We start from the raw sequence: 72,089 nt of genomic DNA on the forward strand, positions 1-72,089 counted from the left end.
GACACAGTTGGTCCCAGCTACCAGTATGATGAGGAAGAAAATATTGACCAAGAGGAAGAACTCAAACGTCCTTTCGAGCATTCTGGTCACCAAAAGGTTTGACTTGAGTATTTATCTTGAATAGCAGCCTTCCTTTCAATTCCTTGCTCTGTCGATTGTAGGTCATCACGCCTAGAGAAGTCAAAGGAGCAGACAACAAGCGGTTCAGCCAGTTAATTGGTTCCAGCTTCCCCCACTGCGCTGCACCCACCATCTCGAACAAGGCCATGAAGGTGCAAACGGAGGCATGGGCTGGCATGCTTACAACTGTAAGCGCTTAGGTAGAAATCGCCAAAGATCAGCATTTGGCGATCGACCACTCTGGCCACTAAAAGGCCCTCAAGGAGAAGGATGTCCTACTAGCTGCTACCAAGAAAAGGCCAACGGTTGTTTTACCTGTAGATCACTAGTATATGACTTAAATGTCAGGCAATCGATGCTGATTTGTTTTCATTTTCTTTCCTAGCTCTCGAAGCCGACTTGAAGATCAAACTTGAGCCTGTCATTGAGGCAATAAAAGTCATCAAGAGGAAGGATGAAAGGCTGGAAGAACTCAAGGATGCTTTGAAGAAAGTGAAAACTGATCGGGATGCCATGGCTGCCAAACAGGATTATGTGGTTACAACACTTCAAAAGCTGAGGGAGCAAACCTTCGACAGCATGAACCAGTTGACTTACATCAGTGCCGAGACAATGCTTGGTCTCCTCAAGAGCTACAACCCCAAACTCGACACATCGGTGGTGACAGAGGGGTTCGAGTGCCCTACAGAGGAGGCAACAGATATTATTCAAAGCGTCAAGCCTCTGATCCCTGTCTCCGTCGAGTCTTTAGCACTTAGATCGTCTAACAATGAAAGCGAGGTAGTCCTTCTACCTAATTTCCTATAGTTCTCAACTCAAAACATTTGAAACTTGTTCTATGATTCGAGAATGTCTGTAAACACTACTGCTATCTTGCTTGTCTAATATGCTATTACCACTATTTCCCTGTCGATTAAATATAGTTAGCATAAGTAAATGCAATACTAATTAGTATGTGTTTTGGCCATCCTCGGAACTGGCTGGTTGTATATCCATTGACACCTGAAAGCTCAACTAGGCACATTATTAAATGCATCGGCTCTTGAGTAAGCACTCAAAGTGGCTGACAGAGTAAGTAAAAGAAAAAACTAGTGCAAAACTAGGAAAAAAGATAACATGATGGTATTTGAAAACTTTAACCGACTTGCGTACTTAGCCAACATGCGAACATGAACTCAATAGAGAACACATATGGGACTAACTAGAACTTCAGAACCTTGTGGGTAGTTAAGCGTGAGATGTTTGACAATCCCTGATGTTGTTATGCCTTATGAGATGTAATTGTCTGTTATTGACCCATCACATGCCTCTATTGATTCTATCCGGCAATTTTTGCAAAAACCATGTATTTACAAAATATGGTATTACTATATAGCTCATGACTCTCTAGTCGAGGACACATGCCTCTATTGATTTCCCAATCGGAGAGTAAGAAAGAACTTACTTGTACCATTGAAAATATATAATGTAGCACGTGAATCTCTGCTCAATGACTGGATCGAGGGGAGAGTAAAGCCATAGCATCAAAAGTATGTGATGTAGCCCCCAACTCCCTGTTTGATATGATAATAAAGATAGAGAATAGAGTTGTAGGATCAAGAAATGCCTGACGTGGCCCCTGACTCTTCGCTCAATGACTGGATTGAGTAGAAAGTGGAGAATAAGCGCTGACATTAAGCGATGTAGCCCCCGGCTCTCTAGTTGATGTGATAATCAAGACAGGGAGTAAATCATAAGCATCATAAATATAAGATGTAGGCCCCGACTCTTTACTCGGTAACTGGATCGAGTGGAGAGTAGAGCATAAGCATCGACTTATTACTTTTGACCACACGCTCGAAGCCACTAGCCCCCAAGCATATGCCAACAATTATTTCATGGTCATCTAGTGAATTTGAACACCTGGGTAGGTGAACATTAAAAATCTACTCCCGTTCGTGCTCGTTTTCATCGCAACTCCAGCTTTGATGTTCCATAATGACACAACATCCTGTTGTGCAGGGATTGATGTGGCATAATGTCTTGGCGATGTGTTGGCTTTTGTTTAACGCACCAACCTGTGGACACCACGCAACCGAGGCGACCTCAAAATCGCAACCAATGTTATTGGATCTGGGCGGTTTTGCATCTACAGTTTGACCTATTCCCACGAAGATATATATAGGGGGCATGAGGCCGTTCGTGTTCACCTCAATCTCCTTTTGTTCTCCTTGAGCATTGCTCAGTAGTGCTCGTAGATTCTGAGATCATGGCATGCACTCCATCATCGTCTCCCAAGCAATGCTAGGAAAACAAAGAAGTATCACCTCTTTCCCCAAAGCCTCTCGCCATTGTTCTGCCAGGAAACATCATCATCTGCTCCGATGAGGAGGATTTGAGTGAGGGACCTAGGAGAAGAAGAAGCAGAATGTTCGTCAGAGGTCATCGACCCTTCACTTGGCACCTCTGGTGCTTCCTTGACACCGATGCCACGGAGCGAGCGGTGAGAGAGCAGGAGACACGGGGTGCGCAAAAGGGGGGATGAACATGGTGATGATCATGATGAGATCATCGACCAGGTCACCAACGAGGTCTTCGGCGATGGAGCCCTCGAGCCTTCGGTGGTGAAGAAAGCACAATCATCGGCTCCGTCAACAACCGTTAGATCATCTCCACATCCTGTGGAGGGTCCTTTGGCATTGTTGATGTCGGTCAGTAGCTCTATCACAGGCATGATCTTCTCTTTGGCCACTTTCCCTGCCCCTTTCACTAATCAGCGACCGGTCCCTTGGGCGATCGGCTACCTCCCTAAGGAAGAGCAAAAAAGATTCCTCGACTCGTTTGAGGGAAAGTAGGATAGGAGAAGAACAAGTATGTACTAAAATAGTTAGTCTAATTAAATGTAATCGACTTGTCTTCAATTTACCTTATTTATGAATAGAACTATCGAAGTTGATCGATATTCCATGAGTTTTTGAGTACCTCACTGTTTGTAGTGGATAATCGCACTAATCTAGGTCGAGTGACTTCGACTACTATGTAGGGCCCTTCCCACTTAGGTGATAGCTTGTGGCGTCTAGCCTGTTTCTACACCTTATGTAGAACAAGGTCCCCAACAGTGAATTTTCTAGGCTGAATCTTCTGACTGTAATATCTACACAACGCTTGCTAATACTTAGCCGCTTGTATGAATTCTCAACTGCGATATTCCTCGAGAAGGTTGATATCATCTACTCGTAATTGCTCCTGCCCATCTTCTGAGTAAGTTTCCACTCGTGGCGACTAATACTACAGCTAAGTCAGGAGCATTGCCTCTGCTCCATAGACTAAAAACAAAGGAGTTCACCAGTGGCTCTATTAGTCGAGGTGCGAATGACCTATAGTACTGAGGGAAGTTTCTTCACCCAGCATTTTGAGTAGTTTTTCAACCTATAAAAGACCCAATTTTTGGTACCTTGCAAGACTATACCATTGGCGTGCTCAACCTGACCATTACTCTGAAAGTGAGATATTGAAGCAAAACAAGTTTTGATGCCAAATTCTTCATAGAACACAATAAAGTTTCTACTTCTAAACTGGCTACCATTAACTATAATTAATCTATGCGGAATGTCGTATTTAGTAATTATGCTCCTCATAAACTTCTTAGTCGCTTCTGCGATTATCTTTCCTACGGGTTTGGCTTCAATCCACTTAGTGAACATGTTGATAGACACGAATAGGAACTTATAACTACATTGGGCCCTTAGGAATGGTCCCAGGATATCCAAGCCCCAAACAGTGCAAGGCCAAGAAAGAAGAATTGTTTGCAAAGCTTGGGCTAGTTGAGTGGACTGCCTTTCGAAAAATTGGCAACTCTCGCACTTTTTTACAGCTCGCAAGCATCCTAAAGGATAGTCGACCAATATAATCCTTGGCGGAAAACTTTTTTGGCCAAGATGTAGTAAGACCCATGATTACCACACATGCCTCCATGAATATCGAGCAATATTTTATTGCCCTCTTCCTAAGTAATGCACTTCATCAAGATTCTATTACTCCTCTTTTGGTAGAGCTTGCTATCTACCAAAGTGTATAGCTTGGACTTACAAACAATTTTCTCTACAGATGTATCATCATCAGGGATCTCTCGACCTTTGAGATATGCTCGGAATGGCATCATCCAAGTCAGCTCGCATTCGAGTAGTGCAGCCTCTATGTCTACGGGTTCTACCTCTTTGACCTGACCAGATTGCTAGTCAGGTTGTGCATCATCTATACTCGAGGATGTTGAGACAAATTGTTTGAAGAGTTTCTTGATGAAGACTACCATAGGTGTTGGTGAACAAGATGAAGCGAGCGAGCCTAGCGAGTTCATCAGTGGTGGAGTTATCGCCTCTCCAGATGTGCATGACTTCCAACCCTTCAAATTTTTGCTCGAACTTTCGTAGCTCGTTTAGATAAGCCACCATATTGTCATCCAAGAACTTGTACTCCTTTTACACTAGGTTATGCAGAGCTCATTTACTAGTCCCTCGTATTATGTCACATTGTTGCAAGCTTTAAATTCTAATTGAATGATGTACCTAAGTTCGTCGCTCGTTGGAGATTTGAGTATGATGCCAGCCCTCGAACCTTACAGCGTGAGAGATCCATCAAAGAAAAGCGTCCAGTGGTCCTCGACCACATTTGGTTTTGTTTCCTTAACGTTTATCCCTTTGGTGATTAATTCTACTAGTACTCCCAACTTAATGCTTGTACGCAGTGCATAGTCTATGTCAATACTCGTTGAGTTTGACCGTCCATTGCGCAATTCACCTAGTAGCTTCTTTATTGCATATAACAACCTTCAGCGGATACGTCATCACAACGGTGACCTTGTGTTCTTGGAAATAATATCGTAGCTTCTGGGAAGTCATCAAGACTGCGTACAATAACTTTTGAGCTTGCGTGTATCATAGCTTGGCATCATGTAGGACTTTGCTCAGGTAGTAAATAGGTTTCTAGATCTTAGCCTTTTTATCGGGACATTCCTGTTCGACCACTAGGACCGTGCTTACAACTTATGGGATAGATGAAATGCACAAAAGAGCTCCCCTTTGTTGTTAGACGGGGTTAGAATTAGCGGAGATGATAAATATCTTTTTAATTCTTGAAAAGCCTTCTTTGCCTCTTTTGTCCACTCGAACCAGTCATGTTTCTTTAGCAACTTGAAAGGCATCCCTTGCTGGCCCATCTTAGAGATGAATGGACTAAGGGCTGCTATGCATCTTGTCAACTTTAGAACCTCCTTTAGTGTTCGAGGTGACCGTATCTGGTCGAGAGCCTCAATTTTGCGTGGATTGACCTCAATGCCTCAACTTGACACTAGGAAATCAAGATGCTTGCCTAACGGAACACCGGCCGTGCACTTCTCGAGGTTAAGCAGCATACGATACTTCCTGAGGTTACCGAATGTTTACTTAAAGTCGTCAATCAATGCATCTTTGGTTCTAGATTTGACTACAATATCATAGACATAAGCTTTGACATTGTGTCTGATCTAGGGCTATAGACAATTTTGAATAATCTGTTGATAAGTAGCACCAGCACTCTTCAAACCAAAAAGCATATTTACATAGCAAAATACACCAAAGGGAGTAATAAAGATAGTTTTTTTCTCATCCTCTATCCATGCTAATTTGGTGACACCCCAAATAGGCATCTAGAAAACATAAATGCACAACGCGCTATAGAGTCAACAATCTGGCCGATGCGAGGAAGAGGAAAATGATCATTGGGAAAACTTTGTTGAGGTCGATAAAGTCGACACACATCCTCCACTTGTCATTGGTCTTTTTCACGAGGACAGGATTCGCAAGCCACATGGGATGATGCACTTCTCAAATGAAGCCTACCTTTAGGAGTTTTTCGACCTCCTCTTGAATGGCTTGCTTTCTGTCCTCCATGAATCTTCACTACTTCTACACTACAAGTTTCACACCGGGTTCCATAGCTAGTCGATGCTCGATCACCTCCCTAGCGAGTCCAGGCATATCAGATAGTTTCCGTACAAACACATCTTGGTTCGCTCGGAGGAAAGTGATGAGCTCGAGTTCCTATTTGGGGTCAATGTCGACCCCTATCTTGATTGTCTTGGCCTGCTTAGATGGGTCGAGAGGTACTGCCTTGATACCACAATCAGCCTTCTTGTCCTTGGCATCATCGTCGGTCTCACCCTTGGCGGTGTCGTCGGACTTGAAAGTATCAGCGAGAATCACAAGCTTGGATTCCTTATTACTATCCTTGCTCTTGCTAGTGGCTTGACGCCTCTGATGTCTAGAGTCTATGTCTTTTGTGGTAGCCACCATGCTGTAGAAATGCTCAACCATCTCCATGCTCTGCGTGTCACACTTTACCAATGCACGTTGATCTCCCTTGATAGTTATGGCCCCTTTGGGACCTAGGATCTTGAGTGCCTGGTACACATAATGTACCACAACCATGAACTTGCCCTGCATTGGGCAACCTAGGATCAAATTATATGCTATCTCAAAGTCTGCAACATCGAAGGTTAGCTTCTCTGTATAGATGTCAGGTGCACCAAACGTGACCGGTAACTCGTTTGGCCAAGAGGCATGGTCAATGAGTTTGATGTTATACCATAGAAAGGCTCAGCTCCTGCCTTGAGCTCCGACCATGAAATCCCCATCTTGTCTAATATCTTAGTGAATATGAGGTTGAGTGAGTTACCCTTGTCGACTAATGTTCAAAAAACCTTGATGTTGAGGATAGTAGGCTGGACCACAACCAAGTACTGACCTGGATGTGGAACCACGGCTGGATGGTTGGCTTGATCGAAGGTGATTGGAACCTTCAACCACTTGAGTTATTGGGGAGGCCCAAATAGAGACAGTTTAACCTCCCTTTCGGCCGCCTTGTACTGCCTCTTGGACTCATACGTGGTAGATCCTCTAAAGATGTGTGCCAAGTTCTGATCAGCCCCACAGAATTCAAGCTCGTCATCATCAGCGCATGGCTTGGCATGTTGGCTATAATAGTCAGCAATAGCAGCCTTGAGCTTCTCTTCAACCTTCTTCTTGATAACTTGACACTCGTCAAAGTCGTGCTAGTTGGACTAATGGAAAGTACACCACTTCCCGCCACCACGACTTTGGCCCTTATTTTCTCTAATGTTGTGCAACTTTCTCCTCTCAATCGCAGCTACGGTTGTGTCTGGATCTTTGTACTTGTCACCAGACTTGCTCTTCTTCCCCTCATTCTTTGAAGACTCGAACTTGTCTTTGCTAGACTAAGGGTTTTTGTCATGTTCTTGGGCTTCAGCACACTTCGCAAACTTGTTGGCCAGCTCAAAGAGCTCTTTAACTGTCTGGATTTTCTAGGTGACTAGCTGGTGAGATCTCTGCCCATGATGCCTCTCTTGAAGGCAATGATGACGGACCCATTAGAGATATGTGGGATCGTATTATGCCTATCGTTCAACCTCTAGATGAAGTCCCAAAGAGATTTGTCCTTGCCTTGGTTCGACTGATGGAGATCGTCTTCTATCCACGGGTGCTCAAATGTTCCTTGGAAGTTGGCGATTAACTGAGCCTTCAACTTAGCCCATGATCGGATTGAGTTGGATGGCAGGTTCAACAACCAGGACCTTGCAGGTTCATCGAGGGCAGTTAGCATGTAATTGGCTATTACCTTATTGTCACTGCTAGCTACTCGAATAACGGTCGTGTAAATTTGTAACCACTCATTTGGGTTGAGGTTCTCGTCGTACTTTTGGATCGGACCCGCTTTTAACTTTTTGCGTCATTGTATTGATCGAAGCTTGGGTGTGGAGGCTTCATAATCTCTGTTGAATTTTTTAGGAGGAGATGGGGGAGGACTGTCATGCTTGTTCCATCGGACAGGGGAGTCACTTCGATTGTCCGTCCTAGAGATCTATGGTTTTTATGAAAACAATCGTCTTCACAGCATTCCTCACGATGGTTATTGATCACTTGCTATAAGTTGCGCCTGTCACGAGGAATGCGATTCCTCAGGTCTTCCTGGTTCCTACGCCTATGGATGGAGTAGCTGCAGTTTGACCTATAGGCTTGTGCTCGAGCTCAACCACCTAAGCTTCCCGCTTGTAATTCCTTGACTTGGGGGTGTCCGCGTTGATAGCTCCTTGAACCAGCGCCTTGCCAGTTAAGGTGCCTAGAGTCGCTAGGGTTGTTCACTTGAGCAGCCTGGATCTAAGCCACATCAAGCAGAGTCTTCAACGGGTTGACCATTGGGATTAAGGGATTCATCAGATCCAACTCAGGGAAGGATCTTAGAATCAGATGGGCACCCTAGATGTTGGCCTCCGGAGTGCTAAAGACACCACTGCCAAGGCTCAGTTGTGGTCAAGCCGACATTGCCCCTATAGTGAACATAGCCCTTTTAGGGTATATATGTGATTCTGGTGATTAATGACAACATAGTCAATAGGACTAACATGTTTGTTAAGTATATGCTTTAGTATGTGTCATAGATATAATACATGTAGAAGCCACCAAAATGGAACTTAAGAAAGTTTGGATTGGATAAGTTCAGAGAAGTTTCAACTCACCGGATGGTCCCGTGCTTAGAAAGGATAACACATCGGATGGTCCGGAGCTTACCAATAATTCACACTGGAGTATTTTGACTCAAAAGAGAAAATTGAAGGCCTTACCAAACAGTTCGATGCTAGAGTGATGTGTACACCAGAACATTTTACGGAACTTGTGTTGATCTTTAGAGGAAAGGTTTGAACTCACCAGATGGCCCAATGCTCATAAGAAGTGTACACGGGTGGCTTCGCTGGAGCTTTTTCTAGAAGATATTTAGGAGATATTTGCATATGCCAAATGTTCTGGCGATCAGAGGCTTGTATATGCTGAAGCATTCTAAGATGAAGGTGAAAATATTGTACACGTCGGATGGTCCGGCGATGAGGAATAAGCTTCACTGGAGCATTTTCCAAGACATGTTGCAATGGCTTGACTGGTGTGATTGTACACATCGGATGGTCCTGTGATCAGAGGACTATACACGCTAGACAAATGAACAGGGAGAAGTGGCTTGGTCGGCTCAAGTCTACATGCTGGATAGTCCGATGATGGAATTTAAATTAACGTCAGAATATCAGGTGTTCACAATGAGTTTGAGTGGGGTTCCAACAGCTAGTTTCTACTGCTATACACACTTGGTTTCTACTGTTATACGCACCAGATGGTCTAGTGTTTATACTGCTGTTGACACTGGATCATCCAATGTTTATAACCTTTTTGAGCCGTTGAAGCAACGACTAGTTCGTGGGGTTAAGGCTATAAATACCCCCCCACTTAGCCATGTGAAGGTGCTGGAGTCTAGGAAAGGTCATAGACACTTGAGAATATATTCAAGCTACCTAAGTGCTAAAAGTGATAATATAAGGCAATTGAGCACAAGATTAGGGAATGATTAGTGCTAATAGGCCTAGAGAGAGTTGTTGCTAGGTGTTGCTCCCTAGAGAAGAGATCAAGGAGTGATCCTACATTATACCAAGTGGTATGTCGGTACCTTAGAGTCTTGCTTACTTGCTGACACTGTAAGGCTTGGTGGCTCATGCTTGTTGACTCTCCTGACTTGGTATGGAGCAGTGGCAAGACTTTTGTATGGGCTCAAGCTCCGAAGTGAAGACCTTTGCCTTTGTGGATCAAGCTCTGAAGTGAAGATAGTGGCAAGTAACCATAAGAGAGGCTTATGGCGAGGTCATACCTTGGTTGCCTAGGTGTCTCAAGGATTGTGACCGGGTGCCGTCCGGGAGCTATGGCCTAGGTGGGTGCTCCAACATGGACTAGAAGTGGTGTTTATGTCATCAATACCACGGGTTAAAAATCTCTTGTACAGAGTTTGCTCTCTCTACTATCTTTATATTTCTATATTTACATACTTGTAATCTACCTTTGCATGTTTACCTTCTTAGAGTAGTTTGCTAGGATTGACTATAGGGTACAAACATTTTTGAACGATAGAGTAGACACACTAGATGAACCTACAACATATTTAGATACAAATTGACATAGGTTTATCTTAGGAAGTTTTTGGAGCCAACTAGTTTTAGATGTCCTAATTCACCTCCTCTTAGGACGTTACCAATCCCTATAGCCTTATTATTGATGTTCCAAGGGAGTTCATTCCTCGATATTAGAGCCATTGTTGGTGGAAGATTCACCTAACCAAGTGCCGTCTCTGTAACAAGGTGACATTGAATATCACGGTTAACTTGACTCTCCACAGTCCGTCGATGACGGGTGGTATTAGGGACCAGCAAGGCTCTATCTGCAAGCATTCCTATCGGTAACCCTCTGATGATGTCAATACCTTGGAAGGCTGCCACCGCCACTGGATCCTCAGGGATTCCTGCCCCCATTGTTTACCACAACGTCTGAATCTCTCGCGTTTTGGTTAGTGGGTAAGTCATCGACTCTTTCAGTCATAAACATGAACCGATCTATTCAGCTGCTCTGGTTTGTTGATGGAGTTGTTGTCTCTACTCTCGTGACCGTCACCGTCACTATCGGTGTCTATGAACTGAAGAACACTAGTCTTCTCGGGATCCCAATCGAGGTATCCCACCTCTCACTATGCGTCCAATAGGCTGGACTCGATGATACTGGTGTGGATCTATCAACCTTGATCGTCCCAGTGATACACCATAGTTTGGAAGGTTATCGCGGATCCAATAGGAGGCGATGCAAAGATAACTGTCACTGACTCAAAGTGGTCGTACAAGCCAGCGTTGGAGAATCCGACATAGACGTGCACTTGAGATATGATCAATCCTAAAAAACAGATGAAATCCCCTACCTGGCGCACCAACTGTCGAAGATTAGTGCCCGATAATATACCCATAATTAAACAGGGGTACCTTCGAGATTAGGGATCGAGCAGGAAACAAGACGCACGATGTATATAAGTTCGGACCCCCGATTGGAGTAATACCCTACGTCTTGTGTGGATGTTGTTATATATTGATTATCTCAGAGTATGAGGGAATATGGATAGATGAGGATTGGATCTAGTAGGCTAATCTTGTGTCAAAGTCGCTGAGTATCTCCAATTGCTAGAGTCTTAGTATTGCTACCTCGTCCTCCCCCCTCGGGAGTCTGGGTCCTTTTCTTATATAAGGGTCAATGTTCCATCTCGGATCTAGTCGTAATCGATAGAGAGTCATTTGTCTTATCAGCCAAAACAAATCAGATGAATCCGAACTAGATACTAATTGTACTTGATCGGGTAACCTGATCAAGACCTTCTTGGTATGTGTCTTCGATATCTCTAAGTATATTGGGTACTATCGGTTCAAATCTGCAATATCCGGAGTTGTTATACGTATGTATGGTATACCCTGTCTATATATGGTGTACTCCTTATATATATACACACACTATATATAGCTAGATATTCGATAGTTTGAGGGAAAATATTTTGAAATATTGTGTTCGTAGTTCATATCAAGACCCTTTTGTCTGAAAGGTGTCGTACTCACCTTTGAACTCGACCTCCCCATCACCCCCTTCATTGGCAAGGTGAGCGACAGAAGTAAGGGCATCAACCTCGTGGCCATAGTCGCCTCGTCATTCATCGAGATCGAAGGTGCTGTGCAGCAGCCCAAAGACTTAGATGTGAGAGAACCGTGCGTCAATTAAAATGTAGGAGATGAATTATTAGATGGAAGGAAATGTCTAGTATGGAAGGCAAATAAAGGATGATTGATAGTATTTTTGAAAGAAAAACAGAGTCTGACTTTTCATAGTAGCCGTTTAATCAACTCGGATGCACGGTGAAGATCATCTGAATCTAATATAACTGTTAAATTATATAGGAGTATATATATATACACTTCCAATATCCGCCTATCTGCTAATGCCTACCTAACAAGAAAAGGCACCTCAGGTCTAGTCGCGCGCCATACACTTAGACACTGATGGCTAGATCTTGATCCTCAGCAGCGAAGAGCCAAATGCACATAACTGTAGCACCATGTACAATAATCTGCATCTTGTGATACATGTCTCTACAGTAGTACTGTAGCAAGTTGGTGTTGACGTAGAAATCAATAGTACTATGCTGCAGTTTATACTGTCGTAGTGTCAATGTAGCGATTCATCTTGACAGTTGCCGACCAATCGGACGGTGCAGATTTGGCATTGTTGCATATAGCTGTTTACTCTGCGGTTGTCACTCCACTGCAGACGATGCAAGTCCGCTTCAAATAGTGATCGGCTGGCTCGCAAACGCCATCTTAATCAGAATAAAGTATTTTTGAACATTTCGTTCCCTAAATCCCGTCAGCATCGTTTCCCTAAATATTATCAGGAAACGAAATATCCGAGAGTCGACACGGGCGACAGGGTGCTTCTGAAGGCTCCAACTGCCCCTTTCCTGAGCAGGACCCACAAGCGCCAGCGTACGGCGCGCCATTGGGCCGGCCGCCGATAAGGCGGGGCCGCGCCCCAGCCGTCAGTCTCCGCCCCGGCTCCAACTGCCCCTTTCCTGAGCAGGACCCACAAGCGCCAGCGTACGGCGCGCCATTGGGCCGGCCGCCGATAAGGCGGGGCCGCGCCCCAGCCGTCAGTCTCCGCCCCGTCTCTGCCACTCCTCGGCCACGCACTTGCTTCACCGCCAAGCCCTGCCACAACCACTAACCTTGGGCATGTGTATACGCCGTTGCAGCAGCCCAGTTCGAGCCAGCGTCTGGATCCGATGGCCACTTGCTCGTCTGCATCTTCCAGCTGCTGCACGTAAGAGAGAAGGCGAAACGCGCGCGCGAGGCGCCGATATACGCAAGCAGGGTACCGCTCTAATTTCCATCCCAGAAATGAGGTACTTACCTGTTCTGTTTACGTGATTAGCTACCCCAAGTTTGTTTCAGTTTGATGGCTCGTGCTGATTGATTGATCAGATCTCTATCTTTTAGTTATTCAGCAAATGATTGAATGTTCACTTGATTCCTCTGCTCTTGTCGAATTGGTTGCGTCTTTCATCGCCGAGTCGTCAGAAAATTTTTACACACATTTCTTTGGCAAATTGGGACTGGCTGTACTTTTATAATTTTCGTCCTAGAATGTTCTCATCAATGTCCAAATAGAATGAATCTTTGAACTTAAGAATCTTGAGTAGGCCGATTTGGTATCATATAGGATAGAACCGTTTAAGATAGGATGAACATTGTTTTCATATGTATATCTATATATCTAATTTCTGATCTTAGATAACCAAATATGTCCATGGTTTTGTTTCCTTCATTTGAAACAGATGAATTGGTACATGGCTATTGGGTACTAATGCTCCGTGATACTTTTAAAATTTCAGGCATCTAATGGCAGGGGTAGTTAAATGGAAATTGATTTCTTGTGAACAGCTCGATCATAAAGGAGTTACAACAGACAGATTGTTATTAAGATCTAATAGCCCTATGTGTCACAGCTCCCTACATATTGGCCACTTTGGGAACCGTAACAGCCTCATTTTCCATTCTTTGAAGTCAATATTAAGACCAAAGCTGAGACGGTATGTCGTTGTCAAGGTGCACAATAAAGAAGCTGACGAGAACTGCAGCTCTAAATTTGCTTATGAGGACAATGAGATATTTTCTAGTGCATATCAAAGAAAAGATGGAAATCAACTGAGGGCATTGGAATCTTATTTTTCTAAACTAAATCCCGAAAAAGCTCAGCAGCTATGTTCTTTGCCTCAAAAGAAAAAACACAAAAGTGGCCTGCCGTCCTCAAATGAAGGTGAAGCAAGCATTGTTAGTGATAATGCCAATTTCAAGAACAGGATAAACTCGTTGCAGGTACACTATAGTGAAGGAAACATAGGTAAAGTCACTTGACTAAGCAAAGATGTATGGCCACCAAAACTTAGTAATAAAAAGAACAATGTTACTATAGGTACCAGGAGTTACCGCAACACTTCCTCTGAGGATTACAAGGACTACTTGATATTTGATGAAAATAATTTCCTGGACATGCATAAAGATGATCAAGCATCCAGTTTCTTTTTGACGTAAGTACTGAATCACTCCTTTCTTTTTACCTTCTAATATCGATGCATATTGAATCTGCTGTCATTTTCATCTAGCTACAATATCCAACATGGTGCAATATTTGCACTGCAGAGGGCAGAAACAAGTTGGAACTGCAATATTACTCGTATAGCATGGCAAATTTAGATAAGCTGAAGTTATCTCCTTCAAAATTTGGGAACATTCCAAAATTATAGCATCAGTACCATAGATACAGTGAGAATCTACTACTACCATCCCCTGCAATTAGCATTAAAATGGAAATCATCAAACAAACAAGTAACAGATAAATAATGTCATCTCCTACTGTGTGGGAGCAATATGTTCACATCAAAGGTTCAGAGAACCAAAGCTGGCTGAAACTGCACCCTGGCCTAAAAATTGTTCTTGCTTTTGTTCTGCAAAATCCAATTTCTAGTTTTTCAGATCTTGTCTGGGATAAATTTTTGTTTTGCAAATTTGGTTGAGTTTTTCAAATCTTGATGTAAATAACAAGTAATAATATGGATATTCCCATGAAATTGGACAAAAGACCCAGGGTTCACAAAACCGAACTGAACCTTGTCCAATGTACCAGCTTGTTGTTCCTCGTGGTTTCCTCGCATGCCACTGGATAAAACCTAAATCCCTTATATGCCACTGTCAGTGACTGAGGTGGGCCTCACACGTCATAGATACACCGATGGCATATCAGGATTTGTGAGATTTTGCGATGGCATATAAGGAAATGCCCCTTTTATAATCCTTTATCACATCCTTGTATTACAGCATGCATGTGGTACTAGTGCTCTTGCACAGTTTATCAGAAATTCCATAGTCATGATGTAAATAGTTAACTAACTACTAATAAATAATCTCATATTGGCATATTTTGTGATCTAACTTTTGAACTGTGTATTAATGCAGAAACTTATTGGCTGCTATCAATATTGCAGTTCTGTTATTCGAAATAGCAAGTCCAGTGAAAGATTCTGAAAATGAATATTTATCTCTCCCTTTGATGTATGGTGCCAAGATAAACAACTTAATACTTTCAGGGGAGTGGTGGAGACTACTAACACCAATGTGCCTGGTATTACTTCTAACTCTATGCTGGATAAATATCACAATGTTTCCTTTTATTCATTTTTATTGTGATAGTGATCTATTAATTCTAGAAAGGCAAAAGCTATCCCACACTCCAAACAATATAGTTTTGAAGGCCATTTTGTGGTTCTTGTGCTACAGCTGTCCTTTTCTTAAGTAGCTGTGCAAAAGGAGCTCAGAAAAAATTAGCAGTTTGTTTGGCAAATCACATTAGACTCCAAGTTTTCTTCCTTTACCTGTCACACTCGAGGTTAGCAGTCCTCCCTTTTCTGAACTTGTTCAGTTTGCTCCATTAATTGCACAATAAATTTTATGAAAAGTTCATATTTAAAAAAAAATTAAACCAAACTAGGAGGAACAAGACGGCTTTTTATTAAGAAGAAATAGTTACTCAAATTTGCGTTGAAGAGGACTTGAACCTGAGTGATCTAGACCTACATCCACACCCCTAGCCCAGTTCCTTGGAAAAGTGCATATTACAACCCCCCCCCCCTTTCGATCCTCCCAATAGTATAATTTCATTATTGAGCTACTAAACAGTCTAAATTTCAGTAGTCAATTGTCGAAAACGGTCAAATCATCATTCACCGTGACCTGAAACAACATGGTCTTTTTTCTTTGACATGGCAATCTGACAAACATATGCGTGCATGTGCCGATCAATCAGCAATTTAGCGGAACTAGTTTTATGTCAGTCAGCATAGGACTCTTGAGTTGCTTCAAAATTCGATGGGAAAAAAAGGAACACACTTGCTTTATTTTATTTTATTTTGTTATGCTGTACATGTACTGCTAACCAGTGTGCCATGTCAACCAAATGTTTAGCTCAGGACGCCATGTCAACCAGAGGATCAGTCCTTGACTAGAAAAGAACTTCAATTATTTCATAATTTTTGTATGTAGTTTTAGTTTCCAAACACTATTTTTATTAGCTCCATAGAATTTGAATGTTATCTATGCAGTTTTATTTATTTAAATAAGCTAACCATGTTATAGTAAAATGGCACAAATCAGGAGTTCAGCTTTCAATGAAAATCTGTTTCTACCTCCCAAGTTACTGTAAAATGGTATCGAGGCTTTCCTCATCCAACACCATTTCTAGGTTACATAATATGACAATAGAGATACCTTAAGAAATACAACAACTAGAAGTACTCCTTCCAGCACTTGGGCCAGAGAATCCAACCAGAAGAATTCATAGATAAATTATACCAGTCTTCATCACAACTCACAACCTTGGGTCTTATACTAATTATATATTAGGAAATACATTTACTCCATGCATAACTAATTGGTTGCCTTCTTATGGAGTACTAATATTCAAAAGATTGCACATCACGATCAAATAACCTACAGCTGCATTTTTCGTCCCTTATTTTTCAACACATTAATTATTCTCTGTCATTTGGGCAGCCGAGTAACCCACTCATCTTATCTGAATTGTTTCTGTGATTTCGCATCTGCAGCACTCTGGTTTCTTACATGTAGCCCTTGGATGTTGGGTGTTGCTTACATTTGGACCTCGAGTGTGTAGAGCATATGGTCAAATGACGTTTTTTCTTATATACATATTTGGAGGAGTCTGCGGTAATTTCACAAGTTTTATTCACACACCAGAGCTAACTGTTTGTGGCACAGTAAGTTGCACACCTACCTGTGCTATCTTATTGGATGGAAAGAAATGCCCGTATGCTTGTTATATTTGTTATTTTCATCTCTCTAATCACTATTTAGATCTTTATTTTTTAATGTAATAGTAGGAAGGGAATATTACATTAAGAATCTGTTTTAAGGGTTACGATTTACAGAAAAAAACGACAATTTAAACTTTCTAGCCAATATTTGATTTAAGCTCAGTGGCATTTGAAGGGAAAGAAAGTTTGCAGTGGCAGATCGGGGGTACCAGTCTAGCAGAGTAGAACATGATTATATAAGGGATTATTCCTTTAAGAATGCCTAGATCCAAATGATCAGAACTTTGGAATCATTTTCATATAACATATTTGTAATTTTACTATGCCTTGTTAGATATTTTGGTGGCTGAATAAGAATTTCACTTACTGTTAGCATCCTTCATAGCTGGTATATCTTTGTGTGCGTAACTTGCTTTTGTTTTAGGTAAATTTCATAACGTTTTTAGCAAAATAGCATGTTGCTAACTTAAAGAAATATCTTGTAGATGTGGTCCCAAATTCGTGGCAATGATACAGTCTTACACAGACTTCGTAAACTTCAGTTGTTGATTCTGAATACTAATGTTGCTTTATGAATCTCGAAACAGGCCCAGTATTTTCTTTATTGTGTACCTAACTTGCCTTTATTTTAGGTGAATGTTACAACGTTTTTAGCAATATAGCATGTTGGTAACATAAAAAACATATCTTGTAGATTTGATCTCAAATTCATGCAATGGATATAATCATACGCAGACTTTGTGAAATTCAGATGTTGATTTTAAAAACTAATGTTGCTTTTTGAAACATACAACAGGGCCCAGTATTTTCTCTAATTGGAGCATGGCTTGTCTATCAGAGTCAAAATAAGCAAGTCATTGACAAGAATGTTTCAGAAAGTATGTTCTGGCAAGCTGTGATAGCTGCAGCATTGAGCTTCCTACTGAGCATTTTTGGGGGAATTGACAACTGGTAAAGTAACTAATTTGTCACCTTCCTGTACTATTTGATTTTGTACAATCGACTGCCTATGCTATAATTTTTTTAACTGCTGCCCCTCTACTATCCATTTTGTACGATGCCCCATCTTAAGGTTATTTTGCCGATTAAAGAACTTGTTCCAATTTAATCTGTCCCAATCTAGTCAGAATTATCTGATGTGCACTAAAAAGACTTTATGTTTCATTTTAGATCCTAGCCCTCTACATCATGAACATTCAATTACTTGTCTAGAGTGGTCTGGATGCAATTGAATATCACTATGCCAGAACAACACATTAGTGACGGGTGATAACTGTCGTTAGTAATGGGTCTCATATTTGTCACTAATGATGACACATTAGTGTGACGGGTGATATAACATACCCGTCACTATGTTGTGTCTCCTATGGCTTGAGCAGGTCTGTTGCCCGTCACTACTGATGGTCAATAGTGGCGGATACATTTACCACCTGTTATTAATGACTTAGTCCCAGTGACTAGTGTATTTACCACACGTCACTGATGACTCGATCATCAGTGACCTGTGCATTTACCACTCGTCACTAATGACCGAGTCATTAGTGACAGGTGCATTTATCACCCGTCACTTATGACTCGGTTATCAGTGACGGATAGATTTCCATCCAGTCACTGGGACTCGATCGCACCCCGTCACTTGGACAATGTCATCAATAACGGGTTGTAACCGCACCATGTCACTGGGACTCGGTCATTAGTGACGTGGTAAATGCACTCGTCATCGATGATCGTGTCCCAATGACAGAGTGCGGTTACAACCCGTCACTGATGACATTATCCTAGTGACGGGGTACGGTTACAACCCGTCACTGATGAACTCTTTAGTGACGCGTGACGTTTTCACCCGTCACTAATATGCTCATCCCCCTAAGGGATTTTACATGTTTTCTGGCTGCATCCTAAAACAAAGTTAGGATTTGGCAGCCGTCTTCTCCTGCAAACATATCACACCAGAAAACATATATGTGCACCATATCGATATCAGGTAACATATCAAACATATCACAACAGTACATCCACCATATCAACATCAGGTAACACATCGAGACCACTCAAGTTTAAATAATAATGTACATAAGTCGCAAGTGTACATTGAGATAGCTCAAAATTACATAAATCGAAAGTGCAACAACAAATTGCACAAGTCACTGTAATGCCTCCCTACAATGGAACTCGGCTTTTGACGAGACAACTTCTGTCATTATGAATGAGGCGATCCGTCCTCGAATGTTGAAGAGTGCAGGCTTCTCAATGTTGTCATCTAGTATGTTGAATTCCTGCTAAATAAAAATAGTAATGGAAAAAGTATGCAATTAGCATGAGCAAAATCATGTTATTATTTGATATTAAATGAATAAAAGTAGTTATAAAAAGACTATACGCAATTATCTTACATTTGGGGATTTCATATCCTTTGTTGCCATGGCTAGCAGCATGTGACGCACAACGTAGAAGCCGCAGGCATTACCCGGTGGTTGTTGGTGGCACCGAAGAGAAAAGAAACCGTCAGTTTGAAAGAAAAAGATGTAGTAGAGTATTTACAAATATGTCTGATAGTACTTACCGTGAAGGCATTCTTATGTGTCAGTGTACGGGGCTTATTCGGATCGTACTTTGGATCACAACGCATGTACATGTCAAATACCTTACATGCAAAGAGGGATCCATTAGTCAACATTTGAATAAAGTTTGAAAAGTTCAATATATAATCTAAGTCGTGAAGAACTTACTCGTCGAAGATTTGTTTGACCAAAGTATAGTCATGAACTCCCCGTTCGTTGTTACGTCCTACTACTGGTCTTGCTAAATCAAGGTACCAGACCAAGTTTCACTTGGAAGCAATGACTAGTAAGATCCAATGATCATCCATATTGTGGGCGGCCATCAGGTAGTCCTTTGAAAAGTGGCTCATTGCCCTAGCCACATATCTCACAACGAATTCCTTATCTTGTTCTATCAAAAAAATCATCATAATTTGGAGGTCAAGGAATCCGAAGGGCTCCTTTTTCCTCGTTTATTGCATCAAATGTCTATAGATAAGAAGTTAGTTACATTGGAGAATTACTGAAAATAATTAATGAACATCTAAGGTCTTACAATGTAAAGCATCACAATAACTCCATGTCTAGGCCATCGAGGTTGAACCACATAAGTCTTTGAAGTCCACGATAAAGTAGCCATCCCCATTCAAGAAGTGATGATTTTGGTATTGGAAGACAATGGAACTCTTCTTCACTCTACAACCTTGCAGGTAGTAATTAAGCAACTCGACACAAGATTCTCCCACCCTCCGTAGTGGATCTGCCGTCATCAAGGGCTTCCCAAACTGAAATTTTGTCCTATCACGCACTTCTTGGCACTTGAGTCCTTACCAAAGGACTTGGACTTATTTAGCAGCTACTTCTTAGACCCTAGCTTAGACTTTTTGTTTGGGCTACCCTAAAGTTCCATAGCTAGAGATGACAGAGTGGGCAAAGGCGATGCAGCTGGCTCATCTGGAGGTTGAGATTGGGGTAGGGAACTCAGTGCACTTGAACATCTAAGCGGATCGCTCCTAGATGATTCCATGTGCACCAAAATGTTCCCCTCTTCCATTGGATCCTTTGAAGGCGAACTTCACCCAGTTTTCGGATCTCATCATTGGGGGGATGAGCAAATCTGTGTTCACAATATTAGCATGTACAAAATCCATGAAGACCACGATATAGCCTGGACGTATCGGGACTGTATATAACACCTGGACCTCTGGATACACTTGAGCCTTCGCAACCTTAAATTAGTAGTCACCAAGTCTTATGAGCAGTGAGTATGGATGGAGAGGAAACAAGTTGTTTGACCTCTTAGGAGTCTTGACTACTCTTGCGTCCAACAATGTGGCTATCACCCACTGGTGCACTAGGATTACGACTCCCTTTAACGCAAACATTTGCATGAGGTATTGATAACCGCTCTCCATGATTGATTGGATCAACGCTTGCACATCGATTGGATCCGACCTCTTCCTCATCTTGTATATCATGATGTGTTCGGGAAAGCCTAACTTCTAGCCTTATGAACTGGACATGTCTCGCACGCGACCTGGGTGCTCAGGGTTTGCCATCGCAGCGGAGAGCTCGTCATATTCCCTAACCACTGTGAATGAACTTTTGGTAGATTGGGTTGCTATTTCTTTCACCTTTTCAGCGACTGACTCGACTGCGCTGGATTTGAAGGTGATTTCTCCACTATCCATTAGCTTACCCCTCGCTCGCAAATACTATTACGATAATCCCAGGAATTGCAACCAAGGATTCTCATGGCGTTCGTTTGCTAACTTTTCATCCTTCACCTACCATTTCTCCATTTTCCCCATGTACCCACCTGTGCCCAGGTTGTGGTTCTGCTTGTTCTTTGACTGAAGCTGCTTCTTTGTTGAACCCTCTATTTAGAACGCCTCTGAGGTCTTCAACCCCACAGAAGCTTCGAAATCCTCCCTTTTCATGTATGGGTACTTGCTGAAGGGCTCCAACCCTTTTGCCATATAATCATTCACATGCTTGCTCTTGTGGCTTCCCCAAAATTTGGCAATCAGCAAACCTGCAACCTTTGGCCTTTATGTTCTCTGGGAACTCCAGAAACGTATTGACGCTATCATTGAACAAGGCATTATATTGAGCCATAATGAAGTCATCGAATTACAGAAGGGTCAATGGCACCCTCTCCTGAGCATTAAGGCCTATGAGCTTCCGCAACTTCTGCAGGGCCTTCTTCTTCGTAGGCATACTGTCATCATCAATTTTCATGACGGTAATCTTGCCCGTTGACCACTTTGGTTGTACCCTTGGCTTTTCATACTGTTGCTCCATTAGGATCTGGTTACGCATACATCTGACTAAGAGCTTGTCCTTCATCAGAGGATCCGGATGAAGACTCGTTGGCAAACATCTCATAGATGCTAATATGTAGATACAATGTATAAGTATTAGAAACTATATTCACTTTTATATGTATTTATGAAAATATTATGTATTTCTTATCTAAAGCAAAGGATCCTAGCTAATTTTTAATGGGCAAAGATAGGTCATAATTCCATTTGAGGATATGTGGTCCAAATAGGTTTTCATACTCTTGTACGGTTCTAGAGAAAATTTTGGCAGCACCTTCCCGGTGTTTCCCAAATACACATCTCGACAACACGTCGAGAGAGGTTGTGTATCCGGAGAACAACAGGAAGACGCCACCAAAATTCTCTCTAAGAACTATGCAAGAGCATAGAAACCTACTCTCAGGCCATATATCCTCAAACTGTCCAAAGGACATGGACAATTCGGGAGTATTTTCTTATAAATATAATGAGTTGCCAAGTCATATTTATAATCAAACGCTCCTGATCAGGAGATGTAGGTGACGCAAACTAAATTAATTTTTAGGATTTTCTTACAAAGTTAATTTTAACTTTCTAAATATCATCATAAAGCAAAAATGGACGCAGCAAATAAGGAGGACCTTACAATGATTTAATAATAATCTGCATAAATAAGCATTGCATATCATGTGTAAAGAAAGAACTAAACAAATACACGAATACGATTTTTGGATTGTTGTAAAATATGCAACAATATGAGCAAAAATAATATTCCAACAATAACATTAGAAGGACAAATACACAAGTAGTCTATAAACATAATCTTACCAGCATTGAACAGAAGCATATTATGAATAATTGAGGTACAAATGTATAACAATGAGATTGTGCATAACTATTTCTTTATAAATTATCAATTCAGTTAGCCTCAGGGCTTATAAGGTCCCTACTCCCTAACTATCTAAAAATTCTTCACCAATTGGGCAAGACAACAATACAACTAGTTACTAATCCTGAAAAATTGTTACTGCTCTATAGAATATAGCCACAATTTTTCAGAGAACAAACTACCTGTACAACACGAAGCCAACTAGCATTCAGGAAAATGTAAAGCTCATGTCAAACTACACTTAAATGGCTCTCTAAACAATTAACCAAACAAGAGTTGCTCAGGCTGATAGCATAATAGAGATATCACCAAACCAATTAACAAGTGCTAGTAGCAGCAGTAATCCAACTAGAGCAACATGCATGCAAAGGATATAAACTAGAGTACTGTAAGAATTGTCCAATCTCAGAATTTAACAACTGTCATTAAGCTAAGCACATCCTTGGCAACAACACGGTCTAGCATGACAGCACGATAGGGTTACTTGGACAGTAGAGAAGCTGAGCGTCAGCGAGGAGGGGCAGCAGGCATCGATGAGGAGGGGACGGTGGGAGGCCTACCTCGACGGATGAGGACAATGGCAACACACAACATGGTGGCGCGGGCTCCTCGATGTCTAGGTGCTCATCGGGGAGGAGGCAGCGAGCTCCTCGGCGTCGGGGTGGTGATTCTCGATGACGGTGGTGTGGGCTCCTCAGCATTGATGCAGTGGAAGATGGCGTCGGGGATGGGGATGGGGATGGAAAGGAGACGGCGACAGCCTCGAGGATGGTTGGGAGAGGGAGGGGGGCGGCCTCGGTGATGATGGCGCAGGGGCCTCAGCGTGGACATGTTGAGGAGGAGGGGGGCTACGTGGGTCGAGGAGGTAGGTGTCACGACTTTGGCAAAATTGGGGTGTAGGGTTCAAGACCCGTTATATATAACAGATTATTAGTGATGGATCATAGCTCTAACTCGTCACTAATGTGAAAGTCATTATTGGTAGTTATAATCAATTTTATACTAAACACCACCTATATTCCGCTCTTAAACTTGTAAGAGTAGTGAGAATTCAATTAGTTCATACATCCACAAACACATGATAAAATTTAGAGTAAAAACTTAACTGGCCTTTTCAACAAGTTTAAGATCAACGCTAGTGAATCCATACTTGTCTTTTCTAACACCCTTTGTCTTGTGTACCCAATAGCACCAAAGTAGGGGTACCTTGAATCCCAAGTAATCTGGTTCACAGATCTCTATCTGACCGTAGTATGTGCTCCTGTGCATATTGTTATCATAAGAATCTATATAAACACCGCTGTTCTGGTATGTGCTTTTCTGATCTTGGGCAACCTTATAAATATGTAATTGTTTATATCGTACCCTTGATATATTGTAATTGTGTATATAGGCCCCCCTGCTAGTTTATTGATCAAATCACTTGTAGGAGTAGTCGATTGATTGATTTGATCTCGAAACCAAGTGTTGAATCTTTGCATATGTTCCTTTGCAAGATAAGTTTCGGTCCGCCCTAGATTCTCTTAAAGAAACAACTGCTTTTTCTTGTTGATATATGGGGATACTTCGCTCATTTGTTGCAACACGAGGAAATGAGCTTGGTTGTATGCCTTAGGGTCAGGAGTAATTGCATGTTTACCCAGAATGCCTTGACCTGTGAGCCTATCCTCGCGGCGAGAATGGGACACACTAATTGGGTTATATGAGTTCGTGTAAGTAACGCACCACTCCACTACCTCCTCTGTAGAGTAACCAAGTGCAATTGCAACCCTAAGGTAAAGCTTGATTCCTTACGTACGACTTGAGAATGCCAATGAATCTCTCATATGGATACATCTAATGTAGTAACATGGCGCCAATGAAATAAATCTCCTTCACAAGGTAAGCTATCATATGGACTATGATGTCAAAAAAGGATGGTAGAAAATACATCTCGAGAAGACATAATGTCTCAAACTGTCTTTTTTCTAGCTCTGCTAACGCTTTCGGATTGAGTACCTTCTGACCAATTGCAATGAAGAAAAAGCACAGGCTCATGATAGCATCTTGAACAACAATTAGCAACATGTTTCTAATTCCAACCGTTGTCATCTGCGTCAACATCACATAGAAATCATAAGTTTTCATGCCGCCAACCATTTTCAGCTCTTTCACCAAAATAAGTCTTCTAATGTTTGACGAGTAACCGGAGGGAACTTTCATATTGTGCAAGAACTCGCAAAAAGGAATTTTCCTTTATCCATATCATTGGTATGAAGCTCCGGCCTTAAGCCCATTTCTTCAAGATCAGCTCATGCGTTTTCATGATCATTTGCTTTTTCCTTCATGTTGAGCATTGTACGGAGGAGACTATCGTAGATATTCATCTCTATGTGCATGAGGTCAATAGAGTGGTGAATGTCTAAGTATTTCCAATAATCTAACTCTCAGAGAATTGATTTCTCATTCCACATTCCATTTTCATCACTCGTGGAGGATCATTTTCGTTTGTCAAGGACAACATTGATATTTTTAACCTTATCATAGACATCTTGCTCGCTAAAATGCCTTGGATGGTGATGCTTTCTTCCTTGTGCCATCAAATTGAGCCTTCATTTTTTGGTACGGGTGGTTCCTAGCAAGGAAACGTCGATGCCGTATGTGAACTGTTTTCTTTGACTCGTTCAACCACATACTCTTAGTGTCATCTAAGCATTAGGGGCAAGTTTCACCTTTTCTTTTACTCTATCCTGACAAGTTACGATGTACTAGTATATCATTAATGGTGACGAATAACATGGCATGTAGGATGAATTCTTCTCTTGTACTGATCTCAAACCTCAAAGCCTTCGTACCAGAGTGCTTTAAGATCATCCACCAAAGGCCCGAGGTACACATTGATATCGTTGCCAGGTTGCCTCAGATCAGGAATTAAATTCGACAATACAATGTATTTTTGTTTTTAACAAAGCTAAGGTGGAAGGTTGTAGATAGATAGTACAACAGGCCTGAAGCTATATGAGGTACTCATGTTATTGAATAGATTTATGCCATCTATGCTCATAGCAAACCTAATATTTCTTATTTCGTTAGTGAACCAACCAAATGTAGAATCAATAGTTCACCACTGAGTTGAATCTAGGGGGTGTCATATCATTGCGTTATTTTTATGATCCTCCTTGTGCCACCGTAGCAATTGGGACTCCTTTTCGTTTGTGAATAAATGCTTCAAGTGGGGAATTATAGGAAAATACCACATCACCTTCCTAGGAGGTCCTTTTCTCTTGCTGTCTTCTTCCACGTCGCCATCGTCATTTCTACACTTGTATTGATGGGTTTCACAAACAGGACATTGATTCAGGCCTGTATACTCTCCACGAAACAAGACACAATCCTCCTTATATGCATGTATTTTTTCTATTTTCAATCCCAAAAAACAAATTATCGCATCATAGATGGTCTTAGGCATCTTGTTCCCATCTGGTAGCATGTCCCTTATCAAATACAACAATTTAAAAAGCTTTAAAACTCCTATAAGACCAACGATGGGTTGCCTTCGATTGCATAAGCATAAGCACCGCAAACAGCAGTATGTATTTCTCCTTACAGCTAGGATAAAATGATGTCTTTGAGTCTCGCACCAGTTTCTGCAATTTGGCAAACTCACCATCACTATACTCATCGTGCCCCTCAGCGTTGCACACCATTTGGTCTACATTCTCCACGAAATCCATGTAGTCATCATTAAATCCTAATATGTCTGCATCCCTGAGATAATCATCCATACCATCGGCTAGCGAGAGTCCTTGATCCATACTGCCGTTCGAGAGGACCCGATCACAATGAGACTAAGGCTCAAATGTCACTTGAATTGACGAAACCTTGTGAAAGGTGTGAAGCTCTAACACAAATTGTAGAGCTAGATATGAGCCCTAGCTCTGATATCAATTAAAGGGATCGGTGACGTCCTAAGAGGGGGGTGAATTAGGATACTTAGAATTATTTCAGCTCCAAAAATAAACAAGATAAACCTATATCGAATTTTATCTAGATATGCTCTAGGTTAATCTAGTGTGTCTACTCTACCGATCAAAGTACTTACAAACTATTTAAGAAGGTAAATTGTAAGAATGTAAATGCGGAAATGTAAATAAGGTAGAGAGAGCAAACTTGGCACAAGAATTTTTTTCCCATGGTATCGATGGAATGAATACAACCCCTAGTCCACATTGGAGCTCCACTAAGGATATGCTTCCAGGCGATACCCGGTCATGGCTATTGAGCCACTAAGTCACAAAGACAAGGTCTTAACCCAGATGAGCCACCAAGCCACTAAGGAAAGGACTCACCACAAGCCTCTCTTCCAGTCCCTGCCACCGTGATCACTTCGGAGAGTGAGCCACCAAGGTAAGGATCTCCGCGTCCCTGTACACGCTTCTCGTCTTCGCTCCACACCAAGTTGGAGGGTCAACAAGCTTATCGGCGAGTCACCAAGATTCTAATGTGCTAGCATACCACTTGGTACAAGGTTGGATCACTCCTTGATCCACTCTTTAGGCAACAATATCCAAGCAACACTTTCTCTAGGCCTATAAGCACTAATTACTCACTAATCTTGTACTTAATCGCCTTAGATAATCATATTAACCACTTTGGTGGCTTGGATGTCTTCTTAAGTGTGTATGAGCTTCCTCTAGACTATAACAGCATGCCACACCTTCAAATGACTAAGTGGAGGGGTATTTATAGCCTTAGACCCACACACTAGCTGTTAACTTAACGGCTTAGGAAAGTTGTTAACACCGGTTGATCCGGTAAGAATAATAGTACTAACACCGGATCATCCGGTGAGTATACTCTCACAAACTAGCCGTTGGAACCCCCACTCAAGCCTCTGTGAACACCAGACATTCCGGTGTATAATTCATCTCCTTCACCAAACTATCCGATGAGTTATCCTAAGCCATCCGAGCCAACTGCATCCTCTCTGGGTAAATTGCTCCGGTGAATGCATCCGGTGCACATCACTTCATCACTAGACTATCCGATGAGTTGACTTCAGCCAACCGAGCCAATACAACCCTCTCTAGAAATAATACTCTGGTGTACACAGCATCGATAACCGGACCGTACGGTGCCTTGAACTTCGTTCTTTAACACTTGGCACCCTATGTAAATTAATCCGGTGTTAAGCTTCCGGTGGTACAACACATACACCCGACCTTCTAGTGTGTTCAACTCCTTCTGTGCATTTGCACTGTTTATTGTCTAGTGTGACACATTGATCAACGAATCATCTGGTGCTTTGATCTTCAACTTCAATGGCTGCAACTTTCTTTGGATAAAATGCTCCGGTGTGTATCTTGTCTGATTACCGGACCTTCCGGTGAGGTCTTCAGACCTCTCTCCCCTTTGTCAAATATGCTTCGGTGCGATCAACACCCAGAGCACCAGACCATCCGGTGAGTCAAATCTTCCTGTGAGTTCTCCAATTCAGTCCAATTTTGTCTCGATTGTGGTGGCTTTTTCATTTATTGCATCTATGAGACCTACTAATATATATTCTTGACAAACATATTAGCACCATTGACTATATTGCCATTAATCACCAAAATCACAATCATGGCCTAATAGGGTCATTTTCGCTACTATCTCCCACTTTTTAATGATTGATGATGACACAACCAAAGCAAGTGGCAAATAATAAATGATACTAAATATCAAGATCATAAGCGAGCATAAAGTCTTACCACATTGCTTGGATGTATATTCTTACAACTTAGTCCCCCTTTATTGTGGATTTCTTTTTTTCATTGCAACTATCTCTCTTGAACGACCTATGCAAGAGTCTCTTTTGTCAACTAGGCGCCTAGCATTTTTTCTTCACCCTCTTTGTCGACTTCGGTATTCCTAGACATCTTGCTAGTTGCTACAATCTCCTCGACATTATTCATCTTACAAACTTGCATCTTGCTTTAGTCATCAAAATTCTTTCCCTTGTCAACAATCTCCCAAAAAGGGCTATAAACATATTTTGAACTCAAGGAAAAAACATTAGAGCACATGGGAGAGAGCTTCAAATTATGATCTAATAAAAGGATACAAATTGTATGGATATCACTACAAATAAATGATACTAATTATAGGCTATGAAAGCATATGGATTATAATTTATAAAACTCACATAATATAGTCTAAGCTCTCTCTATATGTGTGCATACATACAATGAGAAGGAAATATATGCACAACTAGACAATATATCAAAGATAGGAAGTTTAAGCTATATTTTACATGGAGGTAGCTTAAATAAATAAAATATTTGATAATGATACTAATTAAAGTATTTAAGCATTGCATATCTCTAGGGACATATTTATTGCTCCATGAGACTACAAGAGATACAACTCGCAACACATATTAGTCTCAAAATCACAACCTATACGATATACTCCCACTAAAAGTGTCCATACAATTGTTAAATACTTCTGAGATATATGCATTTGTTATTGATAACAAAGGGGATTTATCTTATAGATTGGATCATGACACATGAAAGATACCAATTGTAAAAACTAGTGCCAAGAAATGAACTTACAACTAATAAATCATGTACGTTACTCATGGGTTAGAGATAAACACAAGAAACCTAGCATATGAAAACCTACACTAGGCATTGCAATAAATTAAAACAATCATATGCAATCCTAGACGAGGCAAATAAGTTAGAAGAAAAAAACAAAATGCATGAACGTAAGTCTAGCTATTATTTAGCTCTTTTACCTTTGGATGGGGATTTGTGTATATGATGATCATGATTTTTATCAAAGCACCTAAACTTGTATACTTGGTTTCTTTACTTGAACCTTCACTTCATCTTGTGAGGCAAGTATCCAAATCCTCATAGACGCTTCAGGTTTCAAGTTTTCTTTGGAATCCAAACTGATTAGGGTTCCTTCATATTGGTGATCATATTGGTGATGACTTCTTTAGGCACTCAAATGGATTAGTTCCACTTCCAATCATTTCTCTCAATCATGTGTGTAATCATCTTGTCATTGTCCTTCTTCTTGAGCTTGTAGTGGTTACTCTTGGTCTTGATCTTATAGTTAGGCTTGGTGTAGATATTGGAGGTCTTATTTGAGAGGTTGACCATCTACTTCTTATACTTGGTCTCCTTCTTTCACTTGTCTGCATTGGAAGGACTTGTGGCCTTCTTGATGACGTTTGAAGCATGTCACAGTGGACCCCTCCGTAAGCTTCTTCACCATGAAAGCATGATTATCTTGAGAAGGTTGGACATGTCCTTTGCCCTTTAAACTCGTCAAGTGCTTCTTGAGCTTCTCCACTTCCTACTTAAGATTATCATTCTTTTGTACAATGAGGTTGTTACATGATTTTACAATAACATTCTTAACACAAATCTCATTGCAAAAGGGTGAGCTAGATAAAGAAGTAGAAACATCTACCTTAGAATTAAATTAAATAGAGAGGTAGATTGCTTCAAAGGAACCTTAGTTTGAGATTCAATGCACTCAAATTTAGCCTTAAGCTTATCATGCTCCTTGTTTAGCAAATTAAATTTGCACAATAATTATTTATAATTAGAAACAAGGTAGCATTAAGTGCATTGAATTTCTTAAGCTCTTTAGATTATTTTTTAAGGACCCTTTGTTGCTCATTGGTCAAATAAAGAAGTTTATCATAGGAGAGAGAATTCTCATCGGATTCATCATCACTTATATTGCTATCTATACTTTTGGCTATGAGGCACTTGTGTGATGACTTATGCGATGATGATCTCGAGAAAAAGCTTCTCTTGGGGTAATGGATAGTGATGCTCTCATCACTTGAGCTTAAATCTTTATCATCACTCACTCATCTTCATATGCTAGCAAGTGCCTTGGCTCTCCCCTTTTTCTCCCTCTTCTTTATCATGGTCTTCTTCTCCTTATTGATGTGATCTATTATTTTGACCAAGTCCTTCATAGAGATTAGGTGATAAATCTTGGTATTGATCTTCTTAATGTTCTTCTCTACTTGTGAGATGAGTTTGGCTACCTCGGGATCCATCTCTTGATTGTTTGAGGTGCTTTGCTCATTTTCTTCATATCTCTCTTCATCTTCATCTCCATTATCTTCACTTCATCTTGACTCTTGCTCTTGTCTTCTCATTCTTGTCTTCATGTGTTGGCATTGAGCTTGCTTGCTTTTGAGAGCAAAGTTTCTGGTATCGGATGAGGAAGAAGCTTTCACCCTCCATGTTCATTGTTATCTCATGGGCGGTGATCTTATCGAGCACTTGACTTGGTGTCATCTTCTTAATATCATTGCTGTCGTAGATGATGGAGACTATCAACTTGTACTCCGGAAGAAGAGCTTAAAGTGTTCTTCTCACCACTTGATCATCTTTAATTGGCGTCAAACATGACCCATTGATATTATTAACAAGAATGTTTAAATGAGAATATATATCATTAGCACTTTCATGGGGTAGTTGTTTGATACCATTGAGCTTAGTAACAAACACATGATATTTCTTATTGCGCACATCCTTTGTGCCTTCATGTATTTCAATGAGACTAATCTAAATATCGTGTGTATTGGTGACAGAATAAACACAATTAAATGTATCAACATATATAGATGATAAAAGGATACTTTTGGCTAGTGCATCTAATTGCCTCTCCTTGTTGGTGGTACGAGGTCTCATCTCATCCTCGGTGACTCTCCAACCATCCAACCCTCGAGCTTGTAAATAACAAGTCTTTAGAATTTTTCACTAGGGAAAGTTTGTGCAATCGAAAAGTGAAGCACTATGAGAATCCATCCCAACCCCGAACGTCACAACTTACTAGACGGTGAAGCATAACTAATCACAATAAGACTAAGGCTCAAATGCCACTTGAATTGGCAAAACCTTGTGAAGGTGTGAAGCTCTAACAAAAATTGTAGATCTAGATGTGACCTCTAGCTCTAACATCAATTGAAGGGATTGGTGACGTACTAAGAGGGGGGTAAATTAGGACACTTAGAACTATTTCGGCTCCAAAAACAACATAAAAAAACCTATATCAAATTTTATCTAGATATGCTATACGTTAATCTAGTGTGTCTACTCTACCAATCAAAGTGGTTGCAACCTATTTAAGAAGGTAAATTGCAAGAATGTAAATGCGGAAACGTAAATAACATAGAGAGAGTAAACTCAGCACAAAAGTGTTTTCCTGTGGTATCGTTGGAATGAATGCCACCCGTAATCCATGTTGGAGTTCCACCAAGGACATGCTCCCAGTCGGCACATGGTCATGGCTATTGAGCCACCAAGCCACAAAGACAAGGTCTCAACCCAGATGAGCCATCAAGCCACCAACACAAGGTCTCACCGTTAGCCTCTCTTCTAGTCCCTTCCCACTGTTATCACTTTGGAGCTTGAGCCACCAAGGTAAGGGTCTCCGCGTCCCTGTACACGCTTCTTATCGTCGTTCGACACCAAGTCGAAGGGTCAACATGGTTATCGGCGAGTCACCAAGATTCCAAGGTGCCAACATACCACTTGATATAAGGTTGGATCACTCCTTAATCCACTCTTTAGCCAGCAATCACCAAGCAACACTCTCTCTAGGCCTATAAGCACTAATCACTCACTGATCTTGTGCTTAATCGTCTTGGATAATCATATTAAGTACTTTAGTGGCTTGGATATCTTCTTAAGTATGTATGAGCTTCCTCTGGACTCTAGCAGCATGCCACACCTTCAAATGACTAAGCAGAGGGGTATTTATAGCCTCAAACCCGCGCACTAGCTGTTAACCTAGCGACTCAGAAAAGTTGTTAACACCGGCTAATCCAGTAAGAACAATAGTACTAACATCAGATCATCCGGTGAGTACACTCTCACAAACTAGCTATTGGAACCCCCACTCAAGCTTCTATGAACATCAGACATTCCAGTGTATACTTCATCTCCTTCACCAAACTATCCGATGAGTTATCCTAAGCCATCCGAGCCAACTGCATCCTCTTTGTGTAAATTGCTCTGGTGAATACATCTTATGCACATCACTTCATCACTAGACTATCCGATGAGTTGACATCAGCCAACCGAGCCAATACAACCCTCTCTAGAAATAATACTCCGGTGTACACAGCATCGATCACCAGACCATCCGATGCCTTGAACTTCATTCTTTAACAGTTGGCACACTGTGTAAATTAGTCCGGTGTTAAGCTTCCGGTGGTACAAAACATACACCCGACCTTCTAGTGTGTTGAACTCCTTCTGTCCATTCGCACTGTTCATTATCCGGCGTGTGCAATACATTGATCAGCGGACTATCCAATGCTTTGATCTTTAACTTCTCTGGACAAAATGCTCCGGTGTGTATCTTATCTGATCACCGGACCTTCCAGTGAGGTCTTCAGGTCTCTCTCCCCGTTGTCAAATATGCTTCAGTGCGTTCAACACCAGACCATCCGGTGAGGCAAATCTTCCTAGGACTTCTCCAATTCAATCCAACTTTGTCCCGGCCACGGTGGCTTCTTCATGTATTACATCCATGAGACATACTAACATATATTCTTGACAAACATGTTAGTCCTAATGACTATATCGTCATTAATCATTAAAATTACAATCATGGCCTAATAGGACCATTTTCGCTACACCGTTTTACCCCGACCTTCCATATCCGTCAACGCAGTACTCATGAAAATCTTTACCCCGCTCATGTACTCATTACAAGTACGGCAATCAAGGTACATCTAACTTTGATCCACCATCTACAAATTGAGAAAATATTCATTATTAATAGAAACGATAGAATAGCTAGAATAAGTATAAAAATTATAACTCAATTTAACTAAACTAAGTGTGTGCGTGTGTTCTAGTGAGATTTAAGACAGCAATTAACATCTAAATATGATACATGTTATGTATGGCGAAGGATCCTAGTTAATTTCTACATAGGCAAAGATAGATCCTAATCCCATTCAAGAATATGTGGTCCGAGTAGGTTTCCATGATATTGTACAGTTCTAGAGAAAATTTGGTAGCACCTTCTCGTTGTTCTCTAAATACACATCTTGACAACGAGTCAAGAGGAAGTGTATCCGGAGAACAACATGGAGATGCCACCGAAATTCTCTCTAGAACCATACAAGAGCATAGAACCTACTACTCGGACCACATATCTTCGAACTATCCAAAGTACATGGACAATTCAAAAGCATTTTCTTATAAATATGACGAGTTGCCAAGTCATATTTATAATCAATACTCTCGAACGGGAGATATAGGTTATGCATATACATTAGTTCACTTTTACAAATACAATTAACATAATTCCGTCATATACATATCAAGATATGAAAGAAGAAAAATTTTGAATACCAACTTAAACCCTAGAATCTAGCAAATAGGAGCAAGACGAGGAGGAAAGTGGGATGTAAACTTTCAAAGGCCAATGGGGACAGCCCACATGTATCAAGATTTAGGGGAAGGAGCAAAATTATTGATTCTATCTCAAACCATAGAATCCACCATGCATATATGCGGAAGAGGAGGAGGAGAGGGGAAGGCAAACCTTCAAAGCCCAAGGGATAATCCCAACTTCAAATCACCAAGATTTGATTGGTCCTTAATAGAATCGCCAAAAAAAAAATCATCCCTTTGCAGAGCAGCCGACAGACAGACAGTGTCTGGTCATGCTACTCGGCGTAGAAAATAACAGTACCTCATTAGTGATGGGAGATAAGGATACCCGTCATTAATGACTTTTACATTAGTGACGATTGACAACTACGACCCGTCACTAAGGACTTTCACATTTCCAGAAGAGATCGACTTTCAGAACAGAGGCATGCAAATAGAGAGTACTTCAACAGATCGCATTCAACAGAAAAAAACTGAACTTTGATCCCATTCAACATATCGCATTTAACAAACTAGAGTACTTTTCAAATTAAACTAGAGTACTTAACCCTAAATATACAACAAAATAACCCTAGCTACTTCCAACTTCTCGCCGCACGCATGCAAAATAATTCTCACCGTAGCATCGCAAAAGAACATCCGAAAAGAACATTCTACACCTACGTCAACCAAATAATTCTAATTAACATCCTGCATGTCGTCTTCGTCACCGGCCGTGCCTAAGTCATCGACGTCTAGAAGTCATCGTCGGGGTGCATATCGTTGTCGAAGTCTTACCACACATCCCGCTCATCGTCGTCATCCTCCTCTAGCTCCTCCTCATTCTCCTCCCCCTCCTCTAAGCAAGGCCTCTTTGGAGCTAGCTCGTCGAGAAAGTACTCCAAGTCAAGACTAGAGGCCTCCAATCTACCGGAGTTGGCGAACAACACCCCGTCATCCGATAACTCCAGCGTCGCCTCTACCACGTTGTCAGATGAAGGCGGAGGGGTAAGCGAAGTCGGCGGTGGCAACAAAGACCGTGGAGTGGCTAGAGATGGTGATGGCATCGGAGCATCCATGGCTAGGGCAAGAGTGAGTAGAGTGAGAGTGAAGTGGTTGACGGCGCATGAGAGTTATAAGGACATCCGTTATATTAGTGACAGGTGACAACTATGACCCATCACTAATGACTTTCACATTAGTGACGAGTCTCTTTAGAACCTTTCACTAATGATGTTACATTAGCGACATGTGCCCTGTATACCCGTTACTAAGGACTCAATCATTAGTGACGGGTTTTATATTGACCCGTTACTACTATCTTTAGTGACAGGTTGTTCTCTTGTTGTCATCATTAGTGACAGGTCTTGGTCGGTCCTAGTCTGAGCCACATATTAATGATGAGTCGTCACTGGACCCATCACAAATAATGCATTAGTGGCGCATACTGAAGAGCTGTCACTAATGAGTGTCTTATTTGATGGTTTCTTATGTAGTGCATTATTTTCATCAGAACTAGTATAGATTTGGGAAAAAATAATGTCGACCAAAAATTTGAACAGCACCGAAGTATTAAATGGGAGGCCAGGATAGTCTTTCCCACCATAACAAATACCTGGATTATGAAAAAAGTGTTAAAAGTTAGAGCTAAGAGTATTTTTTCTCCTAGCAACCGTATGTCTGAAACAATTAATTGTAAGGTTATATTGCTCCTATTACAATTGTAGGTTGTTTGGACATTAACATTGTCTTCAAGGCACCACTTTGGCCAATTATTTGTCCTATATTATAGAACATAAAAATTTATATTATGGAAGTAGATTTCACAATGAATCTATAACAACTTTATGAAACCAACCTAATATGTTGTGACTGCCAATTTAAAGGATGCTTCATATTTGGAATAATAGTGGGTATTTAAAAGTTGGAGATAAGGGTGAGTAAAACAATCTTAGGTAGTAGAGAAATTGACATCAACAAAACTATATTAGCACAACCAAAGGAGCTATTGTTTTTGTCTTTTCTAGCCATTTGTCGCTTTTAAACTAATGGTACATGAAACATTAGAATCTAGCTGTTTTGTCTTTAAATTAATTTCAGGGCACATCTTGGGGCGATCTTTTCTGGATTTTTCTTCGGTTATCTTATATGCCCAAGCATAGAATTGGACAATGCTGCTAAGAACGGTCAAAAGGAGGTTGTGGCTGTTGTTAGGCGACAAGCCGATCCATGCAAATCAGTTGCCATCTTTACCATAAGTATACTCACACTTGTTGTACTCACCTTCGCTTACGGGACACAGTTCAATGTTATGGATCTAGAATAGCTCGCCAACTGTATTTCATAATGTGAAATGAGCACGAGATGTAAATAATTAGTTTGTAGTATGGACCAATTATATATATTCAGGTTAGTACAATCTCTTTTTTTTTTGTAGTCGAGATTTGTAATAGAGGTTACATATAAATTTTAGGGAGGTTACATATGTTATTTTATTTGTGTTACTTTGTCCACTTTAATCCAAGAAATTGCGCCCAAATAGATAAAAAAATATTCACTTTAACATTTCTTCCTCTATTTTTTCTATTTCCCATATGATTTCATATATCCCCAATAAAATGACGCTAATGCACCTTTCACCATTGAGGCTTATCTAGATGGGAGATGACTAGTGAGGTAAAGAAGGCCCCGTGAATGATCATGACTTGGTTACGTCGGACCACACGAGCCTCAGCAATACACACGTCCACAGTGGAAACAAGGGCCAATTTCCATATTTTGTGGCTGTTTTTGTTGATTCAAATGTATAAAGTTCCAGAAAATTATTGTATCTATAATAATGTAAAAGGAGTAATCCTATATAATTCAAAGTTACGATTTAATCCACATTGAAAGGGGGAATTAATGAGCACAAGACACGGATTCCCGATCTTTCACGGTACCAAACAGCCAGGAAATAAGTGTCTGTGAATTATGCTATTATTCAGGAATGCAACAGTAGCAAGTGTATATATAGGCAGGATCTGAATCAGTACTAGTATCTCGGCAATAGCAGCACATGACAATACAAGATAATTCTTCTCTTCAACTAAACAAAGAACTCGGTTATTTGATGATGAATAGTAAAATGCAAAGCAATAGTTCTGAAATTGTATGCAGCTTGTAATTTCAGTTATGATTGCTAAGCAGCTGAACTAATGAATAACTTGCATTGCAATGAGAACTTGATTCAAACCAGGATAATTTGATCTTCTCGGTAATAGCATCAGCAGTTTCCAACAATATTGCCACGGCCACAAGTTTTCTAGGGTAGCAAGTAGCCACGGCAACAGCAGTAGGAGATCTATATATTATTCTCGGCCAACCAGAGAGTAATCAACAAAGTATTGTGCAAATTACAGGTGCTTGTTTGCACAATAACAGCAGGCTAGCAAAACTGTGATCACGACAGGCTAGAAGAACTAAGCACCAACAGGCTGAACCAAATAGCAGTAATTCACAGCATGACCCAATAGTTCCGTTTGATCAATAAAACGCAAGCACTAGCAAGAGAGGTGATCGGCTTACACAAGATGCAATCCAACCATAGGTATTTCCTCCACCCGTGTCCTTGATGGACCAAAGGTAGTTCCTCCGCCACCCGTGTCCTTATGGAACACGATCGGAAGAGGAGGATCCACGTAGGAATCAAAGGCGCACCGAGGAACTAGCTCCCGATCTCGCACTCCTCTCGAACACTAGCAGATGGGATCGCCATTTCTTGTTCGGGAGATCTTGATAGCAGATGGAATTGCCATTTTTGTTCGGGATATCTTGATAGCAGATGGGATCACCATTCCTTGTTCGGGAGATCTTGATAACAGATGGGATCGCCATTTTTGTTCGGGAGATCTTGATAGCAGATGGGACCACCATTCCTATACATGTGTTATACCGGGAATCGTGAGGAAGCCTCGACAAAACACACATAGACTCCATACATGAGCCGCCGGCCCTAGCTTGCAGGGCCACCCCAAACTACCAACCAAAGACCAAACCGAATTCGTCAGGTGCCTGACTGGACCTAAAACACCTCCATTACAGAAACCGACTCAGACTCAGGTATATCACATGTATAGGAATAAAATGTTCAGGCACCACTCATAATACTTCTAGTTTGACTCCTCTGCGATTAACTACTAGCAAGGTGTGTGCACGTTGCAACGGTTTCTACATTTGACACATATTGATATTGATTTTACTTCTCACACGAAGAGATTAAGCATATGCTATAGATAGTATTTAATTTTGAGCAAAAGTGCTCTACAATACCAAAAATCTAACATTACAATAATGTCTTGATTCTTGATTTGTAGTCCAAAATGAAAACAATGAAAATAATATCTTTACAATAACATCCAAAAGACATATAGGTACAAGTACATCACATCTTGATGAGCTTATAGCTCCTTCGGATACGATTAATACCACTAATAATCCTCAAATCATATAAGATCTAATTACAAGAGCATGTGTACGACAATTAGACCACCAGGTGAACTCGTTCCTTGCTGTTCTTGTTTCCATGGATGGATTACTACTAAATTCCTATGATGTTTTATTGCATAGGAACGTGGAAGAAGCACCACAAACTTACTCGGACATCACTCCTCGAAGGCTAAGTCTACTCGGACTCAAGGCTGAGCTCTAGTCGTGGTCAAAGTCATGGTCATGGTCGAAGTCGAGTTCCAGGATAGCACGTCAGTAAAATAGGCATAACTCTCTCATACGAAGTCCGTTTTAGGCAATCTTGGATATTTTGGAAAGCTTACAACGAGCCATTTCCAATAGATATGAGCTCGACCAGATATTCCTTATAGTTTAGTCAGACTCAAAGGAATAAGATGCTAGGTTTTGTAATCGTGTCGGAGTCCAGGTTGTGCACGTCTCTCTCCACGGTTGCACAACCTTAGGTTGACCTCCTCACGCCCCCCATATATACACAGTAGCCATCGTAGTTTAGACTTATATTTTAGCTTAGATTATTCTGTTTAATATAGTTTTGTTGTTTGTCGGTTTGTTGAATCTCAAACTCCAGTGCTTCATTGGTAATTAGCAATATTTAGATTGCATCTACCTAATCTTGCATGTGTTCTCGATTCGCTTGCAGGAAAAGTGATGAGGACATCGACACCTATATATCAGCCCAGACGCCATCCACTCCAGCCCAGGTGCCATCTCCATCAGCCCAAGTCCACACGCCATCTCCATCAATCCAGGCGCCACCAGCTAGGCCAATGACTCGGGCCCGTGCACGAGAATTAAAGATTGTTTTGGTGCTGAAGAATGAAGGCCCAGAAGCTCAGTTTGACCAACAGAAGGCCTAAAGACTGATGTGGACCAACTTGGGCCAATCTGGCCAAGGCGGCCCAAAGGAGGGCGCCCCTAGGGGTGCGTGCCTCTCCCTCTCCTAGCCGGCCCTAGGGGCTGCGCCCCCTCTTTTCCACCCTATAAAACCAGGGGCTGCGCCCCCTATTTTACTTGAGTTTTGTTTAATTGATAGCCTAGCTACAATCCGTCCTTCGACGTGAATTCAGAACTCCACCTTCGTGCAATACATCAGATTGCTCGCCTCTAATTCTTGCTCGTTCTTCGATTGCTTGCAAGAATTGATCCTCGTGATCAGGTTGATCTTGTTTACCGCAAGGTTAATATCCATCGGAAGTTGGTTCAGCGATTGCATTGGCGCTTCGGGCTTGCTCGTCGTAGTCGGATCGTGAGGGTCGACGTCCACTAATCGAAATTATCATCACTCGCCGAAAGATCGGGCACTCTACACCTATCAAGTGGTATCAGATTCCAGGTTTTCTCGGTGAGTTTATCGTGTGTTTTTCGTTCATCCTAGTCCACATAAACCAAAAAAAAAATTTAGGTTAGATCTTTGTCCCAGCACCCTTTGCGCCTTGCACTTTCTTTCAATAATCTGCATTGTTGAGTTTTTTTGTGCTTACGCGTTCAATTGTTGCTGGTTACTCGTGTCTTTCTCTCCATCTGTTCTAGCCGCCCCAATCTTCCCTGCCGTGTGCGCCACGGTCTCTTGACGCGCGCAAGAGTCCAGCTCGTTTTGGCTACCGCGCGCGAGAGTCCTGTTCGGTTCCGTTTGCCGCGCCACGCGATCCGGCCGTTTCCTACCCGGTCGCGCCGCGTCTTTTGCTCGTCCAGATCCGCCGCGACAAGCACAAACCAGCTCAAATTTTGACCCTACTCTAGAGAGAGAGAGAGAGAGAGAGAGTGTGTCATCAATTGCTCTTTTGAGGTCTCTTTGTTCATATATTCAGATTTTACGTTCCCCTGAAGAAGAAAAAAAAAAAGAAAAAGAAAAAGAAAAAAGGGGTTGTTTATCTTGACCGATTACCACTCCGTTTTGCTCGTTGGTTTGTTGGAAAGATCGCACTCGCCTTGGTTTCAGGCGCGTCTGGCAATCGGCCATCAGTTTTCCACCGGCGGTTCCTACACCTTTTACTAGCCTTTCGCACTTGTGCCGGCAGCATCTGTTCGTGTTTAGCACTATTATTCAACTTTGCAGTTATTGTTTGAATTGTGCTAACCCTTGGATTGAGTGCAGCCTCCTAGCTCCACAAATTTTCTACTACGAGCAGGTTTTTGTTTCACCACGCAATCGCTCCTCCAATCTTCCACCGGTTTTACCTGTGGTTGCAGTTCACGCTTGCGTGCTTGATAAGAACGGGTAAGAGTTGATAACAGCTTTCTGATTGAGCTTTTTCATCCATTACTCACCTCTCGTCGTAGGATCTTTTTTTTGTGGTTGTTTTTGTTGGTGTTTCGATGACAGAAAAAGGCTCGCAGTCGGAGGAGCTCTCCCTCCAGGATGTCCAGGCGCAGGTTGATGGGCTCAAAAACGACATGAAGACGATGCACGAGAGATTTGATTCTACGATCACTTCGTCGAATGCGCGTTTTGATCAGCTCGACCTCGCTGATACAGCTGCCCACACCACGCTCGAGTCGATCACGACTCGTCTTGAGGCCATGACGACACAGCTTCGGACCATGTCGACACAGCTCACGGAGTTGCAAAATGCACGTGACTACGGCGCCGACACCGAGCTAGATGAAGACAATCGTCGTGGTCGTGCTCGTAGGGTACGTGTTCCTATTAATGATTCTTTTGCCAAAATAAAATTTAAGATTCCTACTTTTACTGGCAAATATGATCCGGCTGCTTATCTTGATTGGGAATTAGAAGTTGAACAAAAATTTGCCTGCCATGATATTCCTGCTAATTTACAAGTTAAGGCTGCTATTACTGAATTTACTGAATTTGCTTTAATTTGGTGGCGTGAGTATAGACAAAAATATCCTGATAATATTCCAGCCACTTGGACGGCATTAAAAGCTGCTATGCGTCATCGTTTTGTGCCGTCATATTTTGCTAGAGATTTGCTTAATCAAATGCAGCGTTTTCAACAAGGTTCGCTTTCCGTAGAGGATTATTATCAAGCTTTGCAAAAGGGTATGATTCGATGTGGTTTAGTTGAACAGGATGATGCTGCTATGGCTCGTTTTAGAGGTGGTTTAAACCGTGAAATTCAGGACATTCTTGATTATAAGGATTATGATGACATGACCACCTTATTTGAATATGCTTGTAAAGCTGAACGCGAAGTGCAGGGACGGCGATCTTCGACACGCACTAATCATTTTGCAGGTTCGAGCAAGGCTCCTACACCAGCCCCACGGTCGACGCCCCCTACTTCCTCTTCCACCCCGCGCGAGTCGACCTCTTCATCGACCGCACCTTCGCGCGACTCGTCGGCCAAGCCGACCGCGCCTCCGGCCAAGCCCGCGCCGTCATCTGGACGTGCTCGCGATATTCAGTGTCATCGTTGCAAAGGGTTTGGTCATGTAATTCGAGATTGCCCCAACAAACGGACCATGCTGATTCGTGACGACGGTGAGTATTCTTCCGCTAGTGATTCTGAGGATGTTCAACATTCTATGCTTGCTACTGACCATGCAGATAATACGGAGCTTCATGCTGATTTTGATGAATTACATGATGCTAATTTGCCTTGTTATGCGCTCGTTTGCTCTCGTATGCTTGTTTCACTAGATGAGGCGCCTACATTGCATATTCCTCCTGCTGTTGCTAACCTTTTGCAGGAATATAAAGATGTCTTTCCCGCTGAATTGCCACCGGGTCTTCCTCCTATTCGTGGCATAGAACATCAAATTGATTTAATTCCAGGCGCACAGCTTCCTAATCGCGCTCCGTACCGCACAAATCCTGAAGAGACGAAAGAAATTCAGCGTCAAGTCCAAGCGTTGCTTGACAAAGGTTACATTCGTGAGTCTCTTAGTCCTTGTTCGGTTCCTGTTTTGCTTGTTCCTAAGAAAGATGGTTCATGGCGTATGTGTGTCGATTGTCGTGCAATTAACAATATTACAATTCGTTATCGATATCCTATACCACGCCTTGATGATATGCTTGATGAACTTAGTGGTGCCACAATTTTCTCTAAGGTTGATTTGCGTAGTGGTTACCATCAGATTAGAATGAAACTAGGAGATGAATGGAAAACGGCATTTAAAACAAAATTTGGCTTGTATGAATGGTTGGTTATGCCGTTTGGTTTGTCTAATGCTCCTAGCACTTTTATGCACTTAATGAATGAAGTTCTTAGGCCTTTCATTGGAATATTTGTTGTTGTTTATTTTGATGATATTCTTATATACAGCAAATCCATGAATGAGCATTTAGATCATTTGCGTACTGTTTTTGATGCTTTGCGTGCTACTCACTTGTTTGGTAACATGGAAAAATGCACTTTTTGCACGCAACGTGTTTCGTTTCTTGGCTATGTTGTCACTTCACAGGGAATTGAGGTAGACGGCAGCAAGGTGGACGCCATTCAAAGTTGGCCTCAACCGACGACGGTTACACAGGTTCGCAGTTTTCTTGGTCTTGCAGGTTTCTATCGTCGTTTTGTGAAAGATTTTAGCACCATCGCTGCACCGTTGCACGAATTGACCAAGAAGGGTGCGCCATTTGAGTGGGGCGCACCACAGGATGAAGCCTTCAACACTTTAAAGGAACGGTTAACTCATGCTCCTCTCTTGCAATTGCCTAATTTTGATAAAGTGTTTGAATTGGAATGTGATGCTAGTGGAATTGGGTTAGGTGCTGTTTTATTACAAGATCATAAACCCATTGCATATTTTAGTGAGAAGTTAAGTGGTGCTGCTCTTAATTATTCTACTTATGATAAAGAACTTTATGCTTTAGTGCGAACTTTGCAAACATGGCAACATTATCTATGGCCTCGCGAGTTTATTATTCATTCTGATCATGAAGCTTTGAAACATATTCGAACCCAAACTAATCTGAACCGTCGTCATGCTAAGTGGGTCGAATTCATTGAGTCTTTTCCGTACATCATCAAACATAAAAACGGGAAGGAAAATGTGATTGCTGATGCTTTGTCTCGTCGTTATACGATGCTGTCCCAATTAGACTTTAAAATCTTTGGTTTGCAAACTTTGAAAGATCAATATGTTAATGATGCTGATTTTCATGACATTGTTTTACACTGTAAAGATGGCAAACCTTGGGGCAAATTTCATATGCAGGATGGGTTCCTGTTTCGTGCTCACAAGCTGTGTATTCCAGCTAGCTCGGTTCGTCTTTTGTTGTTGCAGGAGGCGCATGGAGGTGGTCTGATGGGTCACTTCGGCGTTTTCAAAACACACGAGGTGTTGTCGGACCACTTCTTTTGGCCACGGATGCGCCGTGATGTTGAGCGCCTTGTTGCACGTTGCACTACATGTCAGAAAGCTAAGTCTCGTTTGGGTAATCATGGTTTGTATATGCCCTTGCCTGTTCCCTCTTCACCTTGGCATGATATTTCGATGGATTTTGTTTTGGGATTGCCTCGCACTAAGAAGGGGAGGGACAGTATTTTTGTGGTCGTTGATAGATTCTCTAAAATGGCTCACTTTATACCTTGTCATAAAACTGATGATGCCTCAAATGTTGCTGAATTGTTCTTTAGAGAGATTGTTAGATTGCATGGAATTCCTAAAACAATTGTCTCTGATCGTGATGCTAAATTTCTTAGTCACTTTTGGCGTTCTCTTTGGAATAAATTGGGAACTAAGCTGCTGTTTAGTACTACTTGTCATCCTCAAACTGATGGGCAAACTGAGGTAGTAAATAGAACTTTGGCTGCTATGCTTAGAGCTGTTCTAGATAAAAATTTGAGACGTTGGGAAGATTGTTTACCTCATGTTGAATTTGCTTATAATCGTGCTACACATTCTGCCACTAAGATGTGTCCTTTTGAGGTTGTTTATGGCTATATGTTCCTAGGGCGCCTATTGATTTGTTTGTTATTGATGTTGAAGATGAACCACATGTTGATGCTCTTGCTCATATTGATCACATGAAACAATTGCATAAAGAAACACAACAAAACATTGCTGTTGCTAATAAAAAGTATCAAGTTGCTGGTAGTAAAGGTCGAAAACATGTTTCTTTTGAACCTGGTGATTTGGTTTGGTTGCATTTGCGTAAAGATAGATTTCCTACTTTGCGTCGTTCGAAATTGATGCCTCGTGCTGCTGGTCCTTTTAAAGTGCTAACCAAAATTAATGATAATGCTTATGTTCTTGATCTGCCCATGGAGTTTGGTGTTTCCACTAGTTTTAATGTTGCAGATTTGAAACCATATTTGGGCGAGGATGATGAATTGCCGTCGAGGACGACTTCACTTCAAGAAGGGGAGGATGATGAGGACATCGACACCTATATATCAGCCCAGACGCCATCCACTCCAGCCCAGGTGCCATCTCCATCAGCCCAAGTCCACACGCCATCTCCATCAATCCAGGCGCCACCAGCTAGGCCAATGACTCGGGCCCGTGCACGAGAATTAAAGATTGTTTTGGTGCTGAAGAATGAAGGCCCAGAAGCTCAGTTTGACCAACAGAAGGCCTAAAGACTGATGTGGACCAACTTGGGCCAATCTGGCCAAGGCGGCCCAAAGGAGGGCGCCCCTAGGGGTGCGTGCCTCTCCCTCTCCTAGCCGGCCCTAGGGGCTGCGCCCCCTCTTTTCCACCCTATAAAACCAGGGGCTGCGCCCCCTATTTTACTTGAGTTTTGTTTAATTGATAGCCTAGCTACAATCCGTCCTTCGACGTGAATTCAGAACTCCACCTTCGTGCAATACATCAGATTGCTCGCCTCTAATTCTTGCTCGTTCTTCGATTGCTTGCAAGAATTGATCCTCGTGATCAGGTTGATCTTGTTTACCGCAAGGTTAATATCCATCGGAAGTTGGTTCAGCGATTGCATTGGCGCTTCGGGCTTGCTCGTCGTAGTCGGATCGTGAGGGTCGACGTCCACTAATCGAAATTATCATCACTCGCCGAAAGATCGGGCACTCTACACCTATCAAGTGGTATCAGATTCCAGGTTTTCTCGGTGAGTTTATCGTGTGTTTTTCGTTCATCCTAGTCCACATAAACCAAAAAAAAAAATTAGGTTAGATCTTTGTCCCAGCACCCTTTGCGCCTTGCACTTTCTTTCAATAATCTGCATTGTTGAGTTTTTTTGTGCTTACGCGTTCAATTGTTGCTGGTTACTCGTGTCTTTCTCTCCATCTGTTCTAGCCGCCCCAATCTTCCCTGCCGTGTGCGCCACGGTCTCTTGACGCGCGCAAGAGTCCAGCTCGTTTTGGCTACCGCGCGCGAGAGTCCTGTTCGGTTCCGTTTGCCGCGCCACGCGATCCGGCCGTTTCCTACCCGGTCGCGCCGCGTCTTTTGCTCGTCCAGATCCGCCGCGACAAGCACAAACCAGCTCAAATTTTGACCCTACTCTAGAGAGAGAGAGAGAGAGAGAGAGTGTGTCATCAATTGCTCTTTTGAGGTCTCTTTGTTCATATATTCAGATTTTACGTTCCCCTGAAGAAGAAAAAAAAAAGAAAAAGAAAAAGAAAAAAGGGGTTGTTTATCTTGACCGATTACCACTCCGTTTTGCTCGTTGGTTTGTTGGAAAGATCGCACTCGCCTTGGTTTCAGGCGCGTCTGGCAATCGGCCATCAGTTTTCCACCGGCGGTTCCTACACCTTTTACTAGCCTTTCGCACTTGTGCCGGCAGCATCTGTTCGTGTTTAGCACTATTATTCAACTTTGCAGTTATTGTTTGAATTGTGCTAACCCTTGGATTGAGTGCAGCCTCCTAGCTCCACAAATTTTCTACTACGAGCAGGTTTTTGTTTCACCACGCAATCGCTCCTCCAATCTTCCACCGGTTTTACCTGTGGTTGCAGTTCACGCTTGCGTGCTTGATAAGAACGGGTAAGAGTTGATAACAGCTTTCTGATTGAGCTTTTTCATCCATTACTCACCTCTCGTCGTAGGATCTTTTTTTTGTGGTTGTTTTTGTTGGTGTTTCGATGACAGAAAAAGGCTCGCAGTCGGAGGAGCTCTCCCTCCAGGATGTCCAGGCGCAGGTTGATGGGCTCAAAAACGACATGAAGACGATGCACGAGAGATTTGATTCTACGATCACTTCGTCGAATGCGCGTTTTGATCAGCTCGACCTCGCTGATACAGCTGCCCACACCACGCTCGAGTCGATCACGACTCGTCTTGAGGCCATGACGACACAGCTTCGGACCATGTCGACACAGCTCACGGAGTTGCAAAATGCACGTGACTACGGCGCCGACACCGAGCTAGATGAAGACAATCGTCGTGGTCGTGCTCGTAGGGTACGTGTTCCTATTAATGATTCTTTTGCCAAAATAAAATTTAAGATTCCTACTTTTACTGGCAAATATGATCCGGCTGCTTATCTTGATTGGGAATTAGAAGTTGAACAAAAATTTGCCTGCCATGATATTCCTGCTAATTTACAAGTTAAGGCTGCTATTACTGAATTTACTGAATTTGCTTTAATTTGGTGGCGTGAGTATAGACAAAAATATCCTGATAATATTCCAGCCACTTGGATGGCATTAAAAGCTGCTATGCGTCATCGTTTTGTGCCGTCATATTTTGCTAGAGATTTGCTTAATCAAATGCAGCGTTTTCAACAAGGTTCGCTTTCCGTAGAGGATTATTATCAAGCTTTGCAAAAGGGTATGATTCGATGTGGTTTAGTTGAACAGGATGATGCTGCTATGGCTCGTTTTAGAGGTGGTTTAAACCGTGAAATTCAGGACATTCTTGATTATAAGGATTATGATGACATGACCACCTTATTTGAATATGCTTGTAAAGCTGAACGCGAAGTGCAGGGACGGCGATCTTCGACACGCACTAATCATTTTGCAGGTTCGAGCAAGGCTCCTACACCAGCCCCACGGTCGACGCCCCCTACTTCCTCTTCCACCCCGCGCGAGTCGACCTCTTCATCGACCGCACCTTCGCGCGACTCGTCGGCCAAGCCGACCGCGCCTCCGGCCAAGCCCGCGCCGTCATCTGGACGTGCTCGCGATATTCAGTGTCATCGTTGCAAAGGGTTTGGTCATGTAATTCGAGATTGCCCCAACAAACGGACCATGCTGATTCGTGACGACGGTGAGTATTCTTCCGCTAGTGATTCTGAGGATGTTCAACATTCTATGCTTGCTACTGACCATGCAGATAATACGGAGCTTCATGCTGATTTTGATGAATTACATGATGCTAATTTGCCTTGTTATGCGCTCGTTTGCTCTCGTATGCTTGTTTCACTAGATGAGGCGCCTACATTGCATATTCCTCCTGCTGTTGCTAACCTTTTGCAGGAATATAAAGATGTCTTTCCCGCTGAATTGCCACCGGGTCTTCCTCCTATTCGTGGCATAGAACATCAAATTGATTTAATTCCAGGCGCACAGCTTCCTAATCGCGCTCCGTACCGCACAAATCCTGAAGAGACGAAAGAAATTCAGCGTCAAGTCCAAGCGTTGCTTGACAAAGGTTACATTCGTGAGTCTCTTAGTCCTTGTTCGGTTCCTGTTTTGCTTGTTCCTAAGAAAGATGGTTCATGGCGTATGTGTGTCGATTGTCGTGAAATTAACAATATTACAATTCGTTATCGATATCCTATACCACGCCTTGATGATATGCTTGATGAACTTAGTGGTGCCACAATTTTCTCTAAGGTTGATTTGCGTAGTGGTTACCATCAGATTAGAATGAAACTAGGAGATGAATGGAAAACGGCATTTAAAACAAAATTTGGCTTGTATGAATGGTTGGTTATGCCGTTTGGTTTGTCTAATGCTCCTAGCACTTTTATGCGTTAATGAATGAAGTTCTTAGGCCTTTCATTGGAATATTTGTTGTTGTTTATTTTGATGATATTCTTATATACAGCAAATCCATGAATGAGCATTTAGATCATTTGCGTACTGTTTTTGATGCTTTGCGTGCTACTCACTTGTTTGGTAACATGGAAAAATGCACTTTTTGCACGCAACGTGTTTCGTTTCTTGGCTATGTTGTCACTTCACAGGGAATTGAGGTAGATGGCAGCAAGGTGGACGCCATTCAAAGTTGGCCTCAACCGACGACGGTTACACAGGTTCGCAGTTTTCTTGGTCTTGCAGGTTTCTATCGTCGTTTTGTGAAAGATTTTAGCACCATCGCTGCACCGTTGCACGAATTGACCAAGAAGGGTGCGCCATTTGAGTGGGGCGCACCACAGGATGAAGCCTTCAACACTTTAAAGGAACGGTTAACTCATGCTCCTCTCTTGCAATTGCCTAATTTTGATAAAGTGTTTGAATTGGAATGTGATGCTAGTGGAATTGGGTTAGGTGCTGTTTTATTACAAGATCATAAACCCATTGCATATTTTAGTGAGAAGTTAAGTGGTGCTGCTCTTAATTATTCTACTTATGATAAAGAACTTTATGCTTTAGTGCGAACTTTGCAAACATGGCAACATTATCTATGGCCTCGCGAGTTTATTATTCATTCTGATCATGAAGCTTTGAAACATATTCGAACCCAAACTAATCTGAACCGTCGTCATGCTAAGTGGGTCGAATTCATTGAGTCTTTTCCGTACATCATCAAACATAAAAACGGGAAGGAAAATGTGATTGCTGATGCTTTGTCTCGTCGTTATACGATGCTGTCCCAATTAGACTTTAAAATCTTTGGTTTGCAAACTTTGAAAGATCAATATGTTAATGATGCTGATTTTCATGACATTGTTTTACACTGTAAAGATGGCAAACCTTGGGGCAAATTTCATATGCAGGATGGGTTCCTGTTTCGTGCTAACAAGCTGTGTATTCCAGCTAGCTCGGTTCGTCTTTTGTTGTTGCAGGAGGCGCATGGAGGTGGTCTGATGGGTCACTTCGGCGTTTTCAAAACACACGAGGTGTTGTCGGACCACTTCTTTTGGCCACGGATGCGCCGTGATGTTGAGCGCCTTGTTGCACGTTGCACTACATGTCAGAAAGCTAAGTCTCGTTTGGGTAATCATGGTTTGTATATGCCCTTGCCTGTTCCCTCTTCACCTTGGCATGATATTTCGATGGATTTTGTTTTGGGATTGCCTCGCACTAAGAAGGGGAGGGACAGTATTTTTGTGGTCGTTGATAGATTCTCTAAAATGGCTCACTTTATACCTTGTCATAAAACTGATGATGCCTCAAATGTTGCTGAATTGTTCTTTAGAGAGATTGTTAGATTGCATGGAATTCCTAAAACAATTGTCTCTGATCGTGATGCTAAATTTCTTAGTCACTTTTGGCGTTCTCTTTGGAATAAATTGGGAACTAAGCTGCTGTTTAGTACTACTTGTCATCCTCAAACTGATGGGCAAACTGAGGTAGTAAATAGAACTTTGGCTGCTATGCTTAGAGCTGTTCTAGATAAAAATTTGAGACGTTGGGAAGATTGTTTACCTCATGTTGAATTTGCTTATAATCGTGCTACACATTCTGCCACTAAGATGTGTCCTTTTGAGGTTGTTTACGGCTATATGTTCCTAGGGCGCCTATTGATTTGTTTGTTATTGATGTTGAAGATGAACCACATGTTGATGCTCTTGCTCATATTGATCACATGAAACAATTGCATAAAGAAACACAACAAAACATTGCTGTTGCTAATAAAAAGTATCAAGTTGCTGGTAGTAAAGGTCGAAAACATGTTTCTTTTGAACCTGGTGATTTGGTTTGGTTGCATTTGCGTAAAGATAGATTTCCTACTTTGCGTCGTTCGAAATTGATGCCTCGTGCTGCTGGTCCTTTTAAAGTGCTAACCAAAATTAATGATAATGCTTATGTTCTTGATCTGCCCATGGAGTTTGGTGTTTCCACTAGTTTTAATGTTGCAGATTTGAAACCATATTTGGGCGAGGATGATGAATTGCCGTCGAGGACGACTTCACTTCAAGAAGGGGAGGATGATGAGGACATCGACACCTATATATCAGCCCAGACGCCATCCACTCCAGCCCAGGTGCCATCTCCATCAGCCCAAGTCCACACGCCATCTCCATCAATCCAGGCGCCACCAGCTAGGCCAATGACTCGGGCCCGTGCACGAGAATTAAAGATTGTTTTGGTGCTGAAGAATGAAGGCCCAGAAGCTCAGTTTGACCAACAGAAGGCCTAAAGACTGATGTGGACCAACTTGGGCCAATCTGGCCAAGGCGGCCCAAAGGAGGGCGCCCCTAGGGGTGCGTGCCTCTCCCTCTCCTAGCCGGCCCTAGGGGCTGCGCCCCCTCTTTTCCACCCTATAAAACCAGGGGCTGCGCCCCCTATTTTACTTGAGTTTTGTTTAATTGATAGCCTAGCTACAATCCGTCCTTCGACGTGAATTCAGAACTCCACCTTCGTGCAATACATCAGATTGCTCGCCTCTAATTCTTGCTCGTTCTTCGATTGCTTGCAAGAATTGATCCTCGTGATCAGGTTGATCTTGTTTACCGCAAGGTTAATATCCATCGGAAGTTGGTTCAGCGATTGCATTGGCGCTTCGGGCTTGCTCGTCGTAGTCGGATCGTGAGGGTCGACGTCCACTAATCGAAATTATCATCACTCGCCGAAAGATCGGGCACTCTACACCTATCAAGTGGTATCAGATTCCAGGTTTTCTCGGTGAGTTTATCGTGTGTTTTTCGTTCATCCTAGTCCACATAAACCAAAAAAAAAAATTAGGTTAGATCTTTGTCCCAGCACCCTTTGCGCCTTGCACTTTCTTTCAATAATCTGCATTGTTGAGTTTTTTTGTGCTTACGCGTTCAATTGTTGCTGGTTACTCGTGTCTTTCTCTCCATCTGTTCTAGCCGCCCCAATCTTCCCTGCCGTGTGCGCCACGGTCTCTTGACGCGCGCAAGAGTCCAGCTCGTTTTGGCTACCGCGCGCGAGAGTCCTGTTCGGTTCCGTTTGCCGCGCCACGCGATCCGGCCGTTTCCTACCCGGTCGCGCCGCGTCTTTTGCTCGTCCAGATCCGCCGCGACAAGCACAAACCAGCTCAAATTTTGACCCTACTCTAGAGAGAGAGAGAGAGAGAGAGTGTGTGTCATCAATTGCTCTTTTGAGGTCTCTTTGTTCATATATTCAGATTTTACGTTCCCCTGAAGAAGAAAAAAAAAAGAAAAAGAAAAAGAAAAAAGGGGTTGTTTATCTTGACCGATTACCACTCCGTTTTGCTCGTTGGTTTGTTGGAAAGATCGCACTCGCCTTGGTTTCAGGCGCGTCTGGCAATCGGCCATCAGTTTTCCACCGGCGGTTCCTACACCTTTTACTAGCCTTTCGCACTTGTGCCGGCAGCATCTGTTCGTGTTTAGCACTATTATTCAACTTTGCAGTTATTGTTTGAATTGTGCTAACCCTTGGATTGAGTGCAGCCTCCTAGCTCCACAAATTTTCTACTACGAGCAGGTTTTTGTTTCACCACGCAATCGCTCCTCCAATCTTCCACCGGTTTTACCTGTGGTTGCAGTTCACGCTTGCGTGCTTGATAAGAACGGGTAAGAGTTGATAACAGCTTTCTGATTGAGCTTTTTCATCCATTACTCACCTCTCGTCGTAGGATCTTTTTTTTGTGGTTGTTTTTGTTGGTGTTTCGATGACAGAAAAAGGCTCGCAGTCGGAGGAGCTCTCCCTCCAGGATGTCCAGGCGCAGGTTGATGGGCTCAAAAACGACATGAAGACGATGCACGAGAGATTTGATTCTACGATCACTTCGTCGAATGCGCGTTTTGATCAGCTCGACCTCGCTGATACAGCTGCCCACACCACGCTCGAGTCGATCACGACTCGTCTTGAGGCCATGACGACACAGCTTCGGACCATGTCGACACAGCTCACGGAGTTGCAAAATGCACGTGACTACGGCGCCGACACCGAGCTAGATGAAGACAATCGTCGTGGTCGTGCTCGTAGGGTACGTGTTCCTATTAATGATTCTTTTGCCAAAATAAAATTTAAGATTCCTACTTTTACTGGCAAATATGATCCGGCTGCTTATCTTGATTGGGAATTAGAAGTTGAACAAAAATTTGCCTGCCATGATATTCCTGCTAATTTACAAGTTAAGGCTGCTATTACTGAATTTACTGAATTTGCTTTAATTTGGTGGCGTGAGTATAGACAAAAATATCCTGATAATATTCCAGCCACTTGGACGGCATTAAAAGCTGCTATGCGTCATCGTTTTGTGCCGTCATATTTTGCTAGAGATTTGCTTAATCAAATGCAGCGTTTTCAACAAGGTTCGCTTTCCGTAGAGGATTATTATCAAGCTTTGCAAAAGGGTATGATTCGATGTGGTTTAGTTGAACAGGATGATGCTGCTATGGCTCGTTTTAGAGGTGGTTTAAACCGTGAAATTCAGGACATTCTTGATTATAAGGATTATGATGACATGACCACCTTATTTGAATATGCTTGTAAAGCTGAACGCGAAGTGCAGGGACGGCGATCTTCGACACGCACTAATCATTTTGCAGGTTCGAGCAAGGCTCCTACACCAGCCCCACGGTCGACGCCCCCTACTTCCTCTTCCACCCCGCGCGAGTCGACCTCTTCATCGACCGCACCTTCGCGCGACTCGTCGGCCAAGCCGACCGCGCCTCCGGCCAAGCCCGCGCCGTCATCTGGACGTGCTCGCGATATTCAGTGTCATCGTTGCAAAGGGTTTGGTCATGTAATTCGAGATTGCCCCAACAAACGGACCATGCTGATTCGTGACGACGGTGAGTATTCTTCCGCTAGTGATTCTGAGGATGTTCAACATTCTATGCTTGCTACTGACCATGCAGATAATACGGAGCTTCATGCTGATTTTGATGAATTACATGATGCTAATTTGCCTTGTTATGCGCTCGTTTGCTCTCGTATGCTTGTTTCACTAGATGAGGCGCCTACATTGCATATTCCTCCTGCTGTTGCTAACCTTTTGCAGGAATATAAAGATGTCTTTCCCGCTGAATTGCCACCGGGTCTTCCTCCTATTCGTGGCATAGAACATCAAATTGATTTAATTCCAGGCGCACAGCTTCCTAATCGCGCTCCGTACCGCACAAATCCTGAAGAGACGAAAGAAATTCAGCGTCAAGTCCAAGCGTTGCTTGACAAAGGTTACATTCGTGAGTCTCTTAGTCCTTGTTCGGTTCCTGTTTTGCTTGTTCCTAAGAAAGATGGTTCATGGCGTATGTGTGTCGATTGTCGTGAAATTAACAATATTACAATTCGTTATCGATATCCTATACCACGCCTTGATGATATGCTTGATGAACTTAGTGGTGCCACAATTTTCTCTAAGGTTGATTTGCGTAGTGGTTACCATCAGATTAGAATGAAACTAGGAGATGAATGGAAAACGGCATTTAAAACAAAATTTGGCTTGTATGAATGGTTGGTTATGCCGTTTGGTTTGTCTAATGCTCCTAGCACTTTTATGCGTTAATGAATGAAGTTCTTAGGCCTTTCATTGGAATATTTGTTGTTGTTTATTTTGATGATATTCTTATATACAGCAAATCCATGAATGAGCATTTAGATCATTTGCGTACTGTTTTTGATGCTTTGCGTGCTACTCACTTGTTTGGTAACATGGAAAAATGCACTTTTTGCACGCAACGTGTTTCGTTTCTTGGCTATGTTGTCACTTCACAGGGAATTGAGGTAGATGGCAGCAAGGTGGACGCCATTCAAAGTTGGCCTCAACCGACGACGGTTACACAGGTTCGCAGTTTTCTTGGTCTTGCAGGTTTCTATCGTCGTTTTGTGAAAGATTTTAGCACCATCGCTGCACCGTTGCACGAATTGACCAAGAAGGGTGCGCCATTTGAGTGGGGCGCACCACAGGATGAAGCCTTCAACACTTTAAAGGAACGGTTAACTCATGCTCCTCTCTTGCAATTGCCTAATTTTGATAAAGTGTTTGAATTGGAATGTGATGCTAGTGGAATTGGGTTAGGTGCTGTTTTATTACAAGATCATAAACCCATTGCATATTTTAGTGAGAAGTTAAGTGGTGCTGCTCTTAATTATTCTACTTATGATAAAGAACTTTATGCTTTAGTGCGAACTTTGCAAACATGGCAACATTATGTATGGCCTCGCGAGTTTATTATTCATTCTGATCATGAAGCTTTGAAACATATTCGAACCCAAACTAATCTGAACCGTCGTCATGCTAAGTGGGTCGAATTCATTGAGTCTTTTCCGTACATCATCAAACATAAAAACGGGAAGAAAAATGTGATTGCTGATGCTTTGTCTCGTCGTTATACGATGCTGTCCCAATTAGACTTTAAAATCTTTGGTTTGCAAACTTTGAAAGATTAATATGTTAATGATGCTGATTTTCATGACATTGTTTTACACTGTAAAGATGGCAAACCTTGGGGCAAATTTCATATGCAGGATGGGTTCCTGTTTCGTGCTAACAAGCTGTGTATTCCAGCTAGCTCGGTTCGTCTTTTGTTGTTGCAGGAGGCGCATGGAGGTGGTCTGATGGGTCACTTCGGCGTTTTCAAAACACACGAGGTGTTGTCCGACCACTTCTTTTGGCCACAGATGCGCCGTGATGTTGAGCGCCTTGTTGCACGTTGCACTACATGTCAGAAAGCTAAGTCTCGTTTGGGTAATCATGGTTTGTATATGCCCTTGCCTGTTCCCTCTTCACCTTGGCATGATATTTCGATGGATTTTGTTTTGGGATTGCCTCGCACTAAGAAGGGGAGGGACAGTATTTTTGTGGTCGTTGATAGATTCTCTAAAATGGCTCACTTTATACCTTGTCATAAAACTGATGATGCCTCAAATGTTGCTGAATTGTTCTTTAGAGAGATTGTTAGATTGCATGGAATTCCTAAAACAATTGTCTCTGATCGTGATGCTAAATTTTTTAGTCACTTTTGGCGTTCTCTTTGGAATAAATTAGGAACTAAGCTGCTGTTTAGTACTACTTGTCATCCTCAAACTGATGGGCAAACTGAGGTAGTAAATAGAACTTTGGCTGCTATGCTTAGAGCTGTTCTAGATAAAAATTTGAGACGTTGGGAAGATTGTTTACCTCATGTTGAATTTGCTTATAATCGTGCTACACATTCTGCCACTAAGATGTGTCCTTTTGAGGTTGTTTATGGCTATATGTTCCTAGGGCGCCTATTGATTTGTTTGTTATTGATGTTGAAGATGAACCACATGTTGATGCTCTTGCTCATATTGATCACATGAAACAATTGCATAAAGAAACACAACAAAACATTGCTGTTGCTAATAAAAAGTATCAAGTTGCTGGTAGTAAAGGTCGAAAACATGTTTCTTTTGAACCTGGTGATTTGGTTTGGTTGCATTTGCGTAAAGATAGATTTCCTACTTTGCGTCGTTCGAAATTGATGCCTCGTGCTGCTGGTCCTTTTAAAGTGCTAACCAAAATTAATGATAATGCTTATGTTCTTGATCTGCCCATGGAGTTTGGTGTTTCCACTAGTTTTAATGTTGCAGATTTGAAACCATATTTGGGCGAGGATGATGAATTGCCATCGAGGACGACTTCACTTCAAGAAGGGGAGGATGATGAGGACATCGACACCTATATATCAGCCCAGACGCCATCCACTCCAGCCCAGGTGCCATCTCCATCAGCCCAAGTCCACACGCCATCTCCATCAATCCAGGCGCCACCAGCTAGGCCAATGACTCGGGCCCGTGCACGAGAATTAAAGATTGTTTTGGTGCTGAAGAATGAAGGCCCAGAAGCTCAGTTTGACCAACAGAAGGCCTAAAGACTGATGTGGACCAACTTGGGCCAATCTGGCCAAGGCGGCCCAAAGGAGGGCGCCCCTAGGGGTGCGTGCCTCTCCCTCTCCTAGCCGGCCCTAGGGGCTGCGCCCCCTCTTTTCCACCCTATAAAACCAGGGGCTGCGCCCCCTATTTTACTTGAGTTTTGTTTAATTGATAGCCTAGCTACAATCCGTCCTTCGACGTGAATTCAGAACTCCACCTTCGTGCAATACATCAGATTGCTCGCCTCTAATTCTTGCTCGTTCTTCGATTGCTTGCAAGAATTGATCCTCGTGATCAGGTTGATCTTGTTTACCGCAAGGTTAATATCCATCGGAAGTTGGTTCAGCGATTGCATTGGCGCTTCGGGCTTGCTCGTCGTAGTCGGATCGTGAGGGTCGACGTCCACTAATCGAAATTATCATCACTCGCCGAAAGATCGGGCACTCTACACCTATCAAAAAGCCTTCTTGGCGAGGTCAACCGCGTCTTGGCACGGTTGATAACCACGGAGTAGTGATGTAGTAGTTGCGATGATTCTTCATCTGTTCTGATCAGAGCCTTTGAATCATCAATGTCGAAACTCCACTAATCGACTTATCATATTACCTTCGGAAGATCGGGCAAACGCGCATCAAGTTGTATCAGAGCCTTGGCTGCCCGTTAGGTAATCTCAATTATCCCTTTTGTTTCATCGAGTTCCTTTACCCAAAGTCCAGAAAATTGCCCCACAAAAAAAGGATTTAGATCTTAGTTTTTTGCTGTCCAAACCACTTTGTGCCTTTCGCAATTTTGTTTTTAGTTTTCACGTTATTCAGTTTGAGTCCATCGTCGGTGTTTCATTGATGGTCGAATCATTATGTTCTAGTTTCTAGCGTCGAGTTTTTGCTATTTTAGTCATCGAGTTACTCGGCTTGCCTAGTCTGCTATAGCTGAGTTTGTGTCCCCTCAGGTCCCAACCAGTCACTCCGACCACTCACTCGGAGTCCCAACCACTCACTCCGACCACCCCTTGAGTTTCGACCACTCACTCCGACCACCCACTCGAGGTCCCGACCAGTCACTCTAACCACGCACTCGAGGTCCGACCAGTCAGTCCGACCTACCACTCGGGGTTTGACTAGTCACTCCGACCATCCACTCATTGTCCAACCAATCATTCCACCCACCTTCTCAGATCCGACCACTTAGTCGGAGTCGTCCACCTTCTCGGATCCGACCACCATAGCCAAAACAGAGGTAGCCAGAGTTCAGAGAGAGAGAGAGAGAGTAGAAGAGTTTTGAGTTTGTACCCATGCTCTCTGGAAAAAGTTTGTGACCCACATACCTCACTGGTCTTAGAAAAGGCAGTAGAAGAATTTTGAGTTTGTGTCACATTCGCAAAAAAAAGAAAAGAAAGCAAGAAGCAAAGAAAAAAAAAAGAGAAGAAGCAAAGAGTGCAAAACAAAGAGAGAGAATTCAAAAAAAGGAATCAATTTGCATTGCAAATTTTGTTCCATTATGCTAGTGTCTGTTATAGTTTTTGGCTTGCTTGAGCTAGTTCTAGGAATGTGTTCGGGCTAGCAACTGTGACGAGTATTATGGAGTTTTATTCAAGTTTGCTAACTTGATTTCAATTATTGTTATTCCTTGCTACTATGTATTGCCTGTCCAAGCTCCATATTTTTCTCGATCACAACGGTTTCTCCCCTTGCAACTACCTCACTCACATCCGATCAGGTATCACGAACTAGCCACCGGTTGTGCCAACTGCCGTGTATGGTAAGAATACTTGCAAGAGCGTGGTAAGACGCTTGAGAGTGTGTGACTCCACATCCACCACCTAGTAGTCGATAGGGATAATATCTTTTGTTATCTTCTGTCTACTACTAATCATGGCAGGTGAAACATTGGATGCGAAAGAGTGTGTTTTGAGAGAAGAACTCACAATGTTGTTCGATGATCATTGGCAAACTATTAGTGACGACATTGACAAGAAGCTTGCGGGAACAATACTGCATTGCAACGACTCAATGAAAGCATTGCAATACTCAATACACGCTTTGATCGATTGGTTAATCTGCCACCAAACAATGGTCGATTGGATCCTCATGTTGCAGCTCATGAACAAGAGGAGTTCATCACGGATGAAGGAATTTTGAGGCAAGAATGTGACGCCTTTGATGCACGACTACGGAATCGATTGAACTTCAACCGTCAATATATGAGAGGTAATGATTTTCAGCAACATAACCCACATGTTAATGATGATCCATTTGCTAAGGTTAAGTTACCATACTATCTTTTGCGGGTGCTTATGATGTTGAAAAGTATTTAGATTGAGAGATGACAGTCGAACAGAAGTTTAATGCTCATTTGGTTCCTGGAGTGCATAGAGTTAGGCAAGCCACTAGTGAATTTAAAGATTTTGCAATCATCTGGTGTAATAGAGTTTGCATCGATGGATTAGCACCTATGACATAGAATGCTTTAAAGGTTGCTATGCGTAACATATTTGTTCCACCCTCTTTTAAACATGATTTACGTAAGAAATTGCAGCACCTAAACCAAGGTGATAGATCGGTAGAAGAATATTATCAGGAGCTACAAATTAGTATGTTGCATTGTGATATATTGAGGATAAAGAGGCTGCAATAGCACGCTTTTATGGAGGGTTAAGGCGTGAAATTCAGAACATAGTTGATTACAAAGAATACGATAGTGTTCCTAGATTGTTACAACTTGCATGTTTGGCAGAAAAAGAATTGCAGGGACAACAACAAAGGCCAAGGAACAATTTTGAAAGCTTGACTTCTTCAAAATCAACATTGGGTCAAGACAAAATAGCCCCACGTTTAGCTTCACGGTCTGCTACCCCCTTCTCGAGTAGGGCGCATTCAACAGTACCCTCAACACCGTCATACGCTCCTGAGGTAAGCAAATCCGTAAGTGTGCAGGGTCCAGCAAAGAGCTCTTCTTCGGTTACCTCTATAGGCCGATTGATCGGGATTGTATGCCACTGATGCAAGAGAATGGGCCATGTCATGAAGGATTACCCAAGTCAGCAAGCATACATTGGAACAGAGGACGGTGGATATGTAAGTGCTAGTGATGTTAAGTATGAATATGCTCTTGCAGCTAACCTTGCAGGTAAAGAGGACAAACTCGAGATGGATATCGACCATGAGGAAGAATTGAGTGCAGCTGCTATGTTGAATTATAGAACACTCATTGTGTAGCAAGTGTTAAGTACTCAAATAGAGCAAGCGGAACAGTTACAACACCATAATCTTCAGATGTTCCTCATAGTCAAGGACTTTTGTGTTCGAGTCATTACTGATGGACAAAGCTACTGTTTTCTACTACATGTCATCCCCAGATCGACAGTCAAACAGAGGTTGCCAACCGTACATTATTGACCATGTTACGGGCTATTCCAAAGAAAAATTTGAGAATGTGGGAAGAGTGTTTACCGCATATTGAGTTTGCTTACAACAGGTCGGTACACTGCACCACCAAGCCCTACTTGGGAGAAGAAGAAGAGCTTGAGTCGAGGATGACTCCAATTCAAGAGGGGGAGGATGATGAACACATGGCTCCTTCAGGTACAATCAATACTATTAATATTCCTCAAATTATACCAGTCTAATTACAAGGGCACGTGCACAACAATTAGACCGCCAGGTGAACTTGTTCTCACTGTTCATGCTTCCTTGGATGGATTACTACTAAATACTTGTGATATTTTATTGCTTAGGAACGTGAGAGAAGCACCACAACCTTACTCAAACGTCACCCCTCAAAGGCCAAGTCTACTCAGACTCGAGGCTAAGCTCTGATCATGGTCGAAGTCATGATCGTGGTCGAGTCCTAGGACATCACGTCAATAAAACGGGCATAATTCTCGCATACGGAGTCCAATTGAGGTGTTCTTGGACTTACTGGAAAGATTATGAAGAACCCTTTTCAATGGATCTATGCTTGACCAAATATTCCTTATAATGTAGTCAAAGTCAAATAAATAAGGTGTTGCACCCGTTTTGGACCTTGTTGGGTCTTGTAATCGTGTCGGGGTCGGAGTCCAGGTTGTGCACACCTCTTTCCATGGCTGCACAACCCTAGGTCAACATCCTCATGTCCCCCCTATATATACACAGTAGCCATTATACTTTAGCCTTAGGTTTAGCTTAGATTATACTGTTTTAGATAGTTTCACCGTTTATCGGTTTGTTGAATCCTAACAAGTACTTAATTTGTAATTAGCAATATTCTAATTGCATCTACTTATTCTTGATTGTGTTCTCGATTCGCTTGCAGGAAAAGACTTCTTGGCGAGGTCAACTGTGTCTTGGCACGGTTGATAACCATGGAGTAGTGGTGTAGTGGTTGCAAGAGTTCTCGATCTGTTCTTGTCAGAGCCTTTGGACCATCAACGTCAAAACTCCATCAATTGACTTATCATATTACATTCAAAAGATCGGCAAACGCACATTAAACTGCTCGGTTGTCGCGCTTTATGGGTGAAGCCTAAGGGCATATGGCTTCACCCACCTTTTATGATCTATAGCTTTTGTTTCCGCTACGTAGTTCTCTTTTGGCTAGGAGTTGATCAGTTTTAGTTTCCTCCTAGATCTTTTTTGCTGTAAATTGTTAAACTCGTTAATACTTAAGAACTTGTATTATAATTTAATTACTTCCTCTTTATTAAGCTTGGTTGTGATTGCTTATGTTGGAAAGGCCTGTGTTCCGATCTTGAGCACAAAACATGTGTTGGGACTACCAGGATGATATTCTGGTTAATTGTTGAAGTCGTGATTATGTAAATGATTTACTTGGTGATTAACTAGAATATTATTTGGATGGTTCTCCACACCGTGGTATCAGTGCCTAGTTTAATGAAGTAACCTAAACAATGCTTAGGACGTGGGTTAGTAAAGTGTCGAATCCACTAAGTAACCCACTAAAGTTTCTTTTATGCCTCTCCATGATCAATAGGTATGAAACTCTATATTATGCCCCTAAGTGAATGCATTAGTAATAATATGTGAACATCCACCATACGATGGTAGATATAGTCATCTACAGTTAGTGTATTGAGTAAAGGGGTACCCCGGTTAACAGGCCCCACGAAGGGTGTAAACAGCCAGAGGAACATGCCTCCTAAAAGGTTGATCGATCGTGCGACTAGGGAAGGGTTACCACGACCAGTGCAAGGCCACCAACGTCCAATCTCACTACTTCTACACATAAACCCGCGCCCAGCCCCACTGCTCGCGGGACCGGGTTAGACGCAACCCATCCGAAGCACCTTTATTTGGCACCTGCTCGAACGCTTCTCTTCACTAGGCACCGGCTCCGGCGGATAAAGTCGTGGGCGGTGCAAGGGGCGTTGTCCTGTTCCATAGCATTAAAGGCTACGGAGTGAGACTTTACAGGCCGGCACAGCACCGCACGATAGATGGGACGTTGTCAGCCACCCAGCAGGGCAAGTGGACGGGAACGGTGCAGAGAGGCAAGTGAACAGGAACGACACAGAGAGGCAAGCAGACGGGGACGGCGTAGAGAGGCAAGTGGATGGGGATGGCGCGGAGAGGTAAGCGGACGGGGACGGTGCAGAAGGGCACCGTTCCATCCTGTCACATTAAATGTGACGAGGTAGGGCTCTACGGGTAAAACACAACTACGCACGGTAGCAATGCCGTCAGAGCAAGTTGGCATACCTGGTCCTCCGTAATGATGATTTGAGTTAGATATTAGAATGAGCAGAGGCCATTTGTGTAGGGCCCACATGTAAGTTCTCTCCCTCCCTACTATATAAAGGGATGAGGACCCCGTTTGTAAAGTAGTGAAATCAATTCTAGCAAACTGCTAGAACACCATCTGTAACCAAGTGAGATCTACGATAACATAAACATAGGACGTAGGGTTGTTATCCTCCGGGACACCTGAACCTGTATAATGCCTGGTGTCCCCGAATCCGCCATCTACACACACACCTAGTCCCTGAAACATCGTTCACGCACCCACTGTCCAGCATACCCCGGAATCACTGTCAGGGATTTACCCTCGACATTTGGCGCGCCAAGTAGGGGGGCGTGTTTTCATCGTTTCAGAAAGTTTAAAAAAACTTGATCAGGCTACCCATGGCCGAATCCATGGCAACCGCTGAGTCCCATTCCGAGTACCACGACCATCGCGATTTATTCGTCATGGGGTACTATCCGGACGAACCAGGTGTACTCCAGGCATGGGACACCGAGCCGGAATCAGGAAGCTCTGAGACCCAACATCAGGTCTGCATGCGGCCCATTCCACAGGGGGCGATGGAGAGCCTCACGCCTCAAACACCGGCGGTGAACCCCCGGCTTTTCGCCCAGAGGGAAACCAGCCTGGCGCCGGATAGGCAGGTGCTTCAAGACAGCCCTAGCATTCCCAACACCGTCCTGAGGAGCTCCTGCATAGGGTGTTTTCTACAGTGGCGTCTTCACCTAGGCCATCACGCCGCCCCAACACGAAGGGCTCCCCACCTCGCGACCTATCACCACTCCACGCCCAGCGTCTCGACTACGGGACCATGACGCCAATGCAGAACCTCCAGACCCTACGGGTTCTCCTCAGCCGCCCACCGGTGCCCGTACCGGAGGGCTCGCTGGTGGGCCTATGGCTACGTGATCTCACCCTCCTGGTCGAGACTGCCCGGCGCCAGAACACATCAGCATGCACCGCGCCTGTTGCGAGGACCGGTGAAGGTCGCGGTTGCCATGGGTCACAACCGGGCCTGCGAAAGAATAGGTCACGTGCTCCTCCAACCACGGGGAGTACCCGTGGGCCACCACCAAGTCGGGGTGGCCAACCCTCCGACCTACGAAACTCCCTGAGCCAACGTGACCTTCGTGGCGTAATCCAGAGCCAGGTGGCCACTAGAGAGGAGGAGAACAGGGCCCGACGAGTGCTAGAAAAGGGCAAACAGCCCTACCGTATGCCTCCCCCTGCAGGGAGGCATCAGACGGCTCCACCCCATCGCCAGGACCCAGAGACCGCCATCTCTCCCCCAGGACACGCGCCGTCACCCAGCAACAAGCAGCACCCCGTTACGGGACAGGGTGTAACGCCTTGTCTTCCAGGCTACGGGAGGTGCGCTAGCTAGACAAATTCCGACCGGTCCTAGCCGAAAAGTTGGCTGCTCGACCAACTCGGAAGAGTTCCTAAAATCTACACCACCATGGTGCAGGCTACCAGAGGACACGGGAAGGTCATGGCCAACTACTTCCCTACTGCCCTGACCGGTTCCGCCCGGTCTTGGTTGATGAATCTCCCCCACGGGTCAGTTTAATACTGGGAGGACCTGTGGGACTAGTTCATCGCCAACTTCCAGGGAACTTACGCCCGACCAGGGGTCAAGGAAAACCTGTATCAGGTCCGATAGCGATAAGATGAGTCGTTACGAGACTACATTCGGCGCTTCACTGAGCGCTGGAACACCATTCTAAGGATCACGGGAGAATCCGTGGTCATAGCATTCAAGAGGGGGGTTAAGGACCAGAAAATGGTCAAGCAGCTGGCCACTTGGGTAATCTAAATCACCACCGAGCTCTTCGAGCTCACGAACAAATGCGCACAGGCCACCGAGGCCCGGGAGCAGCAGATCGACTCCAGGTCCCGCCCAGCGTCCGGCCAACCCACCTCTTCCAAAGGAGCCGACCGGAAAGACAAGAAGAGCAAGCGAAAGGCGGGACCTCTCGAGGTCTTGGCAGTCGAACAAGCTGGCCTTACACGCTGACGCTTTGAAAAGAAGGAAGGGAAAAAGGTTGGGGCTACTGCCCGATCCACGTACAGATACCCACGATCTAACCGAATGCAAGGTCGTACGAGGCATCATTGACTAGGAGCTTAGAGAGTGCAAGCACAACCACAGTGACCACGATGAAGACCAGGCTACTCCCGACCAGTCAACACTGGGGTACTAGCAGACCGATCACATGGTCCATCACATCTTCGGAGGGGCCGTGACATATTCCTCTAATATGGAATACAAGTCAGTGGTTCGAGAAGTGTGGGCAATCGCATCAGACCCGAACCCACGCCTCAAGTGGTCGGAGCTCCCGCTCACCTTCAGCCAGGCCGACCATCCGGCATGCTTCAGACACCCTGGTCGCTACCCTATCATAGTTGAACCCATGGTACAGAACATCCGACTAGGCCGCGTGCTCATCGATGGTGGGAGCTCGATCAACCTTCTCTTCACCGATGCACTGGACGCCTTGAAAATTCTGAAGAAGCTCATTAAAGCCATCCCCACCTTTCTTTGGGATCACCCCGGTCTCCTCGGCCAAGCTGCTAGGGCGAATCGAGCTACCGGTCACCTTTAGCTCGCTGTATAACTTCAGGACCGAAAGGGTCCTCTTTGATGTGGCCAACTTCGGGACAGCGTATAACACGATCTTAGGGCGACTAACAATGGCCCAGTTCATGGCCGTTGCTCACTACGCGTACCAGGCAATTAAGATCGTTGGGCCAACAGGGGCCATCACTGTTGTTGGCAACGCCAAGACGGCCCTGCACTGCGACAAGAGGAGACTCGACATGGTCGAGCTAACTCCCGGATCGCAGCCCGAGATCGCTGAACCTAGCGGACGACCAGTAAAAGTCCAGGTCATCGCCAGCGCAGACGATCGACTCAAAGGAGTAAGCCTGGACGACACCAACCTGACTAAGATAGTCCTGATTGGGGCCTTGCTGGACCCCAAATAGGAACTCGCACTCATCGCCTTCCTCTTGGCAAACATGAACGTCTTTTCATGGGGTCCATCTGATATGCCTGGAGTCCCCAGGAATTTGATCGAGCACAAGATATCCATACGGTCGGACGCACGACCCATCAGGCAGAAGCCGCGTTGGTTCGCGGCTGACCGGAAGGAAGCACTTCAATAGAAGATCGACAAACTCTTGGAGGCAGGCTTCATCCAGGAGGTGCAGTACCCAGAATGGCTGGCTAAATCAGTCAAGGTCTGAAAGCACAATGGTAAGTGGAGGATGTGCGTCGACTTCACCGACCTGAACAAGGCATGCCCGGAAGATCTTTTTCCCCTTCCCTGAACCGACCAGCTGGTTGACTCAACTACAAGTAGCGACCTGTTATGCTTCTTAGAAGCCCGGTCAGGGTACCATTAGATTAGCATGTGTAAGGGGGATGAAGAAAAAACAGCTTTTGTTACACCCTTTGGGGTCATTGTTATGTAAAAATAGCTTTTGGCCAGAAAAGCGCCGGCGCCACTTATCAATGGTGCATTCAACTCATTCTTCGACCACAACTCGGGAGAAACGTTGAGGCATACGTGGACGATGTGGTCGTCAAAAGTTAGATCAAGACGGATCTGGTCGCCGATCTCCAAGAAACATTTGATATCCTCTGGAAGTACCACATGAAGCTGAACTGAGAGAAGTCTACGTTCGGGGTTCCGTCGGGAAAGCTACTGGGATTCCTTGTATCTCATCGGGGGATTGAGGTGAACCCCGACAAAATCAGAGCCATCGATCAGATGCGACCACCTACTAGGTTAAGGAAGTTTAGAAACTAACGGGATGCATTGCTGCTCTGAGTAGGTTCATCTCATGGCTGGGGGAAAAGGGACCGCCACTCTTCAAACTCCTGAAGACCACTTCCAGTGGACACCGGAGGTGGAAACAGCATTCCAAGAACTCAAAAGGTACCTCTCCACTCCTCCCATACTAACCGCACCTCGTCCCAACAAGGAGCTCTTACTCTATGTTGCCACGACACCACAGGTCGCAAGCGCGGTTCTGATCGCCGAGCCAGAGGGCTTCCGGCGACTAGTGTACTACGTCAACGAGGTCTTACATGACGCCAAGGTTTGGTACCCACAAGCTCAGAAATTGCTGTAAGCCATCATGATAGCCTCTTGCAAGCTCAAACATTACTTCCAGGCTCACAAGATCAAGGTGATTTCCTCACTCCCAATTTGAGAAATTCTCCATAATAGAGATGCAACAGGGAGAACAGCAAAGTGGGTAGTAGAGCTTTGGGCATTTGACCTCCAGTTCATCCCCCGGACTTCTATCAAGTCCAGGCGCTGGTCGATTTTGTAGCCGAATGGTCGTCCTTCGAGCCCGAGTAGGTGCAGCGACCGGAGGCGGACAAGCACTAGACCATGCATTTCGATGGGTCATTCACGCTAAAGGGAGCCAGAGTTGGGGTGGTTCTGATCTCACCCACTGGTGACATCCTCAAGTACGTTGTTCAATTGTATTTTCCAGCCACTAATAACACTACTGAATATGAGGGCCTCCTGTCCGGAATGCGAGAAGCCTCCACAATTGGGATTAAACAACTGTAAGCTATAGGGGACTCTCTACTAGTCGTAAACCAGGTGCAAAAGGAGTTTCAGTGCTCTAACCCTACAATGGCGGCATACCTCACCGAAGTGAGAAAACTAGAGCGACGCTTCATTGGCTTTGAGGTCAAGCACGTCCCTCGCAAGGATAACTTCCTAGCCGATGAGCTGGCCCGTCCAGCTTCTCAAGAATCTATCCTGGTCGGTAATCGACAAGTTCACTAATTGGATTGAGGCCGAACCCGTCAGGAAGATCACCACTGCAGCAGCAATTAAGTTCATACGAGGGTTGGTAGTGCGGTTTGACAGTCCAAACCGCATAATCATGGACAACATAACTCAATTCGCCAGTAGTGCTTTCCAAGACTACTGCGAGGAAATTGGGACCAAGGTTTGCTATGCGTCTATGGCTCACCCCCAAAGCAATGGACAAGTCGAGAGGGCAAATGGGATGATACTGCATGAGATCAAAACCCAGGTCTTGAATCGGCTTAAAAGCTATTGAAAATAATGGGTGGACGAACTCCCCACAGTACTCTGGTCGCTACAGACAACCCCCAGCCAGGCCATGCTCCCCTCTGAGATCGCCCTCCAGTCACCTCAAGTCAACAACTACTCGAACAACGACCAAGTGGCGCGATGAGAGGATGACATAAACCTGATCAAAGAGTTGAGTGATCGTGCTCTGATTTGAGCCGCCCAGTATCAGCAGAGCCTCAGACGCTACAACAATCGAAGGGTACAACAACGAACACTGGTCATAGGCGACCTCGTCCTTAGGCAAATTCAGAATAAAGCCGGTCGGAATAAACTCTCCCCCAAATAGGAGGGACCCTACAAAGTGGTCGATGTCACCCGACCTGGTGCGGTTAAGTTAGCCATGGAGGACGGCTATGAATTACACAACTCCTAAAACATCGCCTTGTTGTGCAAGTTCTATGTGTAGGGCCACTAAAAAACGGGCCTATTTTCTCTATTTTTTAGGACCTTCCAGACGAGCGTGGAATACGACCTGTAAGTTCTCAAATTAAAAAAACCAGACTCCCTGTTTTGCAGGACCTCCCGACCAGCAACGGACTCCCTGCAAATTGGTCCTCCGACCAGAGCACGCGACCACGCTTGACAACCACTATCGAACCTGGTGACCACGGCGCCAAACAACAAGGTGGCCGAAGACCCCAGAACGGTGCAAAGCACCATCCCATATTCTCATGCGATAACAGGGGTACGAGCGGCCGGAAATACGACGACAAGGCCACAAGTCCTCACTCGGGCCGAGCGCTGGTCGCCACCGATGGACTTGTCGAGTTATGGCTGTTCTACACACCAAGAACCTCACTAGAGAGCAGGATGGAACAAGCAGAGCCAATTCTCCACATCAACACCGGGAAAGTTTTCTCGAAAAGCTCCAAGTAGTGGTCTTGGCCAATCCATCCGAAAAACTACGAGACTCTTTTTTTATCCTTCGACCATCGGCAAGGGCCTGGGAGGGGGCCGGAACGAAGACGGACACCATGTGACCCTGGAAATTTCCATTCATGAGAAGGATAGGTTACAAGCCGACTAGTTGCACCCGATCGGGCTAACCATCCCAATACTTACCTGCCCTATCCTCCCTAACTCTAGTAACTAGCGCGAAGTTGGCATATAAAGCCCGCTGGACCCTCGCCTCTTTCTGCCCCTGAACAAGTCAAGGAACCTCTTATACTCCTCCCTGGGATGGCAGCTCACCACTCCAAGTATCGGACGGCGACCAACGTAAGGGCCAGGGTGTGTGGCCGACGCAAAGGCCCTGCTGGTGCTGATTATAGGCCCTAGCGCGCCCTGAAGACCTCCCTTCCATTTCTCCAACTCTTCCTCTTCATCGCTGTCTTCTCCAGAAGGCCCCAATCGATCCCCTCCTCATCATCAGAAATATCGATGACATCAGCCAGGGGATCCACCGGGCAGGAGAGTGGGACGGCCCTGCAGAGGATGACTTTTTGTAGAATGGCGTAAGCTTGATAGTCGTGGGGGCCATTCGGGCATGTATCAGCTTTGATCTTGCGATCACGACCGCAACAAAAGCCTCATCCGGAAGCACCGCGGCAGGCGGATCCTGGATGGGGGGTAAATCCCCCTCCGTAGGTTCATCCAAAATCATCAAAGTCTCCGGCGAGAAGGGAGGGGAGCGCGCCATGGCCTCAGGATCTACCTACACTATGGAGCTGAGCGTGAGACGGGATAAAGAACTGGACTCTAGGTGCAAAAGGCTTGAAGGAAAGAAGGATTGCAAGAGGAACACTCGAAGGATCCTCAAACACCCATCCTTTAAAAAGACTACAGCGGCATCCCAACCAACACAGCATTCAAACCGCTCGAAACCCGAGGGGGCACGTAGAAAGAACCAAGCATCCTTCAGGTCCAGAGGAAATGTGCCTCCCCTTTTTCCTCTCTCCCAGGACACTTAAACCTACCCCCGTGATGCGGAACTCAAAAGTTAAACTTTGAGGACGAACGGCGTCAATAACCACTCCTGGGGAGAACTACATTTGGCCTGGGACCCAAGTGATAGGATCAGGCTGAACCGCGATCACGAGGGAGCTTAGGGGCTACTGTCGATGTATTGAGTAAACGGGTACCCCAGCTAACAGGCGCCACGAACGGTGTAAACAGCCAGGGGAACATGCCTCCTAAAATGCTGATCGGTCAGGCGACTAGGGAAGGGTTACCATGACCAGTGCAAGGCCTCCAGCGGCCAATCTCGCTACGCCTACACATAAACCCGCGGCCAGCCCCACTGGTCACGGAACCGGATTAGATGCAACCCATCCGAACCACCTTTATTTGGCACCTGCTCGAACGCTTCTCTTCACCAGGCACCGGCTCCGGCGGGTAAAGTTGTGGCGGTGTAGGGGCGTTGTCCTATCCCGTAGCATTAAAGGCTACAGAGTGAGACTTTATAGGCCAGCGCAGCACTGCACGACAGACAGGATGTTGTCAGCCACCCGGCAGGGCAAGTGGACAGGAACGGCGTAGAGAGAGGCAAGTGGACGAGAATGGTGCAGAGAGGCAAGTGGATGGGGACGGCGCGGAGACGCAAGCAGACGGGGATGGTGCAGAAGGGACCATTCCGTCCCGTCGCATTAAATGCAGCGAGGTAGGGCTCTACGGGCTAAACATGACGACGCACAGCAGCACGACATACAATGCCGTCAGAGCAAGTTGGCATACCTTGTCCTCCGTAATGATGATTTGAGTTAGATATTAGAATGAGCAAAGGCCATCTGTGTAGGGTTCACATGTAAGTTCTCCCCCTCTCTACTATATAAAGGGATGAGGACCCCGTTTGTAAAGTAGAGAAATCAATTCTGGTGAACTGCTAGGACACCATCTGTAACCAAGTGAGATCTACGATAACACAAACACAGGATGTAGGGTTGTTATTCTTCGGGAGTCCCGAACCTGTATAACCCCCGGTGTCCCTGAATCCGCCATCTACACACACACCCAGTCCCTGAAACATCATTTATGCACCCACTGTCCAGCTTACCCTGGAATCACTGTCAGGGATTTACCCTCGACATCTACTCATGTGGCAATTACATAGGGTATCCCTTAAGGTGACGGTATGGGAAGTGAATACATTGGCAACAACATATGCAAATGTCACTTGTGCGGCAAGATGCACAAGCACCGTTCGCGCTACCTATTCTTTTCTTTGCGTGAAGGGTGATGATTAGTAATGATTGTATATATTAATGCATGTGATCTTGATGTTTGTTGCGAAGAGACACGTTTGAGAAGGAAACGTGTAGATAGGAATCAAGTATACCTTCATTTTCTATAACTCATATGCATGTAATTTTCCATGTAATGATATCCGGCTAATGCTATTATACTAAGTCAGAATTTGATGTTCCCTCTTCTACCTTGTCATCATTAACAGGATGAGAACCCGCGGCAGTATAGATGAGCTTCCTGAGGCCTCAAATGAGTGCCTCCTCCACCGTCGAGCATGGCGGAGGTGCTCATACAAATTGAGCAGAACCGTCAAGCCCAGACGACGCTCCTCGAGGCTCTTGTGCGCAACACGGCCCCTCATGGATGAGGTGGGGCCGGGCACTATGATGACTTTGCTGATTTTCTACGGACTCAGCTGCCCACCTTCACGCGGGCTGAGGATCCTCTGGTTGCCCACCACTGGCTCTGGACTATCGAGCATAAGCTCACTCTCCTTTGATGTGAGGACCACAAGAAGGTGCTCTTTGCCACCCATCAGCTTCAGCGTGCAGCGGGCGCATGGTGGTCCAACTTTCTGGCCATGCACGCCGCTAATCACCGGGTGTCTTGGGCAGAGTTCTGCCAAGCATTCTGTGATTTCCACATCCCTAAGGGCCTTATGGAGGTCAAGAGGCAGGAGTTTATGGACGTCAAGCAAGGAGGCAAATCGGTGATGGAGTATGTGGAGGTGTTCAACCACCTTGCATAGTATGCGCCGGATGAGGTCAACACCGATGAGCGAAAGGAATACTACTTTGTGAACGGCCACAGTTCCAAGATGCAAGACCGCATGTTGGCGCATGAGTTCACTGATTTTAACAAGCTAGTGAGCTCCTCTCTTACGGTGGAGTTCAAGTTGAAGAACCAAAAGGAGGAGAAGAAGCGCAAGAGGGTTTCATCGCTTTCCATGGGCAGGAGCTCTCAACGTGAATGGACAGAGAGTCAACCTCCTCCATCGCATGTGATGACTTCGGCCACTCCACGGCCAATGTGGATGGTGCGAAGCTCGTCTTTCTCCGCTCTACAAGGACAACCTCCAAGACCCATCAGTTCTCAAGCGAGTGTGACTAGTGGCCTCTGCAGCCCGTGCTATAACTATGGGCGCGTCGGGCATTTCACACGTGATTGCCCTTATCCAAAGCCAGAAGCCACGGTGACGGCTCCAAGGCCACCACCACCTACTCCAATCGTTCATCAAGTCTCCAAACGTGGCCGAGTGTGCTACACCACCGTCGAGGAGCCTCATGAGGAAGACAACGTGTTGATGGGTATGTTATTTGTTAATTCTTGTCCTGCAATTGTGCTTTTCGATTCTAGTGCATCTTATTGTTTCGTCAAAGAGAGTTATGTCTCAAGTGACAGCATGATCACCAAAGTTCTACCTTCCTCTTATCATATTGATGCATCTGGTGCTATATTGAGGACCAACCGTGTCGTTCCCTTGGCTGAGATTCTCATTGAGGGAGTTCAGTTTTCTGCAAATTTGATCATGTTGGATACAAGAGGAGTGGATGTCATATTGGGAATGAATTGGCTTGCCAAGAACAAGGTCGCTATTGATTCTGCTCGTAGGACTGTCACTCTTAATGACATGTCCTGCACAAACAAGTCCATTTGAAGCTTAAGGAGATTCATCCTTGCTTTTATGCCCTGAAAGTCGTCACCAACCCGGATCTCAAGGATATC

The 72,089-nt window shown here is 43.8% G+C and overlaps 2 protein-coding genes across 4 annotated transcripts; both read left to right on the plus strand.

Moving 5' to 3' along the window:
• The first annotated feature begins 12,607 nt into the window (after positions 1 to 12,607).
• Positions 12,608 to 36,570, plus strand: LOC133918857 (RHOMBOID-like protein 9, chloroplastic). 3 transcript variants are annotated; one of them, XM_062362944.1, is made up of 7 exons: positions 12,617 to 12,920; positions 13,441 to 13,949; positions 14,022 to 14,136; positions 15,062 to 15,227; positions 16,708 to 16,878; positions 17,732 to 17,886; positions 36,158 to 36,570. In XM_062362944.1, exons 2-7 carry the CDS (start codon positions 13,448 to 13,450, stop codon positions 36,381 to 36,383), a joined length of 1,335 nt encoding a protein of 444 aa, XP_062218928.1. In that variant the 5' UTR covers positions 12,617 to 12,920; positions 13,441 to 13,447; the 3' UTR covers positions 36,384 to 36,570. The 3 variants fall into 3 exon arrangements, with proteins under 3 accessions (XP_062218927.1, XP_062218928.1, XP_062218926.1); XM_062362942.1 differs by having other exon boundaries at positions 12,620 to 12,951; XM_062362943.1 differs by lacking the exon at positions 16,708 to 16,878 and having other exon boundaries at positions 12,608 to 12,951.
• A 34,821-nt stretch (positions 36,571 to 71,391) lies between these two features.
• Positions 71,392 to 72,021, plus strand: LOC133917846 (uncharacterized). The gene has a single exon (XM_062361680.1). The coding sequence runs from the start codon at positions 71,392 to 71,394 to the stop codon at positions 72,019 to 72,021; it is 630 nt and encodes a 209-aa protein (XP_062217664.1).
• Positions 72,022 to 72,089: the final 68 nt, after the last annotated feature.

Source organism: Phragmites australis, chromosome 5, assembly GCF_958298935.1.
Source record: "Phragmites australis chromosome 5, lpPhrAust1.1, whole genome shotgun sequence".
Classification (NCBI taxonomy): Eukaryota; Viridiplantae; Streptophyta; class Magnoliopsida; order Poales; family Poaceae; genus Phragmites; species Phragmites australis.

What these genes read in the sequence shown, in the direction of transcription:
- LOC133918857 (XM_062362942.1), top strand. Translation starts at nt 12,782, where the DNA reads ATGTGTATACGCCGTTGCAGCAGCCCAGTTCGAGCCAGCGTCTGGATC. An exon ending in ATTTCCATCCCAGAAATGAG is followed by an intron (nt 12,952 to 13,440) that starts GTACTTACCTGT and finishes TTAAAATTTCAG; the next exon opens with GCATCTAATGGCAGGGGTAG. An exon ending in TACTAACACCAATGTGCCTG is followed by an intron (nt 15,228 to 16,707) that starts GTATTACTTCTA and finishes TCGCATCTGCAG; the next exon opens with CACTCTGGTTTCTTACATGT.
- LOC133917846 (XM_062361680.1), top strand. Translation starts at nt 71,392, where the DNA reads ATGTGGATGGTGCGAAGCTCGTCTTTCTCCGCTCTACAAGGACAACCT.